The sequence below is a fragment of the Bos mutus genome, chromosome 5, assembly GCF_027580195.1.
Source record: "Bos mutus isolate GX-2022 chromosome 5, NWIPB_WYAK_1.1, whole genome shotgun sequence".
NCBI lineage: Eukaryota > Metazoa > Chordata > Mammalia > Artiodactyla > Bovidae > Bos > Bos mutus.
This window is the reverse complement of record NC_091621.1, coordinates 72125073-72186020: the sequence shown is the minus strand read 5'-3', so window position 1 is coordinate 72186020 and position 60948 is coordinate 72125073. Positions and strand designations below refer to the sequence as shown.

The 60948-nt window shown below is 36.1% G+C and overlaps 1 protein-coding gene across 1 annotated transcript; it reads right to left on the bottom strand.

The window, feature by feature from the left end:
• Positions 1-3593: 3593 nt before the first annotated feature.
• On the bottom strand, positions 3594-55806 carry LOC102273339 (frizzled-3). Its single transcript, XM_070371012.1, is given in 5 exon segments — positions 3594-14337; positions 20517-20750; positions 24639-24787; positions 54662-55476; positions 55479-55806. Coding segments are annotated over 5 exon segments (1515 nt in total). The 5' UTR covers positions 55582-55806; the 3' UTR covers positions 3594-14123.
• Positions 55807-60948: the final 5142 nt, after the last annotated feature.

Below are 60948 nucleotides of genomic sequence, written 5' to 3'. Positions count from 1 at the left end.
ATGGCTTTATATCCTACCTACATCTCGATGATTCTCACATTCGGTCTCAGGCCAAGATCTTGAACTGAGCTCTAGGCTTATATCCAGCTGCTTACTTGGCATCTTCACTTGGGTAACGGTCACTTTAAACCTGTCCAAAACAGAACTCTTGGTTTTCCCCTCCAGCATCTATTCTTCCTCCAGTTTTCTCCACCACAGTGAATGGCCCTGACTCCACCTTGCCGCTCTAACCAAAGAACTAGGAGTCATTTTCATCCACCCCCTTCCTGTCACTATCACATCCAGTATGTCAATCTTACTGATTCTATTTTTATCTTGAAGTATTTATTTATAAAATTTTATTTATTTTTAACACAAAAAGCATTTTTTATTGGGATATAGACAATTAACAATGTTGTGATAGTTTCAAGTGAACAATGAAGGGACTCAGTCATACATATACATGTATCCATTCTCCCCCAAACCCCTCCCATCCAGACCAGTACATAACATTGAGCAGAGTTCCATGCACTATACAGTAGGTCCTGTTGGTTATCCATTTAAAATATAGCAATGTGTGCATGACATTCCCAAAGTCCTTAATTATCCCTTCCTTCTGGCAACCAAGAGTTCATTTTCTAAGTGTGTGGTACTGACTCTACTTTTAAGACATCCTGAATTTTCCCATTCCTGTCCATCTCTACAACTGCCACCTGAGTCTAGTCATTATTATCTCTAACCTGTACTAATGCAATTGCTTTTTTATTGGTTTCCCTGTGTGCATTCTTTTTTCATAATCCATTTTCATAGAGCCAGCAGAATACTTTTTAAAAAGGAAAATTAGTCATGTTAATCCCTTAATTAAAATGCTTCAATGGCACACCTTTGCACTTTGAATAAAATCTGTATTGTTTAATCAAGATCCTTAAGTCTTTCCCTACAGGACACTTAGTTGTATCTCATAACACTTATTACTATCTGAAACTAATCTGTTAATGTCTTTACTTATTGTCTGCTTCCTCTCTTTAGACTCAAAATTTCAATTATAGAACTACAACAGGACAACTGTCTATTTGTTCCCTACAATAACCTCAGCAATTATTAGGTGATTAATAAATTTCTATTGATTGGATCTTTCTTATTCTAATAGTTCTCTGAACACCCAGTCTTCATGGCAGAAGTAACTACTTCCACATTTGTGTTCAAATAACACTTTGAACACACCACCATTATAGTACTCAGGTGTCTACAAGCTTATCTCCTTACTAGAGTGTGAATTTTGCAGGAGTATAAATCATGACATTTTCTTCTTTGAATTTCTAGGGTCTTATTCACTACCTGATAAGGAGTAGGTAAACAAATGTATGATTGTTGAATAAATGAATGAATGCTAATAAACAGTCAGAGACTTGAAAAATCATTTTCTAAAATTACTTTCATCAACAGACAAGAAAAACAATATGAACATAACCTTTGGTTCTGGAAAAACAACTAAAACTGTGACAACAAAAACAAGTCTCTAATTAAATATGTCATGCTTCTGCAAAAGAATTCCTAACAATGATTAGGACAGAAGAGAGAGGAACAAAAGGACTTTCAGGTTAAATGACTTTTTTCTCCTCTGTATTTGCTCATCAATTTTAGATCTGCAGCAATGGCTCTAGAAACAAGCCAATTTCTGACAGTCATATGGCCCACACAATTTTTGGAATTTTCAGAAATGCTTATCATCACATTGGAAATGAAAGAGACTTCTCTCCTTGTCTTTGTGCTAAGGGTTCATTTGGAATCTATTAAACTGATGACTGAGGTAATACCTGTGTCCTTGGGATTATTACCAATAGTGCCCGTAAACTTGGCTCCACCAAAGCCCAATCTGTTGCCAGAGAACAATGTCCATTCTGCCCTTGTAGCCAGCAGGACATGTGGGCAATCAAAAGCCTGTACATAGATATTAGTGCATGGATCTTAGTCATCATACTCAGCAAACACTTTCCTAAAAAATCTGGTGCCAAACAATTCTTAAAATAAAAATGTACATGCTTCATTGATTCACTTAAGTGTTTAGATGCTTCTATTGTATTTACTATTGTTCAGTAGCTCATCTAATGTTACTTGAAGTTGATGAAAACCTTCCCTTAGCTCCTTAAGGCCTTAATTTTGAGCTAACAGGTAGTGAAAAGGGCTCAACAAAATTTTTCAGCAGCAAAACAGAAGACAATCACTAATCAGTACCTTAGTAAAAATTTTTATTATTTTCAAAATACTTTTGAGTGCCTGCTTAGTTTTGATTTTTTTCTAATAAATGGATTTGTATATAACCCTCATTTGTGAATTCATGTGCTGCACTGGAGTACTCAGAGACCAGGTGGTAAAGCTAAGTTCCTTACCTTTTTAAGTCTTGGCATGCTGGAAAATCTCAACCTTCTCTCAAGTGCTCCTCTCATATTCTGCTCCTTATCTCCTTCCAACAAATGGGGTGGGTATGCTAGTGGAAGTGTGAGGTTGATAAAAACATACACTTGATTAGCAGATAAAAATAAAGAGCATTGTTTTAAAAAGGAGGAAAGTACAATGGAGGAGAAGATAAAGAAGTGGGAATAAAAAGAAAACTGGACAATAATGGTGAAAAAAACTGAAGGATAATATTGGAAGAAGGGCACCAGAGACTGATTGCTCTTATTAATCTCAGTACCTCCAACTTCTCCAAGCCACCTCAACAGTCTGTTTCATGGCAACAGGTCAGTTCTGTGCAATGTTTCTGATCTTTAATGGATTCCTTGGCCCATTTTCCATTCCTCGCTTGTTCATTGCCCACGCTTTGCAGATGTGCAAGTGGGAGGCTGAATATTTTAGTTTTCTACTGCTGCTCTAATAAATTACCCTAAATTTATGGGCTTAAGCAACACTTAAGCAACTTATCACCTTCTGTAAGTTAGAAGTCTGACATGGGTCTCATGGGGCTGAAATGAAGATGCCAGCAGCTCCTTTATGAAGACTTTAGGAGAGTGTTAATTTCCTTGCTCACTTTGCTCATTTTGGTTGTCAGCTGACTTCAAAATGGAATGGAAGGCCTTAGAGTAGTAAGCTTCCTTTTACTGAAATCATTCAAGCAGAGGCTTATAAAAGCTGGTTTTGGAGGATGTTGGTACTGGGTTGGAAGTTGAACCTTATGATTTCTAAGGTTCCTTCCAACTAAAGAATGCGTGATCTCGGCAAAAAACACTCTAGTACCAGTTTAAGTCTTAATCGGCTGTCCTGTGTATGGAAAAAAAAAAATTTGCTTACCTGGGTAGGACTTCCTATTGGGGAAATTGATACAGGTACTTTAATGCGTTCACCTTTTTCTCCTGTTATGTACCTGGTAGTGGTATGCATGGGGATATAATAATGAATAGAGATAGGATAGCATTCAGAACGATGTATCTATATTCCAGAGATATGATACAGAATGATGTATCTATACTCCAGATTACTGTGGAGTCTATGCTATTGTGAATGAAAAAATTAGTAATTAGAAAAACATAAAGTATGAAACCTAATTTAAAAATAGCAGTATAGATGATGTAGAAAATTACACTCAATCAGGTACTGATGACAAAATAGAGAACAAATCATTTAATTTTTATTACAAATTTCCAATTTATAACCAAAATATACAACCACTACATTTAAAATCAGTTTGTACACTCACAGTTAAAGTGCTAAGTAAAAAACATTTACAAAAACTTGACATCAGTCTACTGTAAACAAAATAAATCTACAAGAGCAGAGTGCAAAGCACATCAGCTAATGTGAAAGTACAGTTCATGCTCTAATCAAGCACACTTGCCCTCTACATAGCTCAACAACGGTAAATTCTCCACTCGTTTGGAAATTAATGATCGATTTTAAATACATAAAAAAGAAACATGAAGAACCAATGCCACAAAATACAAATCTTCATCAGCACAGTTTCCAACCAGATGCTTATATGATAAAGCAAGATTAAAACTTTAGATCAATTTTAGGGTCACCTCCATCAACTTAATTCAGATTAGGGTCTGAAAACTAAACTGCCAAGTGCCAGCAGTCCAAAAACAATAGCTTTTAAAAATAATGGAAAAGGAATATCTCTTCTACCTTTATATTTCTTGAGAAAAGGAGAAGGTGGTGGTCATTTCTCATAACAGTAAAATGAGTAAAGACTTTAAAAAAAAAAAAACTAAGAATGGAGAATGCTCACCTGTAAATTTAGTATGAGGAACAGAGCTGGAAGACAGGCTCAGCTGAAGGTAGGGTAGACTGAGCCTGAAATACAGACAGCCTTTGAACACTGTGGGTGAAGGAGATCTAAGATGTTCTGGACACAGTTTTTGAACTGAAAAGCATGAGATCAGCAAGGCCCCTACTTCTTATGACCCTTAAGAAGAAATGACTGGCTCCCTTCCTCAAGGTCACTGAAAACAAACAGCACTTTCAGTCATCACACAGGCTCTTCAAAAGAGGAACAGATTCCCAACTTAAGTCACCTAAATGAAATCTCTTGTCTCAAAATAGTTTCACCAACACTGATTGAACTATTTCCACTTTTGTTTTAAAAGCTAAATATTTATTCTAATTGATAGTCATCTGTGCTAATAACAATGATTTGTTTTTTTAAAACAGATGAAAGGGCTATAGTCACGAACACTTTATTCCAAACCAAGACCCCTAGGTTAATTTTGGAGAGCATTAGGTCAGCTCTTTTTGGCTATCTGCTACCCTTATTATTTATAATATTATATACACGAGGAGATGTAGTCTGACTTTGGAACAACCCAATCCACAACCTTTCAAAACACAGTTCTATTTAAAATTGGGGATTTCCTAAGTAGGAGCTTATCATTTTTATATCCTTTTTTATACTCATACATTTTAATTCTTATAACTTGAAACACAGGTATAAAGAAAATCTTTAAAACAGCATGTTTAGGCAAATCTATTGGCTACATAACATAATATTATTATTTTAGAATGCATACTAAAAAGACAAAATTCTATAGCTGGCAAAATTGAGTCCATATTAGATATTGGCAGGGGGTAGTTATTTTGCCTTCAAATGATATTTACAGACTAATCCTTTGATAAATGACAATATCTCAGTGAATGAAAGCTGAAAAACTATACACAGATTTAATGAAAAAACTTACATAACTTAAGCATTCCCCAAAGATATTTGCTTCAATTACTGAAGTCATTTTGATTAAATACCTTTGAAAACTGGGCAATTTAACAGCAAAACAAAGCAGAATTTTCTTGATAGGCCTCTGGTTATCTGCAGTTTGAATCTTTATAAAGCCTCTGGTAGGTTGGTTAAAAGAGTTGAATTGGGAAGTTGAAATAGCTCTTCTAAAAGATCTTTTGTTTGGTTGTTTCTTGAATATGTATTATGAAACTGCTAACATTTGAGCAACAAAACCAGCAACTTCACATAGCTCAGAATAATATTACCCAGCTATGGCCACATAATATGAATCTCCTTGGGCTGATTCTCAAAAACAAAAAACCATCTACTCAAGAGCTTTCTACTGAGATGACCATGATAACCTAACATATATAATAATGTACAACACTAAGAAAATAAAAAACAAAACAAAAAAAGGGGCTCAAAAAAAACCCAAAACCCACTCACATTAAATAAATGTGAGCTTCAGGTATCGTATATTACAGACAGTGAAGTAACTATTAACTATGATACTGTGGGATTCCCTGGTGGCTCAGACAGTAAAGCGTCTGCACGCAATTCAGGAGACCCGGGTTCGATCCCTGGGTTGGGAAGATCCCCTGGAGAAGGAAATGGCAACCCACTCCAGTACTCTTGCCTAGAAAATTCCATGGATGGAGGAGCCTGGTCGGCTACCATCCATGGGGTCACAAAGAGTTGGACACGACTGAGCGACTTCACTTTTCACTTCACTATTATAAACTGTAGACATATATACTTATATAAATAATCCCAATTCACTATCAGATTAAAACACAGCAAAGTTGGCATTTTCTTAAAAAGTTTAAATGAGAAGAAACAGCTTCCATAGCTCTTTCAAATAAAAATAAGACAATTTAACAGCTTTTAAGTGTCAAATGAATTTTTCTTTCTGGTAATGGGAGAAAGTGATTATGGATGGTGTAGCTCTCTTTATCATGCCAAAGTAAATGTTTAAACTGCAGTCACTCCTTCACATATGTAATATGTTTAAACTTCAATGAAAAAATAAAACTTAAAAACAGAGTCTGGCATTTGAAAATAAAAACAGAAAAGTTGTTTGAAGTTGGTATTAAAGATTTGTGGAAAAAAAAGATTTGTGAAATGGGATCATTCTAGAGGCATTAACTTTTTAAAAAGATGAATGATAAAGAATTCAGATTTATTATGATAATTCACAGCTAAGGTAGAAATAGCACCTGATAACAAGAGAACTTCCAAACTAATGTTTTCAAATCAGAGAGTCCTTTTCATGATTAAAAAAATTAATTTTAAGTTCACATGTAAAGAAACTGCAACAATTTCAAATACATGTTCACCTCAGCTCAATGTAAAGAACTACTGTGTTGATCTTGTCTCAGAAACACAGAATTATTCCATATTAAACCTTTCTGCCAACAAGAGTAGTTCAAAGAAAAATTATCTGAGGCAGGGCTAAAGGAGAGATGGAAGATATTTATAAACTTAATTTTCAAAACTGAGGAGGGGTCAGTTAGAAAAACAGAAAAATGGTGGATGGATAAATATAAATTAAACCACCCTAGGATTATCTGTTTTACCTTATAGAATATCCTATTATCAAAACCCAGAAAGTACTCAATGAAATGTTTAGACCTCAGACTCAAGGTTTAACAAACATAATAGCAAAACACACAGAGTCAGAGAACTGAAAAGAAAGTCGTGGTGGTAGTTCTTAACAGGTGGTTAATGTAACACTGTAATATAGCAATGTGTGAGTGAGAGAGGCTGGGCATCTAACTGAACTTTTGGATGTCAGGAGAGCTGCCTGAACCAGTGAACTGACCAAAGACAAGGAATCAAGTACAGCCAAACAAATTACATCAGAAACCAGTGCACCTTCCTGTATCAATTTCCATTTTTCTTTTCTACCCACCAGACACCAAACCCAGTACCTAGATTGTAAATTTACAGACCAAGGATTCAAGAGATTGATAGGAGTTAAGGAAGACAATTAGAACAAAGACAATGATCTTTAAGTGTAACAGGAACCTCTATGGCCTGGTTCTCAGACAATGTAATTATCAATAAATCTACAAGAGAACTCTGTCAAGAGACGGAAGTAATAGAATCTCTACATTTTATTACAGAAGGAGGCTTTACAGAAACATCTTCTGCAGAGCTGAAAAAAATAAAACAAAGAAACCACATTTATCTCTAAGGATATTTTAAAGCAGGATATTCACTTGCTCGTGGCAATCTGGCAACTGTAGTTATGCAAAGAATCTAAGGTTTCAGCTTACGGGTAATTAGTGAACAGACAAATTTCAATCCAATCCTCAATTATTTTTATATTTTATAAATATTTTCATGTCAGCAAACCTAATAGCTTTTTAATTAGTTATATGGGCCATATAACTGTTATATGCTTTGTTTACTAATTTTATCTTAATACATTTTGTTTAAAAGTTTAGCCTAAGTAGCTATGCTCATATTTAAGAGAACAAAGACCACAAAAATTTTAGATGTTATTTTTTTCTGTACATCAGTTTTAAGGTGCTTATATTGGTTCCTTAGGAGATTTTTCCTTTGGGAGGAAAAAAGGTCATGTCGATTATTTGTAACCTTTTTTTTACTTTTACAATCTGTAATATAATTTTTTCCTCCTTTAAAATTACCTAAAATCAAGACTGAAAAACAAAATCAGCAACATAGCTGAATCCTATCAATTTAAGTGCAACTTGCATTAACATTGCAGGCTGATCTAGTATATAGAGTTCATGGGAGGAATAACGAGAATAAGATAATGATTATAAAATAGTCAAGGGATAACCAAACCAGAGACAGGTGGAATCTGAGACACGACCTGGTCTAATCCCCTTTTTCTTTCATTTACAGATGGTTAAACTGAGGTCCCAAGAGATAAAATTGCAAAGTTCCACAGCTCATTGAAAACAGATGCAACACTACAAATCAGACCTCTGACACAAAGTTCTGTCAGATTTAAAAACATAATGTATTTTTACTAAGCATTCAAAAAATCTGCCAATTTGGAAAAAAAAACTATTAAGCTCCAAAGTTCTTTCTTTTATGTCAATAGCATGTCAACACAATTAAAGTAATATTTGCAAGTCAGCAATACAAACAAGCTGACTTATGTAACAAAAATCCCAGGGCTATAATAAAAATATAGCTCACCGTACTGCAGGAAATATGATAAAAAGCTTGAAAAAAATCACTCTAATAAAAATTAATGTTATTAATGAACAATAATTATGAAAATAACAAAACACTGAATTTTCAAGATCTGAATTACTCTAAGGTAAATACTTGCTTCTCTTGATCAGGAAAAACTGCTGACAGTGACCAATGAAATGATCAAAAAGAATTATAAACAATGCTATCACACCAGTGAAAATGTCCAAGAAAGGACATAACAGATTTCCTGAGAATAGTGATTATTAAAAACAAAAAAAATTCCAAAGGAAACCATTCTTAATACATTTAAATAGACTGAACTACTCTCTTTTATAGGAGGTAATGTACTGGCATGGGATTTGACTAAAATGTAAGTGAAAATTTACTTTTTTTTAACTTTATGGCAACAAAAATGTTACTTTCTAATTAGAGATCACAGAATAAGAAATATGCTTATTAACTTACTGTATTAAATCTTTATAAATCAACCAAATAGGAATGTCTACAAAAATGGCTGGTTCTGGATAAACCTTAATATTCTCTTTCCCAGAAGACTTCAGATCTTGAGAGAAATTATTATAATCCTATCAATTTGGCTATTAAGGAAGTATAGAATTTAAATTAGGAAAAAATCCAGGAGAGTAATTACAATAAGATGGAGGTAAAGGTTGCTTAGTTTTCCCATTCCTTTCTCAAAAATCATATCATTGGAGCAAAACAGAATTGAAGTGAATTAAAATATGAAGAGATGTCAACATAATTTTTTCATAAAAAACATAAAAATGACACAAGAATAATGTATAAAATCATACAGCTACTAAGAAACATAGCTGAATTAAACATAAACACCTTTCTTTACTCAGTTGTAAAAAGGCATAAAAGTAGTTTAAAAGAATCGTGAGTTCCTTTGTACCTCTAGGTTCTATAAAAATGCCCTTTTGTGTGTTTATGTGTGGAAAAGAATGGAGAAACCCTTACTTTATGCAGGTTAAAAAATTACATATACAAATATAATAGTATCACTTAAAATTTAAAGTTTTGCCATGATGAAAACCAATAAGTTACAGTAATCACTAATAAAAAAGAAGTGTTCCTAATTGGAAGTAATTAGGCATATGAAAGACCTCAAAGGAAAAAAAGTAACAGGGCCTACTTCTCTTTATATTTTTCTTGCAAAACTAATGTAGTTATATCATTCCATATCAAAGCAGACATATAATGGATATCCCCAAATTTCTGTTGAAAGTGACCTATAAATTCAACCATATAAATTTTCAGAGCATATTCTGGTATAACATTTAATAAAGGGCCAAATACAATCTAAGGGCACAGTCGTTCTTGAAAAAGAATCTCATTTTTAAAGGGTCAATTGGATTGCTGATTTGAAGACTGTGTCAAATGAATACTGGCCTAACTGCCTGTTCTGTTTTTACTGCTCAATACCATTATGCTTGCTTTCTGTAACCCCCAAATTCTAACAAAAACAAATACTATCAGTGTTTTTTTTTTTTTTTTCTATCAGTGTTTTTTAAAGAGCACTATAATTCTTGTTAGCTCATTTGATCCTCACAATGTCCTGTAGAGCAGGTCTCAAAGCCCCAAATTACCTTATCCTCATTTTACATCAAAGAAATTGAGACAAAGAGAAATTAAACGACCTGTTCAGTTTACATCATTATTATGGGTCTTTTGAATTCCAAGCCCAGGGCAATTTTCATTACACTAGACTATGCTAGTCATCCAAGTATGATAATATATAAACATACCTTTGGCATGTCAAAAGGAATATAAATATCATCATAGTGAAAATTTGGTATGTTAACATTTTCTAAGCTCCAGCCAATGATCCACTATTTTATCAAAAAATTTTAAGTAGTTCCTTTTATTTCATGGGGATATAGTCCACACCAATAAAGTTACAACTTCAGTTATTTCCAGCTATTATCACAAAGAAACTAATGAGGTAGGTTAAAATGTAGTTAATTTTCCTCATTTGAAGAGATTCTTAGAATTTTCTTAAATCTGCTCCAAGAAACAGTTTTAGAAAAAGAAAATCATTATTAATAAAGGTTTACTTGAATATTCATTCACCCAACTAGTATACAAAGATCTAATTTCACATTAAACCAACAAGAACCTACTTACTTCTAAAAACTGCTGTTCATCTTCTAAAATTAATATAAAGTGTTAGCGTAAGTTTGTATATATATTTAATTAAAATAGTAATATGCACTGTTACTCTAGGAGAAATAAACTTTATTTGGTGCAATTCATTGATTATTATATAGCCATGTCGCTCAGTCGTGTCCGACTCTTTGCGACCCCATGGACTGTAGCCTACCAGGCTTCTCTGTCCATGGGATTTTCCAGGCAATAGTACTGGAGTGGATTGCCATTTCCTTCTCCAGGGATCTTCCCAACCCAGGGATCGAACCCGGGTCTCCCGCATTGTAGACAGACGCTTTACCATCTGAGCCACCAGGGAAATCCCTCATTGATTATTACTTGCCACATATTATTCCGGTAAAGCAGAGACTCATTTCACTTAGCTCAAATTTAGACTCTTCAAATTTCTTTGAACTGAGACTATCATGACTAAAGTGAGTTGCATAACATTCATTTATTTAAATATTTTAATTGAAAACCTACCATGCCCTCTTCTAGTTGCTGAGTTATTAACTGTTCTTTGAAACTAATTATTGTTTTGAGCTTAATATTGTTTTGAATTGTTTGCTTTAATCACTGAAAAAATTCAATACAATATTGCTGAAATCAGAGTACTTTTTGAAAACTTTTTGGTTATATGTTAACATTTTAGAGAGAACTATTATTTTATCAGTTGTCAACTGAAAAAATAAAATACTAAACATTATCATCTGCCAATCACAACACAAATTAAACATATGGTAAGAAAGCTGTCCGGACTTGTTCAAGTTGGTTTAAGCTAGTTGAGACTTGAAACTGTTATTTTGCTGTAGTTCTTCGATTGTCTCTTTAATGAAAAAAGTCTTAATTCAGAGCACTAGTTTGATAAATAACACAACCCAAACTAAATACTGTTATTTAAAATGACAGATTAACAATATTAAGTAAATTCTGTGAAGCAGTGAAAGTAACTGAAAGGCCAATAAAGCATTTACACATATATCAACAGTTTAATAGAGAAGATACAAATGAATATTTAAAAATCAGGAAGCACAGGGTTAAGCTTTTCATATTGATGTTCACTTAACTGTCTATACTTGGCCCACAAAGAAACCAATTAACATTTTGGCAATTGATGATATAATGCAGATGGCAATGAACAACAGCATCTTTGAGCTCAAACTGATACCTTCTATGTTAACTTATTTTTGTGTCTGAATGTTTGTTTTGGTCTTTCATGCTGTTCTCAGGAGAAATTCTCAGACAAAAGCCTCATGAACTACTGATTTATTTATAAATGAGTTGTTACCAATTTGATCTTCAGAGTAAAGGTCTACTGTCAGATGTGAGGGAATTCAGACTCTACTTGTCCTGAGTATTAACTCCAGTTTCAAGACAATGAGGATGGAGGAAAAAGTAAAGCATTTGAGCCAAATGTTCACATATCTCATGAAGAATTAGTAATAAATATTAAGAAATATGTACTTTGAAAGAAAAAAAAATGACAGGCAAACAAATTATTATCAGAAAACTGACTTCTGTGCCTGATGAAAGCTTTTCCAACACCAAATTTCTTGGTACATTTTGTTTTAAAAAAGGAGAGGAAAAAGTCCACATGAATTCAAACACATATCAAAGACTGTACTATGGTAGCCCTCAAACAAATATCTTAAGTCCTCAGTAATCTTAATCCCTTCTAGTTCATAACACTAAAGTTTTCAGAGCTTTCAGCTTTCATATGATTTTTCATCTGATACCTATTGACAACTTTGTGAGGTAGGTATTTATTTTCTATCTTCATTCAAAAACAAGGGAACTGAGGCTCAGAGAAATTAACTTGTAAAAGGTCAAAAACTAGCACATGGCAAAGCCAGATCTCTCTGGAGTCTAGAATATTTTTTAAAGTCTGATTCTTGGATATCTGTATAAGAATCACCTATGATATTAATATTTTTACAACGACAGATTTTTAAAGTCCTACCATCACCTTTGACTTACTGAGTACTAATTTTTAGGAGTGGGGTCCAGAATTTCAGTTGTAATCAATCAGGTAATAGATATAAAAGCCTAACATTGAGTGCAGCTAGGTTTTCACATGATATAATATGATGCCATCACATTATCAGCAGGAGCAAGTTAGTTTCAAACAGCCTGCAGTCAGGCCTGCAGCAGATTAGAATCACTGGGGAAGCTTTTTATAAAACTACCAGTCCTCATCTCAATCAGAGGAAGGTGTTGGGCATTGCCCGAGTGATTCTTATCTGTAGTCAGGGTTGAGGATGGCTTGTTTAAATATGCTTGTCTATATAACACATCCAGCACTTTCCAGAATTTTTCTTTCCCTTCCGATCATTATCATGCCTAATAAAGTTTAAAATTTTTACTATAAGTTATTTAAATATTACAAGACAAAATGTCAAAAATTTTCAGTTGATATTTTTAAAGTTAAAAGATACTTCACAGCAGGACTAATCATGCTTCATTAAGCTACAATGAATTTCAAATATCCCAAATTAATCACCACTGTGGACTCGGGTTATACATATATTTCAGCTGTAAACAAGAATGACCCAGAACCTGAAGATAAAGGTGTGGGGCAAAAGCTGCGGCTTATTGGCTACTGGGCAATGCGAGGGGCCTGGATACCAACATCTGGCGGCTTTGGCAAGATTACATTTCACTGCAAAAAACACAATAACAGATACAGAGGAAACACTTTGCTGTTTTGTAACTATGGTTACTACAAAAAGGCTTACAGTGTGTGATGCTTATCTTATTACATGCTCCCATAGAACATATCTGAACATGAAGTTCTCTACAAATCAATACTACTACATGGGAAAAAATGGCTAAAAGTAAAAATTTTCTGTCATGCATATGGATAAGTTACCAATATAAAAACACAGCCAGTAAAAGTAATATTTACAAAAGTAATAAAAACAGCACAATTACTGAGAAAAAAATGCCCATCTCCGCTTTTACTTTGTTGCTAATCCTACTCCTGTATTTCTCTGCATAAAGACTATTTTGACAGAATTTCAAAAGAGTCTTCAGTAGACTAATCAGATTCTTCAGTTGACTTTATATTCTATTAGCTAAAATTCCCTTGCTGATTTATCAAATTCTCCTATAGTTTAAAAACACAGTTCTTTTTCACTTAGTGGAAAGAAAACTACAAAGTCCTACTATTCATCTGAGAAATAAACCTTGCATAGAAAATTTCTTTAATTCTGAAATTTTGTTTTATTAATAGAACTACCAGAATGTTACCTCACAACCAGTTGATATTATATGAAAGTTCACTATAAAGCAGTCATCATACATTTTAGGATTTTTCCAAATATAAAACAAGTGGGTTTATAAAAATGCTTACCAGACAAATAATTATTTCTTCATAACCTAGAAATAAGAATTATTTATGTGATGATATCATTCTTAGCATTTTGGATGCCTTGAGGTTCCAAGTTTGATGCAATATAAAAAGCAAAAATTTACTTTTCAATGGACACCATCTGCACCTGACTGAAAGCATCATAACTGAGTTATAGCAATCAGTCATGCAAAGGCAAAGAATAAAATCTGCTTTTTAAACAGCACAAAATTTCCACCTTAGGACAATTTAAGCACTGGTTCCATCTTCTTCAATAACCCGATTCATGCTGGTACCATGTGTGATGTGAGTCATAGGATTATTACTGAGATCTCTGATGCTGCTATGTCGTGACTGTTCATTGAGCCGATGGGAACTACTGTGCCTGGAGTGATCTGTAAGTCGTGACATGCTGCCATGAGGTAGTCTCTCCTCCATTCCTCTGTAACTGCAGGGAGTGTACCTAATGTGGGAGGTAACAGAACACACTAGAAAATATCACTAAAGTTTTTCATGAAAATAACACTGATTTACAAAATAATTTCATGATTTACATTGTTGAATTATTTAAGTGGCCAAACAAAAGGGAGAAAAAATCTACTAATTAGGCTCAGAATTAAGAGCTGCCTTGCAAAAAGAGACAGAAGCTGAAGTTAAGCAGAGCCAACTGATCTAGAACTACGCTAAGTAAGGATACTTTTCTCATTCAAATAAGTTTTGGGTTGTGAGGTGGGTCCCAGGAGAGGAAGAACAAGAACAGAAGAAATATGGCGTTGTCCAAGGCAATCTAGAAGAATGGTGATAGTCATGGTACAGCAAACTCCAATTTCACTACAACCCTGGGAGTGGAAAAGGGAGCATATGAAACTAGAGGAAATTAGTGGAACCTTAAAAAAGTGAGGGAGTTGGCAAGCAATGATGATGCCAAGTGTGGACAGCTTCCTTCCAGAGAGCCCAGTTAATAGCTCAATTAAATGTAAATGGTCTTACTTTTCATTAGGGCTTGAGGCTGTCAGGACGCTAGTTCATAAAAGCTCCATCGACTTAAACACAATAACCTCCTAACACTTTGTAACCCATGTTCCCTCAGAAGCAAATTCTCTCCTTTTCCCTTCCCCAAGATGCAGCTTTTGAGTGTGTCAACTGGGCTCCATTGCTCATCACAGGCTGTCCTCTCCATCATTCTATTTATCTTGAAAGGCAGCACGGGGACCTGTTAAAATTTTCTTTTGTTGCAATTCTGATTCACTGAGTCCCCATTAAAGCTAAGAAAACTCCCAGTCATACATACTATATGTGTGTGTGTGCTAAGTCGCTCAGTCATGTCCAGCTCTTTGTGTGACCCTATGGACTGTAGCCCTCCAGGCTGCTCTGTCCATGGGATTCTCTAAGCAAGAATACTGCAGTGTTGCCATGCCCTCCTCCAGTGGATCTTCTTGACCCAGGGACTGAACCTGTGTTTCCTGTGGCACCTGCATTGCAGGTGGATTATTAACCACTGAGCCACTGGGAAAGCCCCCGTATAACTATACACAGTTTTGTAAAAAGTATTTAATTTAGAATAACAACAATCAAAGAAAACAACCAAATATAATTAATATTAAATTTTAGTAGTATTTCTAAAAATAAAAAGGAGGTAGAAGGTTTTTCCTTTCTTAAAGTCATCAAAAGAACTAGTCATGAACAGGTGAAGACCTACTGGCTGTCAGAAAATACCAATTTATCATTCCCCTCAGTTAATGATTATAACAAATTTCATGACTCATTATGAATCATTTGTAAAATTTAAAGATTTTAAAGACTTATTCATATACTACTGAAGTGATCTAGTCTTATATAGCAGTGCTTATCAAACAATGTTTTCATTAGATCACAAAGTTTAAAAATTAAGTCCTTTTAAAATGAAAGCATGTCTTTCTTCTCCTGATTGAGTAAAGCAAAAAAGAAAATTTAAGAATGAAAAACTACCTTTAGAATATTTTTTAAATTCCTCAAGTTAATGGATAAAAGAGCATTTAATTTTTATTTATTAAAAGACTTCACATTCAGAACATAAAGGTTTTAAATTTGATTTTTAAGTTTTGATTAAATAATTACAATGTTGCAAATTAAAATAATGAAAATAGAATAAGCATGTTATTCTAGTTAATAATTATTTTACATATAATTATTTCCCTAAACTGAAAATTGTTCTATGACTTGCTAGCTAATTTGGAGAACTTTCACCTCTCGATGACTTCATAAGTACCTAATTCATGTAAATATGGCAAATAAAAAAAGCAAAATATGATGATATCAAAGTAATTAAAAATATGAATTACATTTTCTAAAACTGAAACCTAAATCTTTAAGTTTAATTTAGTGAATAACACTCAAAGAATACCTTTTTCGTAGAAAAAATTCAGTTATGTCTATTTAAGTGAAATATATGGTTATTCACAAAATTCTAGTATATGAACCACCTGCCCATGGATAATCAAGACTCAACTACACAGTAAAATGTCACCCACTTACCAAACTAACCACTTATTCTCAAACTCCACCCAGCTACTCATCCATTTCCTTTTCTATATCCTCTCATCTAACTACCAATTATTCTTTGAAGTTGATATATATGTATGGTATATTTACCTAAGTCTATTTTATTTTACATAGCACTGAGATCAGTAATTATCCATCAAGGAATCTGGACTAGATTGAGTACTGAGAAGCAGATACGTGTGCATATGTGTAATCTCACAGCCAAGATAACATGAGATGATGAGAAAACCATGGCCAAAATATAGTGCTAACGTGTAAACCTAAAAACTGATGCAGAAAGAAATATCCATGAGATGGCATGCCCAAATTATTTCTAAAGTTGTTTGACAGATTTATTTGTTTCCTCCCTCGTAGCTCAGTGATAAAAAATCTGCCTGCCAATGCAGGAGACATGGGTTCGATCCCCGGGTTGGGAAGATTCTCTGGAGAAGGAAATGGCAACCCACTCCAGTATTCTTGCCTGGGAAATCCCATAGACAGAGGAGCCTCTCAGGCTACAGTCCATGGGGTCGCAAAGAGTTGGACATGACTTAGCAACTAAAGAACAACACAGGGCTAGATATTGTCAAGGGATATACATATATCTGTCAGCAAGTTCACATTCTCCAGAAACTGCAAACTTAGCTGAGGAAAAAAAAACTGTACTGAAAATAGGTCACACTCAAAGAATGTTTAAAAAGCAATTAATGAGCTGCCATGGTATGGGAATTAAGCAGAACTTAAAGGATGAGAGTGATTTTAATTAAGCAGAGAGATAAGAAAGGCCATCACAGGAGGGTATACGCTATCCACTAGTTTCCATGACACTAAACTTTCACAGAGACCTTCATGTGTTTAGAAGCGTTTTCTCTGAATCACATACTAGGCTATTCTTTTTTTTTTTTTTTTTTTTACGAAGAGTATTTTAATTCTTGTCCTCTCTGAATCATGTGCAGTTGCTTGGTCGAGTAGGTCAGGACCCTGTCATGAAATAGGCTATTCTTATTGTGTTGTTTTCATTACTGTGTCATGTTCTTCTCCTAGAAGGGGATGACAGAGGATGAGATGGTTGGATGGCATCACCTACTCAATGGACATGAGTTTGAGCAAGCTCTGGGAGTTGGTGATGGACAGGGAAGCCTGGCATGCTACAGTCCATGGGGTCGCAAAAAGTCGGACACGACTGAGACTAAACTGACGATGACTGGTGATCTTGTTCTTGGTATGTCCTTATTATTAAGCTTCAAGGAATTCCATCTCACAGCTTTTTAATTACCACTACCTTATATTAAAGATTATAAGCTTTCTTACCTAAACTTTAATTTCATTTAGATTACAGAAACTAAAATTCTCCTATATTTAACTCCCTTCAGAAATTCTCTGCTCAATATGAACTCATTACTTGTATTACCATTTGCTCACCCTATTTATCTCCTCTGAGATACTTTCAGAGAGGCCAATCTGATCATTTGAAGTTCTATAACATGACAGTAACACTCTAACACTCACTGTTTTAATTATATGCTAGCTTGAACTATTTTTAATTGGTTATTATGTATATGTCCTACCTTTCCTGTAAGGTTCTGTTCTCCTGGAAAGCAGAAATTATACTTAAGCTTTCTTCTATATATCTCTTAATACACAGAATGCCACATGCATAAGAGCTGTAGTATAACTGTTCATTCCCTATTGAAAAGGATGAAGGCTAATAATGTCCAATATCAAATACTGCTGAAAGTCAGTTCATGGAGCCATGCTATGCTATCACGTCAGTCATGTCCAATTCTCTGTGACCCCATGACAGGCTCCTCTGTCCATGGGATTCTCCAGGCAAGAATGCGTTGCCATTTCCTCTTCCAGGGAATCTTCTCAACCCAGGGATCAAACTCATGTCTCTTACCTCTCCTGCATTGGCAGGTGGGTTCTTTACCACTAGCGCCAACTGGAGCTAGCAGTTCATGGAGGCAGGTATTCTTAAAGATTCTCTGGTTTCCTCTCTTTCTATGAGTGTTTTAAGTTAAGAGCTCTAATTTTACTCTAGAAACTTTCCAACTGGGCTTACGTACAACCTCCTCTCCTATGCTGTTGTCAAAGTGATCTTCCTAAAACACAAATCTGATTTTATCACCCCAATGCTCAAAGTCTTTTAATAGTTTCTCACTGCTCTGGGGAAAAAACCCCGAACTCCTCAGCATGTTTCATCTCCTACGGTGGCCCTGCTACCTAAATGCCTTTTCGTCCTCCTTGCCTCTGCACGTGCTGTTTCCTTGTCTGAGATTTCCCACTGCCTCCTCTGTACCCTAGTCAAACTACAGAACCACCTTGTTTGTGAACGAGACTTTCCACAGTGACTTAAAAGGCTTTCTTCTCTGGAATCCCAAAGCATGCTGTGTATGATTTTATCATACCTACTACTCCTTTGTCTTCCATCTCTGTGTTCCTAGCACCTAGAAGAATGCTTTCCACTTAGGAGTGCTGAATGAAAGGAAAAGGCAGGAAAGAGAAAGGATCTTAGATGGTGGTTTAAAAACAGGTCATTGGTTATGTTAGAAGTTGGGTAAGAAGGTGAAAAAGACCGGAAATACAAGGAATGAAGGATGGGATTGGTAGAAAGGAAATATTCAAAATATTTCAAAAATCTGGCAAGGAAAATAAAAAGAAGTGGATACAAGATAGAAAACATGTCAAAGTTAAAGAAAGGCTGCTCCTTTTCAAAACCCAAGTAGCTGACCAAGTTAGACGGCAAAAGAAAGCAAGTTGAGAAGACAAACAAGAAGGTCTAAAAAGAGAGTACGTCTAGCAATCACATCCTACGTGACAAGGACAGGGAAGACTGAAAGAAAGGCTTGAATGAGCCTGGAAGGATACAGGACAGCCACGGAGACACAGAACAGAGAATTTCAGGCATCATAATTTTCATTCTTTCAGTTTCCCAAGCTTAGAAATCTTAAAAAAAGTTTCTTTTGGCACATTCCTTCTCTCCAACTGCTTTCAAGCCATCACCAACTCCTATCATTTCTTCTTTTTAAATATCTTTCAGATCAGCTATTACTCTCTTGGCACTGTCACTGTTCTTTCATAAACCTCCATCATCTCTTAACTGAATTACTACAGAGCTCCTAAGAGGTTTCTAATTCTAGTGTCTCTACCATCCAATGTAACAAGAAAGCACATCCTGCCCACTCTCAGACATTCTCTGTGAAGCTCTCTCCCACCTCCTCCCCACCAGATTTAGTCACCCCCTTGTCCATGCTACCAAACAGGGGCTGCCAACTGTGGCCTGCTGGTCAAATCAGGCCCCTTCCTATTTTTGTAAACAGTTTTTCTGGAACACAGCCACTCCTATTTTGACTGCATACTGTCTATGGCTGCTTTCATGGTATTAACAGCAGAAATGAATGGTGGCAACAAAGACCACATGACCCACAAAGCCTAAAGTCATTTATATATGTTATTTCATTTATAATACAATATTTATTATATTATTTTTTCTCTTCATAGAAAAATTTGACAACCTCTGGACTATACCATTATATTTGCATTTTACTTTAATTATTACCTTATCATATTGATAATAAAAGTTGATAACAGGCACTTACTGAGATGGGCACTGTTCTGAGCAATTAGGTATATTACCTCATTTATTTTTTACAACATTGCTAAAGGGACAGATATTATTACTATTTCCATTTTACAGATGAGGAAACTGAGGCTTATTATTCTAGACCCCATGCTTTCAACTACAAGACAAATATTGACTACCCTATTTTTCTTGATCTTATTAAGAACAAAGATCATACCTAAATCAGTTTTGTATTCCCAGAGACTCAAACAATGTCTGACATAGTAGGTATTCCATAATTGTTTGCTAAATTAATCTTACTAAAATAACCACTTTTACTCTGCCTTCTCTCTGATGAGCAATGACTCCACATTGCTCACTGCATCACGTCTAAACTCCTCTGGCATTAAGTCTGACCATAATCTGGGACAATTAAACCTAGCAAAGTTCAGAAGGTTAATCATGATCAACTTCTGTTTCAGAATTGGCTGTTCTTCCTTCAGATGCCACGTGACTCTAACTCAGCACATGAAATAAACTAAGCTGCCGATAAAACTCACCTGCCATCCCGGGACCTGTGGAGGCTGCCGTGGTAGCTGCTCACTTTGCTGTGGACACTACCTGCTTTGCTCCTCTGGTCATCCACCATGGCCAGCTGCGTTGAAGAAGCATGTGTGGATGTCCCTTGAGTGGAAGTTCCTCTTGATTTCCTTATTATAGGAGTATTTGGATCCCTCAGGAGGGACTGAGCAAAATCAGGTTCCTGGAGTACCTGTCGGCTCTCGTTCACTATCCTAGATAACAAAACACCAAGTGTAAGATAACCCTACAGACCAAAAACAATACTTTGACAGACTGATGTTATTCTTCAGAAAAAAAGCTCTCCAAACAATGTCTTTAGGACATATGTAAGGTAACACTGTCGAGAGAAGAGAGACTAAAACAAAAATCTGTGTCAATCTGTCTCCTAAACTGGTATGATGGAAAGAGGTTCGTCTTAGAATAACGAAATCAGGATTTTAGTTCCAACTCTATCAATAAATATGTGATCTTGGGCAAGTCACTATCCCCTTTTCTTAATTTTCCTCATTCATAAAATGAAGGCATACAATTTCATCATTTTTAAAAAGTCCCTTTCGGCTAAAGAAATTTATCATTCTCGAGGTCACTGAAACATTGCAAAGGTACTACTATAAAGTAAAAATATTATTTTCTTGCATGGTTTATAGAAGTAGTGGAGGCCCCATCATGGCATAGACTCATTTTTTAATTTGTAAGAGCAGTTGTTTTTAGGTTACAAGTTGATTTTATGACAGAAGCTGTTGTCTAGTGCTTGAATAAACATGAATGACTGTAACTACAACAAAATGTATGAAAAATTAATTTAAACAAACATACCAATGAAGTCCCAGACATACTAAAGGCTTAGGAAAAAAATAATTAAGGGGATGAATTATGTCCAGAGCTAAAGTTTTTAACTGCTATGAAAAGGCTAAAAGCAGATAGGTGTTTATGTTGATGAACAAAATGGTAATTAAAGAGCCAATTAAACAGGTGCAAAGGTCAGTGTATCAGTTTGGGTAAATAAGTGACTATAAGAATCATAAAGTTAAAATTAGACAATATTATTTTTAAAAAAAAGTTCCAACATGTGAAGATTAGATCATAAATTGACAAAGTGCATATATTCTAAGTTTTCAAATTAGAAAAGAATCACTGCTGTTATTGCCATTGTTATTTTTAGTGCTGGGGTAGAAGGACTCAAAGACTAGTATTTGTTGAATACCTGCATAGTGCCAGGTGTTTTACATATATTCTCTGCTAATCTTTTTAATAATGTTTTTATTATGGAGATTAACTCCTAAACAGACACTTCTATGGGGTAGATATCCATCAAGAGTGAATATTGTGATCCCCATTTTATAGATGAAGAAACTGAGGTCACAAGGGATTAAAGAACTTTTCAAAAGTCATACAGCAAAACAACAGTTGGGGATCAAACTTAAATGTTTCAAAGTGAATCATAAAGTAATGATAAAACATAATGTTTACATATATCCTGAGAGTTTCAAAAACTAGATAGAAGAAAGAACAACTCAAACATAGTTATTACAACATTTATTCTTCTGTCATCAATGGCCCTGTGCACATGTACATACATCCAAAGTTGCTCTGGACTGCTGAATTTATTTTCTAAACTTATTTTTAAAAATTTGTTCAAACTGACTTCTGGTCATTTCAAAAATTTAATCTACCTTCAAATGGTGAAGGTCTGTCTCCTCATTTTACAAATAAGAAAACAGGGGTCCAGAAAAATTAAGTGATGTGACCCAGATAACTCCAAAACAAGATTTCTAAAAATATTTCAACCAGTGTCAGAATTATTAGCATAAACAATCTTAAATGTGGCTTCACTGAGAGAAAGAACACTAATTTGACTGGCATAATTTTAGAAGCCAGTCTTTCAACAGCACAGTATAATAGAGGGGTTAACAGCAAAGACTAGAGGCTAGAATCAGACTGCTTGGGTTTGAATCTCAGTTCTACCACTCACTAGCTATTGAACCTTGGTTCTGTGTTCTGATCTGTAAAACGACAATCTTCCTCACAAGGTTGTCTAGAGGATTAAATGATTTAATGCTTAGAACAGTGCTTGGAGTATTTAAGTGGGCTCAACTGATTGGAAACCATTATTATGGTTACTCTCTAGTCATATCTCAAAGGCTCAACCAGACAAATGCTAGAAATGACTGTAGGCTGCTCACACTCTGGAGGAGTGACTCTAGCCCAGAGCACAGTCCCAGCTGGGAGGGTCACAGTGACTTAGCTGAGTCAGGGAAGTGGGTGGTCCATGGTTCCAGAAAACCAAATGGAAGGGTTTTGGGGAGGTCTAACCAGTTTCAAAAGCATTCTGGCCCAGTCAGGATCCCCCAAATAACTGGGATGAGTCCCCAAAAGGGCAGTGTTGGTTTAGTTTAGCCCCATCTGGAGTTTCTAACACAACAGAATTGCTGTGTGACAGAATGGCTTGTGTGTGGCCCAGAGGTGACCAAGAATGCTAACCCTAAATCCCCTCCATAGAATTATGTTTTACTGTGATTAAAATACATTTAAAAATTTCAAAGAATACACAGATAAATATCCCAAGTAAGGCTGTTCCACAGAAATCAAGGACTTGGTCTGTTTTGTTTGCTATTGAACCTGTGGCATCACCGAATAGTTCATGGCACATAGTAACTACTCATTAACGTCTTTTTCAAAGGATGAATTCCAGAAAATACATTTTTGTCATTATTGAATTAACCTTTCCCTTCTTTCCTTCTCTACCCAATGAAATTGCATTTAAAGGAGAAATGCATTGTTTGATATCACTAGCAGTAGTCTCAGATATGGTAATAAGGAATGTATATTTTAAAATTGTGATTTTTATAAATTTCAAGTCACTTCAGTCATGTCAGACTCTGTAATTAGTGATAGATGGCAGCCCACAAGGCTCCTCTGTCCCTAATGATTCTTTAGGCAAGAATATTGGAAAGTTGCCATTTCCTTCTTCAAAACACAAAGTAAAAAGTGAAATAATCTGCTAAGAGTTTTGCCGGACTCTTAGCATTTTGGACTGCAAAATTTATTTCCTCCATCCGTAACTTTTCCAGGCAAAATAAAATCATAAGCCATATGGATTCTCTGAATCTGTATAACAGAAGCTGCTAATTACTGATAATTGAGAAAATACAAGATTCTGATAATGTGGTAATTTAAGATGTATTTTAAAAGTACATTAACCCATACAAAACACAATAACATTTTACATATAATCTTGAGACTTTTATAGAAATTCATTTTCCCAAAATTTATTTTCCATGTAACTTAGGTTAAATAAAATCATAAGAATATGGATTCCACTAACTTAAAGTTTGTGACAATCCAAATACAGTATAAATATTAACTTTATACTTAGTAAAAAGTTTGAAGTCATCTATTCCTTTGTGAATACTGCAGGGTCTTATTTTGTTCTATTAATTAAGGGGTCAAAAAATGAAAGAGTCCTCAAATATGCCCAAATCTTATATTTTACCATGACTCTCTAATATGCAATTTGGCCAACTATGAATTAAAATAACATATTTCATTTTATCTGCTAATATCATTTTATTATTTTGGCTTTAATGTGTATGACTCAGAATAAAATAACATGCTATCCTTTTAAATAATTTATGGTGTAACCTGGAAGAACAATGGACAATTGGAAATAAAGTCTAATTCTGTGTGACTTTAGCCAAGGCACTGAGCCTCTCTGTGCATCAGTTTTCATATCTTTTACACAGAGATGATAACACTAGTCATCACAGAAATGTCAAAAGATCAAATAAGAATATACATATATAAGCATTCATTTGTTTTTAATTTTAAGAAGATTATAATTTGGAGCTTTTTTAAAAAAAAGATTGGCTTTCCCTCAAATATTCCGAATTAGTAAGGAACAGGCCTTAAGCCTGGTTCTACTTGGCTATCTTTTCTAAGTTTTTAGGTTTAAGATTTAATCATACCTGGTGGCAGCTGAGGTTATAATCTTGTTGGAATACTTCCTCCAAATCCAAATTGTTTCAACATAGGAAACACACACATACAAAATTATGTAAATGTGAAGCCTGTGAACACCATGATAATTTACTTCAACTTACTCTTTTTTCCTACGACCGTGGAAAAAACTGGCCCATTCAAAGCAAGTCTTTTTACTTCCAACCCAAAAAATGGAAGGAATACCAACTATGAGAGCCATCAGGTATTTCATCAGAAAGAGAATCAGGTCTGGACGACTCATTTGAGTAACCTACAAGAAGGGAAAGAAGAATATCATAAATATATAAATAGAAATTTCTCTTAAAGACCACTGTAAAATCTTTTAAATAAATAGTAAAATTATACAAGTCTGATGTTTGCACTTACTCAGTCCTGTACTTTTCTCATTATATGGAAAAGATACACTGCTGAAAATTTGACAATGACTATATATTTTATAGCCTGAGTTCTATAATTTTCTTGCTAGCCCATATTAGTCTAAAGAAAAAGATTACTAATATAGAAAATAAACCATGAATAGGAATAGAGGCTCAAATAATACCTATATTCTTCTTGCCAATTTTGCTCATCCTATCATTGGTTATCACAATATACAATTAGGGAAAGTGTTAATCATTTTCCCCATTTTATTAGTTTCTGTTCTTTTATTTAATATGCTCCTCCTTTCATGTCTGCTTTGTTGGCTGTTTTCAAGCTTCCTCTTTAACCTATGAGTTATTTATAAGTACATTTTTTAGTTTCTATTCAGGTGAGTTTTTTTTAAATATTTCTTTTTATTGTTGATTTCAAATTAATTTATTATAGTCACAGAATGTAGTCTATTTGATTCTGGTTACCTTATATTTTGGAAACTTCTTCTGTGATTTAGGACATAGTCCATTTTTTAAAGTACTCCTTCTGTGCTCAGAAATAACGCTTACTCTCTGTTAGGTACAAAATTTTCTTTATGTATTAGACCAACTTTATTAGTTGTGTTGTTCAAATCTTCTATAAAGGCATTCTCAAAGATATTGTAAGTCTGGTTCCATACCACCACAATAAACAAATACCACAATAATGTGAGTCATGGGGATTATTTTGTTTCCCAGTACATATAAAACTTATGCTTATATTATAATGTAGAATGTAGTATCTACTCATAAGAGTCTAAATAACAATGTTCATATCTAAATTTAAAAAATATTTTATTGCTAAAAATTGCTAACCATCACTTGAGCCTTCAAGTGAGTCATACTCTTTTTGTTCTGGAGGGTCTTGCCTCAATGTTGAAGGCTGCTGACTGATTGGGGTGGTTTCTGTAGGATAGGATGACTGTGGCAATTTCTTAAAATAAGATTATAATGAAGTTTGCCACATCCATTGACTCATTTCATGAAAAATTTCTCTGTAGCATGAATTAGTTTGGTAACATTTTACCCAAAGTAGAAAGTCTTTCAAATCCTCTCAAACCCTGCTTCTGCTTTATCAACTAAGTTTGTGTAATATTCTAAATCCTCTGTTGTCATTTCATCAATCCTCACAGCATCTTCACCAGGAATAGATTCCATGTCAAGAAATCATTTTCAAAATGCTCACCCATAAGAAGCAACTCTTCATCCATTAACCTTTTATCATGGGATTGAAGCAATTTAGTCATATCTCCAGGTTCCACTTCTAATCCTAGTTCTCTTGCAATTTTTCTCCCACACTGGGTGTTATTTCCTCCACCAAAGTCTTAAAGCCCTTCAAGGCACCATGAGGGTTGGAATCAACTTCTTTCAAACTCCTAATATTTATATTTTGACCTCTTCCCTTGAATCATGAATGTTTTCAATGGCATCTAGAATGGTGAATCCTTTCCAGGTTTTCATTTAACCACCCAAATCCATCAGAGGAATCACTATGGTAGTTATAGCCTAAAAATTTATTTCTTATGGGACTGCTCTGGCAGTCCAGTGGATAGAATTTGGCACTTTCACTGTGGTGGCCTAGGTTCAATCCCTGATCAGGAAACTAAGATCCTGAAAGCTGTGAGGTATGCCACTCTCAAAATATATTTCTTAAATAATGAAGCCTTGAAAGTTGAAATTACTCCTTGATCTGTGGACTGCAGAATGGATGTTGAGAAGGCAGGCATTAAACAACATTAACCTTGTACATCTCCATCAGAGCGCTTGGGTGACCAAACGCATTGTCAATGAGCAGTAATATTTTCAAAGGACTCTCTTTTTTCTGAGCAGTAGTGGGCTTCAAATATTTAGTAAACCATGTTGTAAGCAGATGTGCTGTCCCCCATGCTTTGCTGTTCCATTTACAGAGCACAGGAAGAGAAGATTTAGCATAATTCAGAATGGCAAATGAGCATTCATTTTGTTGCTGTTCAGTCGCCAAGTCGTATCCTACTCTTGAAACCCCATGGACTATAGCCCACCAGGCTCGTCTGTCCATGAAATTTCCCAGGCAAGAATACTGGAGTGGGTTGCCATTTCCTTCTCCAGGGGATTTTCCTGACTCAGGGATCAAACCCATATCTCCTGGATTGACAGGTAGATTCTTTACCACTGAGCCACCAGACCAGCTGCATTAGCCCCTAACAAGAGAGTCATCCTGCCCTGTGAAGCTCTCAAGCCAGGCAGTGACCTCTCCTCTCTAGCTATGAAAGTCCTAATGACATCTTCTTCCAATAGAAGACTGTTCTGTCTCCAATGAAAATCTGTTGTTTAGAACAACCACCTTCACGAATGATCTTAGCTAGATCTTCTGGATAACTTGCTGCAGCTTCTACATCAGCATTTGCTGTTCTGCCATGAACTCTGATGCTACAGAGATGACGTCTTTCCTTAAACTTCACGAAATCAACCCCTGCTAGCTTTAAACCTTTCTTCTGCAGCTTCCTCATCTCTCTCAGCCCTCACAGAATTAGAGTTAGGGCCTTGTCTTAGATTAGGCTTGGACTTAAGGGAACGCCATGACTGGCTGATCTATGCAGATCCCAAAACCTTCTCCATATCGGTAATAAGGCTGTTTTGTTTTCTTATCATTCATGAATTCACTGGAGTGTCATTTTCAATTTACTTTAAAAACCTTCCCTTTGGATTCGCAACTTGGCTGCTGGGCTCAAAAAGCCTAACTTTTGGCCTGTTTCAACTTTCAACATGCCTTTTTCACTAAGCTTAATCATTTCTAGCCTTTGATTTAAAGTGAGAGGTATGCAACTCCTTTCACTTGAACCCTTAGCAGCCACTGTGAGGTTAGTTGGGCTGATTTCAATACCGTTGTGTCTAAGTCAACAGGGAGGCCCATGGAGAGCCTTTTATATGTAAACCCACCCCCAAAAATTGTGTGAATTGCTTTATTGTGATGTTTGCTTTACTGTAGTGGTCTGGAACCAAACCTGCAATAACTCAGAGAAATGCCTGTTATCCAAGTGTTACCAAAATGTGACACAGGGATATGAAGTGAGCAAATGCTTTTGGAAAAAAAGGCACCAACAGATTTGCTCAACACAGTGTTGCCATGAACCTTCAATTTGTAAAAACTGTGGTGTCTGCAAAACAAGAGTCCGAAATGAAGTACTTGGATGCAATCTCAAAAATGACAGAATGATCTGTTTGTTTCCAAGGCAAACCATTCAATATCACATTAATCCAAGTCTATGCCCCAACCAGTAATGCTGAAGAAGCTGAACAGTTCTAGGAAGACCTACAAGACCTTCTAGAACTAACACCCATAAAAGATGTCCTTTTCATTATAGGGGACTGGAATGCAAAAGTAGGAAGTCAAGAAACACCTGGAATAACAGGCAAATTTGACCTTGGAGTACAGAATGAAGCAGGGCAAAAGCTAATAGAGTTTTGCAAGAGAATGCACTGGTCATAGCAAACACCCTCCTCCAACGACACAAGAGAAGACTCTACACATGGACATCACCATATGGTCCATACCGAAATCAGATTGATTATATTCCTTGCAGCCTAAGATGGAGAACCTCTATACAGTCAGCAAAAACAAGACTGGGAGCTGACTGTGGCTCAGATCATGAATTCCTTATTGCCAAATTCAGACTTAAATTGAAGAAAGCAGGGAAAACCACTAGACCATTCAGGTATGACCTAAATCAAATCCCTTACGATTATACAGTGGAAGTGACAAATAGATTCAAGGGATTAGATCTCATAGACTGCCTGATGCAATCAACTATCAATGGAGGTTCGTGACACTATACAGGAGACAGGGATCAAGACCATCCAAAAGAAAAAGAAATGCAAAAAAGCAAAATGGCTGTCTGAGGAGGCTTTACAAATAGTTGTGAAAAGAAGAGAAGCGAAAAGCAAAGGAGAAAAGGAAAGACATAAACATCTGAATGCAGAGTTCCAAAGAATAGCAAGGGGGAGATAAGAAAGCCTTCCTCAGTGATCAGTGCAAAGAAATAGAGGAAAACAATAGGATAGAAAAGACTAGAGAGCTCTTCAAGAAAATTAGAGATACCAAGGGAACATTTCATGCAAAGATGGGCTCAATAAAGGACAGAAATGGTATGGACCTAACAGAAGCAGAAGATATTAAGAAGAGGTGGCAAGAATACACAGAAGAACTGTACAAAAAAGATCTTCACGACCCAGATAATCATGATGGTGTGATCACTCACCTAGAGCCAGACATCCTGAAATCTGAAGACAAGTGGGCCTTAGGAAGCATCACTATGAACAAAGCTAGTGGAGGTGATGGAATTCCAGTGGAGCAATTTCAAATTCTAAAAGATGATGTTGTCAAAGTGCTGCATTCAATATGCCAGCAAATTTGGAAAACTCAGCAGTGGCCCCAGGACTGGAAAAGGTCAGTTTTCATTCCAATCCCAAAGAAAGGCAATGCCAAAGAATGCTCAAACTACTGCACAATTGCAGTCATCTCACACACTAGTAAAGTAATGCTCAAAATTCTCCAAACCAGGCTTCAACAGTACTTGAACTGAGAACTCCCATATTCTCAAGCTGGATTTAGAAAAGGCAGAGGAACCAGAGATCAAATTGCCAACACCTGTTGGATCACTGAAAAAGCAAGAGAGTTCCAGAAAAACATCTATTCCTACTTTACTGATTATGCCAAAGCCTTTGTGTGCATCACCACAAACTGTGGAAAATTCTTAAAGAGATAGGAATACCAGACCATCTGATCTGCCTGTTGAGAAACCTGTATGCAGTCAGGAAGCAACCGTTAAAACTGGACATGGAACAACAGACTGGTTCCAAATAGGAAAAGGAGTTCATCAAGGCTGTATATTGTCACCCTGCTTACTTAACTTATATACATCATGAGAAACGCTGGGCTGGAAGAAACACAAGCTGGAATCAAGATTGCCGGGAGAAATATCAATAACTTCAGATACGCAGATGACACCAACTTTATGGCAGAAAGCAAAGAACTTAAAAGAGCCTCTTGATGAAAGTGAAACAGGAGAATGAAAAAGTTGGCTTAAAGTTCAACATTCAGAAAATTAAGATCACGGCATCTGGTCCCATCACTTCACTGCAAATATAGATGGGGAAACAGTGGAAACAATGACAGACTTTATTTTTGGGGGCTCCAAAATCACTGCAGATGGTGACTGCAGCCATGAAATTAAAAATACTTACTCCTTGGAAGAAAAGTTATGACCAACCTAGACAGCATATTAAAAAGCAGAGACATTACTTTGCCAACAAAGGTCCGTCTAGACAAGGGTATGGTTTTTCCAGTGGTCATGCATGGATGTTAGAATTGTACTACAAAGAAAGCTAAGCATTGAAGAATTGATGCTTTTGAAGTGTGGTGTTGGAGAAGACTCTTTAGAGTCCCTTGGACTGCAAGAAGATCAAATCAATCCATCCTAAAGGAAATCAGTTCTGAATATTCATTGGAAGGACTGATGCTGAAGCTGAAACTCCAATACTTTGGCCACCTGATGCAAAGAACTGACTCATTGGAAAAGACCCTGATGCTGGGAAATATTGAAGGCGGGAGGAGAAGGGGACGACAAAGGATGAATTGGTTGGATGGCATCACCAAGTCAATGGACATGAGTTTGAGTAAACTCCGGGAGTTGGTGATGGACAGGGAGGCGTGGTATGCTGCAGTCCATGGGGTCACAGAGAGTCAGACACGACTGAAGTGACTGAACTGTCGTGTCTGCAAAGCACAATAAAGGGAAGTGCAATAAAACCAGGTATATGTGTTTTCCTGACTACTTTTCTATTTGCCTATTTTTTTTTTTTTAGGATATGTATTTATTTGGCTCCATCAAGTCTTAGCTGTGGTGTGTGGACTTGGTTGCTCTGCAGCACATGGAATCTTAGTGCCCTGACCAAGGATCAAACTCATGTCCCCTGCACTGCAAGGGGATTCCTAACCACTGGACCACCAGGTAAGTCCCTACCTTTCTGTTTTAACAGAGACATGCTAAACTGTGGGCATCAGTTTTCCTTCTAATCCTGTCATTTTTCACTTTTAAGTCTTTGTTAGGTGTTATATAAATGCTCTAGCTGCCCAACATACTTTAGTGCTCATTTTAAACAGTATTTTATCTGACTTTAATACTGCCACACCAGTTTTTTTTCATCATACCATCACATTTTTCAAGTGTATCCTTTCCTATTTACCAATGTATTTCTTTCAAGCCTGTTTGTGCTATACTACTGTTTTTAAACAATATATAGTTTCCTCCTACCAAAGTATAAACTCAATGAGATTTTGTCCCCAGTGGTCTTATTCCCAGAGCCTAGATCAGTGTCTGGCACATAGCAGGTGCTCAAAAATACATACATACATTTACAATATATACTTTTACTTGGCTTTATGAGAAAAAGTTATAGTTAAAAGTATTCAGTACTTCCATCTTCTTGAACAAGACTATGCTCCTAGGACACTTTAGCTACCTAATACTCCTTGTTATCATTTTCCAGAGACTCAGAATAACCTTTACAAAAATAATTGGTCTTGTTATTATCATTGTTAAGTGACTTCACCAAAAAGTACACCCTCATCCTATCTTGGGGTTCTCTTTTCTTTCTGCTAAAGGATGCTCTTTAGAAATTCTTATAGATAGGGTCTGCTAAATTATTTTGGTCTTTGCCCCAAAATGTCTTTATCTTGTCCTCAATCTTCAGTGGTATTTTAGATGGATAAAGTTATCATTATTCAGCATTTTAAAGACATTAGTTCATTATCTTCTAGCTGTCCCATTTGCTGTTGAGAAGCCTGCACAGTTGATAATCTTTTGGAGATTTCTTCTCTCTGGTAGCTTTTAAATGTCTCTAGCCTTCTGTCTTATAGTTGCAAAGAATGTTTCTCATTGTGATTGGTTTTTACTTGTCCTGCTTAGTATGCAGAGAGTAATTTTAATGTGAGGTTTCATGTTTTCAGTTCTGAAAAATTCAGGATGTAGTTCTTTAGTTATCATTTCTTAGTCATTTTTACAGCCCCTTGTTCTAGAACTCCCATTAGATGTAAACTGAAGTTTTCAACCTATTTTTAATATCTCTTAATGGCATAATTAGATAATTTTGAGTATTTTATGTCTCTATTATACATTCTGGGTGATCTAAAGAGTTAGAACAATTTTCCACTTTGCTAGTTCTCTCTTTAATCATGTCTACTTTAGAATTCATTCCATCTATTGACTTAATTCCTATAACTACATTTCTAGGCAAATTGGCTTTTATGTTTGTCTATTCTTATTTCATTTCTGCTAATTTATCATAAGTTCTTATTCTTTTAAAGTGCTTTTTATTATTTATTTATTGAAGAATCCTAAACATACATATTTTTAAAAATGTCTTTATAAAATTATTACTTTCTATTTATTACTTTTATTACATTTGGGAGTGAATCCATCTCCTGACTTGATTTTATTGAATGACTTTTTAGGTTTAGTTTTTTTTTAATTGTGCTTTGGAATTTCTGTTTACAGATCTTGAGTAACAGAGTTTTCTCTCTCTCTTGTTCTCTCTCCCTCACTCCCCCTATTTATCCACCATGTTTCATTCATTTTTGTCTTTACCAATACCCATGGGGCCCTGGACTTTCCTGGTGGCTCAGATGGTAAAGTGACTGCCTACAATGTGGGAGACCCAGGTTTGATCCCTGGGTTGGGAAGATCCTCTGGAGAAGAAAATGGCAATCCACTCCAGTACTCTTTGCCTGGAAAATCCCATGAAGGGAAGAGTCCTGGTGGGCTACAGTTCATGGGGTCGCAGAGTCAGATATGACTGAGCAAATTCACTTTACTTTATGGGGCCCTAATTAAAAACCAGGTCTAATATTGATGACTGCACACTCCAGACATTATCAGCTACCATAGACTCAGCTACTGAGTCATTAAAGTTTGGCCCTCTCACATCTTTAGATAAATATTTTAAAGTATTTTTAATGCTAAATGCAGCTTCAGGAAAGAGTTGGTTGCACATTTTATATAAACTTTCTTTTAGGAGCAGGAGAGTCCCATTTCTAACCCCTACTTTTAACTGGTAAGTCTAGTAGTTCTAGTCCTCTGACTCCCATGCAACACTTTTACTTCTGTATACCCACAGAAACTGAATACCTAGCCACCCCAGCCACTTCAGACCTGGATTCTAGTAGCCCATGTTTTTATTTCTAATCATTTTGCATTTCTATTCTACAAATTAGCTTATTTTGTCTTTTAGACTCTGTTTAAAAATTCCCTTATTACACTTTAGCTCTAACTGGCACGTGATTATAGCTGGACTGGTCCATACAGTCAAAGATATGATCTTTCCAGTACTCATGTACAGCTGTGAGAGTTGGACCATACAGAAGTCTGAGTGCCGAAGAATTGATGTTTAGTTCATTGTGGTGTTGAAGAAGACTCTTGAGAGTCCCTGGACTGCAAGGACATCAAACCAGTCAATCCTAAAGGAAATCAATCCTGAGTATTCATTGGAAAGGACTTGATGCTGAAGCTGCAGCTCCAATACTTTGGACACTTGATGTGAAGAACCAACTCACTGGAAAAGACCCTGATGCTGAAAAAGACTAAAGAGAAAAGGAGAAGCAGGTGGCAGAGGATGAGATGATTAGATAGCATCACTGACTTAATGGACATGAAGTTGAGCAAACTCTATGAGATAGTGGAGGATGGAAAGCCTGGTGAGCTGCAGTCCATGGGGTTGCAAAGAGTCAGACATGACTTAGCAAATGAACAACTAACTACTCACATGACAATACCATTTACTGAATGGAAAGAATTGGGGATGAAATGCAGGAACAGGGTTTAAGAAGAAAAATTAAGAATTGTATTTTAGACATGTTAAGTTGGAAATGTCATATAAATAGATACATGTCTAGAGTTCAGAAGATAAGTTGATCTATATAATCCAAAATATGGGACTGGATAAGTTTACCCAGAAAAGGAGGAGAGGAGAAAAAGGGAACTTGGGAGAGAAACCACATCTGATGACTCCTACAGTACTTTTAAACTGCATTGTATTATCTTTCATAAATTAGAAATACTGTCCATATATCACAAATGCTTGAATTAAAGAAGTGCTAAAAACAAAATCAGTAATAACAGCAACAACCAAAACCTTCAATTAGGCAAGACAGTAAAGAGGAGAATTGGAGGACAGAGGGTTGTAACATGGGACATTTTGTATTATAAGGTTCTGGTTAAAACAAATCCCCAGGGAAGACAAGTCAGTACCTGCCATGATAACGATACAGTGAGAAAGCAACTCAAGCTAAACAGAAAGAGACTCATAGACTTTGAAAATAAACTTACAGGTACAAAAGGGGAAAGGTGAAAAGGAGGGATAAATTGGGTTTGGGATTAACATATACACATTACTATATATAAAACAGATAATCAACAAAGACCTACTGTATAGGGAACTGTACTCAATATTCTGTAATAACCTATATGGGAAAAGAATACAAAAAAAAATGGATATATGTATATGGATAACTGAATTGCCTTGCTGTACACCTGAAATTAACACAATATTATAAATCAACATTACTCCAATAAAAAATAAAGTTAAATTTAAAAAACCATCTTAACAGTTGAAAAGCCTCATCTGATATATTTCTTTGGTCTTTTACTGGGAACTGATGGAGAATCCCCAGCAGAAAAGGCAGACAATCAGCCTCCACCACTATCACTATATCTTGGTCATTGTCCTTTTTCTACAACTGCCTGCCTAGCTATGAATAGCCTACTTTTACTATCTTTTCAACAACTAGTCTCCAATAATACCACTCTAATTTCAATCAACAGAATTTTGCAATGTGAGTTTATTTGAACACAATATGAAAAATATTTTCCCAATTTAGATCCATCATCTACCAAAGACCCTGGGGCTTAAATTCTTTTAATCAAATAAAAAAAAATATTCATGCTAAAGGGGGGAAAAAAGCCTCACAGAAGAAAAAAAACACCAAGGACATATGTATCATCATTGTGGTGGCCTAAATTCAATTATTGTTTCTGAGACTTTGGCTTTGAATCAGGTAGGCAGAGTCTTTGGCTTCTTTCCCAATCAAGTGGAATCTATTCTTTACTAATGAGACCTACATCTGTATTAGATTTGTTTTCATTAAAAAAAATTCATTTCAAAATTTTGGTTTATGGTCATCAAAAGCCCACATAAAAATAAACTTCTGATCAGGCTCATCCATGTTGATAACTGACTACAGTTCTGGAATTAAGTCTTCTGATTTCAAATTTTGTGTCCTACTACACTGCACAGCTTTATCTGCCTTTACTTTTATTCTGCCTTGAAAACTCACTTACTCACCCTATCAGATATAAAGACCTATCAGAATAAGGACAATGACAGAAGATCAAGACAAGGATAGAAAATGGACTGCAGAGAAGAATAGCAAAATAAGTTTCACAAGTGAAAACTAGATACTGCATGACAGAGGTAGCATCACAAATCAGTGGAGAAAGGATGGACTAGTCATAAATGGTGCTAGCTAGACATCTACATAGTTTTAAAATGATATCACCTCCTTACTCCAGATCTAAAAATAAACTCTAGATAAAAAAATCCAAATCTGAGAAGCAAAACTTTAAAACTGTTTAAAGAAAACAAAGGAGAATATTATTTGCAATCTTTGAGTAGAGACTTCTTAAACAATTTAAAAAAAAATAATAATAATATATATTAAAATTTTAAACTTCTGCTCATCAAGGACACCATTAAAACAATGAAAAACCCAAGTTAGACTTTATCTGCAATGCATAAAACTAATTAAGATATTATACCAGAATATATTTAGCAGTATATACTGTGTATTATACACAAGCAATTCACAGAAGAGGAAATCTAAATAATAAGCTATTTAGCTATTATAAGTTATATATATAAGGAAAAGGAAGCTCAATTTCACTAGTAATAGGGAAATACAAATTAAAATAGCAATGAAGATTGTCAATAAGATTGGGAAAATTTTAAATGTGATGGTGAGCATGTAGAACAATGAGAACTCTGTACTTTCATATGAGGTTCTAAATTGTACAGCAACTTTGTAAAACAATTTGCCAACATCTGGTAATGCTGAAGATTCACAAGATCTAACAGTTCCATTTTTAGTTATATATTCTAGAGAAACTCAAATAGACGCACAATATTCATAGCAGCATTATTCATAACAGAGTAAAAACAATGTGTAACCTAAATATCCATTAACAATAAAAAACATGAACAAATTTGATATATTCATACAACAGAAAGTTGAACAGTAAAGACAGCAAATAAACACACACTGTACATACTACCATAAATAAATCTCACAAAAATAATGAATGACAAAAGCAAGCTGCAAAAATACATGCACTTTTGACACTGCAAAATTTTAAAATACTTCAACTAATACAATATATTGTTTAGCTCAATACGTATGAGTGTAAACACAATAACACCACGTTCTGGATAATGACAGTTTACAACAGAGATTCAATCCGCGAGGGGGATCTGGTGTTTTGTGTTTCATTTATTAAATGAGTGATAAATCTATTGTTGTTCAATGTGTTATTCTTTATAATATACATGTATATGACATACTGGGTTGGCCAAAAAGTTTATTCAGATTTTTCAGTTCACTTCAGTCATTCAGTTGGGTCTGACTCTTTGAGACCCCATGGATTACAGCATGCCAGGCCTCCCTGTCCATCACCAACTCCCAGAGTTTACTCAAACTCATGCCCATTGAGTTGGTGATGCCATCCAACCATCTCATCCTCTGCCGTCCCCTTTTCCTCCTGCCTTCAGCATTTCCCAGCATCAGGGTCTTTTCCAGTGAGTCAGTTCTTTGCATCAGGTAGCTAAAATATTAGAGTTTCAGTTTCAGCATCAATCCTTCCAATGAATATTCAGGACTGATTTCCTTTAGGATGGATTGGTTGGATCTCCTTGCTGTCCAAGGGACTCTCAAGAGTCTTCTCCTACACCACAGTTCAAAAGCATCAATTCTTCAATGCTTAGCTTTCTTTATAGTCCAACTCTTAACATCCATGCATGACTACTGGAAAAACCATAGCCTTGACTACTAGATGGACCTCTATTGGCAAAGTAATGTCTCTGATTTTTAATATGCTGTCTAGGTTGGTCATAACTTTTCTTCCAAGGAGTAAATATTTTTTAATTTCATGGCTGCAGTCACCATCCACAATGATTTTGGAGCCCAAAAAAATAAAGTCTGTCACTCTTTCCACTGTTTCCCCATCTATTTGCAACGAAGTGATAGGACCAGATGCCATGATCTTAATTTTCTGAATGTTGAGTTTTGAGCAAACTTTTTCACTCTCCTCTTTCATCAAGAGGCTCTTTAGTTCTTCACTTTCTGCCATAAAGTTGGTGTCACCTGCATATCTGAGGTTATTGATATTTCTCCTGGCAATCTTGACTCCAGCTTGTGCTTCTTCCAGCCCAGCGTTTCTCATGATGTACTCTGCATAGAAGTTAAATAAGCAGGGTGACAATATACAGCCTTGACGTACTCCTTTTCCTATTTGGAACCAGTCTGTTGTTCTATGTCCAGTTCTAACTGTTGTTTCATGACCTGCATACAGATTTCTCAAGAGGCAGATCAGGTGATCCGGTATTCCCATCTCTTTAAGAATTTTCCAGAGTTTGTTATGATCCACACAGTCAAAGACTTTGGCATAGTCAATAAAGCAGAAATAGATGTTTTTCTGGAACTCTCTTGCTTTTTCGATGATCCAGTGGATGTTGGCAATTTGATCTCTGGTTCCTCTACCTTTTCTAAATCCAGCTTGAAGATCTGGGAATTCTCAGTTGACGTACTGTTGAAGCCTGGCTTGGAGAATTTTGAGCATTACTTTACTAGCGTGTGAGATGAGTGCAATTGTGCTGTAGTTTGAGCATTCTTTGGCATTGCCTTTCTTTGGGATTGGAATGAAAACCGACTTTTTCCAGTTCTGTGGCCACTGCTGAGTTTTCCATATTTGCTGGCATATTGAGTGCAACACTTTCACAGCATCATCTTTCAGGATTTGAAATAGCTCAACTGGAATTCTCTCACCTCCACTAGCTTTGTTCATAGTGATGCTTCCTAAGGCCCACTTGACTTCACATTCCAGGATGTCTGGCTCTAGGTTGGTGATCACACCATCATGATTATCTGGCTCAGATTTTTCTGTAACTTTTCATGGAAAACTCAAATGAACTTTATGATCAACCCAACATATACATGCATATATATGTTTATGTATGTGTGTGTGTATAAAACCTGTATGTCAGAAAGTTATAATTTATTTTAAAAAATAAAGGACAAAAAGGTGGTTAAGGCTCCTATAATTTCACTATACCTAAAAAAAAACAAAAAACAAAAACGAGAGAATTTCAATATGCCTTGCTACTTTCAGAGAGGCAGTAGTTTTGAAATTAAAGCATCACTAGGTAGGGTAAATAGAAAACTAACTAGTAATTCACTGTTTAACCAGATCTGTATCTATCAATCCATCTTCCTTTTATTCTAAGTTTACCTTCTCCCATTATTGGACCACCAATTTGTTTGTACCCAGTAAAAAAAGGTATAGTAAGCTGGGATTTCAATTCCCAAGTTTTCCTTCAATCAATAGAGAAATGACAAAATACAAACTCCACCCTACTGATATTTTGCAAATAATCTCATTTTCTTTTCCAAGCACTGAGACTACTTTAAAAGAATGTTGTCTTCTAAATTCAAGAATGGCTAATGGCAATGAGGAAATTTAATTTAGATCCTAATTGACTTTACCAGTGACTGCTGTAAACTGTGGGTGATGTCAACTTTTAGATAAATAAAAGATAAAATTTAATGGTTAAATAATAAATTTTTATCCCATTATCTAAAAAATAGACAACTTCCAAGTGAAAGACTAGCCAGGGAAAAAGATGAGAAAATGGTTTCAGTAAACCGAGGGAAATAAAGGAGAGCATGCCTGATTAGGAAGGAAACTGACTGGCACAGAGCTCACATTCTCAGAGTGTTAACATTCACAGAATATCAACATCACAAAGATTTATTATGACATCTGGATATACTGTGCCTATTATTTAATGAACCTCATGGAAAACTCACAAATTAGGTAAGTAAATGGCTTAAAGCCAAAGTTCACTCAAGAAGTTAAAATGAAAACAAAAATAATAATTACCTCAATTCTATTACTTTGCTTTGATGACATCAGGAAATAGAAAATATTACTTCTTCAGATGTTACATTTGATTAAGCAAAGGACAACATCTTGAACTTTCATCCTAATTATAGTGTGGAGATCACTTTTATGTCACTTTAATCATATGAACTAGAAATAGCTAGAAAATAAAACAGTATTCTATACATATATACTTTACAATAATGGATACAATAACTGGGAAACAAATAATTTAAAACTCTGCAGAATTTATACTTAATCTTGATGTACATAAAGAATTATTAATTGGAATTCATAGTATAATAATACTTATTCATCACGTGAAAAGCATAATCTTTCTTTTTTGGATTAAAGTAATAAACTGCAATTTTCTCAAAACAAATCAAATTGAAGGTAAATAATTTTGAAAATTTCCATTCTCTCTTCTAAATATGAACTGAAAATTAACCAGGAAAAAATTTAAATTAGCTTGTTATTAAGTATAGAATAATGAAACAGAAAACATAGCTTAGACTTTCCTAAGCATTACAATAATAGATCAACTTCCTCAGCCCTGAAAAAACTATGGAAAGACTATGTTAGAGGGAAGACTATGTTCAGAAATGAATTCTTGGAAACTCCACAAAACTGTCCTATAATCTCATGATTTACAATAAGAAAATAAGGCATTAGTGGAAAAAAACTGAAGACAAATAAATGGAAATATATTCTATTCTTAAAGACTGGAAAAATCAATACTGTTAAAATGTCTGTACTATCCAAAGCAATCTACAGATCCTTTGCACTGTTACCAAAATTCCAACAGCAATTTTCACAGAAATAGGACAAATCCTAAAATTTACATGGAACCAAAAGAGATACAAATAGCCAAAGCAATCTTGAGAAAAAAGAACAAAGCTGGAGGTATCATTCATGCTCCTTGATTTCAAACTATATTACAAGGCTATCATAACCAAACAACATGACAGTAGCACAGAAAAAGACAATGGAACAGAACAGAGTCCAAAAATAAACCCATGCATACATGGTCAATTAATTTCTGATAAAAGAGCCAAGAATACACAATAGGGAAAGAGCAGTCTTTTCAATAGATTATGTTGGAAAAATTGGACAACCACGTGTTAAAGAATGAAACGGGATCATCATATACAAAAATTAATTCAAAATGGATTAAAGACTTGAATACCCAGAAGAAAACAAATAGCAAACTCCTTCACATCAGTCTTAATAATGATTTAAAAAAAAATTTTTGGATACAAAAAGTAAAGGTAACAAAAGTAAAAATAAACAAGTGGGATTACATCAAACTAAAAAGCTTCTACACAGCAAAGGAAACCATCAACCCAATAAAAAGGCAACTAACTGACTGGAAGAAAATATTTGTGAATCATATATATGTTAAGGAGTTATTTTCAAAAGATATAAAGAACTCATACAATTTCAATTAAAAACCCAAAAATCCAATTAAAACATGGGCAAAAGTTATGAACAGACATTTTTCCAAAGAAGACACACAGATGGTCAACACATACATGAAAAGGTGCTCAGTATCTCTAATCTTCAGGGAAACACAAACACAGTATCACCTCACAACTGACAGAATGGCTATTACCAAAAAGATAAGCAATAACAAGCATTGGTGAGAATGTGGGGAAAAGTGAACCATTGTGCACTGCTGGTGGGAATGAAGAGTGGTGTAGCCACTGTGGAAAAACAGTATGGAGATTCCTCAAATAATAAAAAATAGAACCACCATGTCATTTCATGGGAAATAGATGGGGAAACAGTGGAAACAGTGTCAGACTTTATTTTTGGGGGCTCCAAAATCACTGCAGATGGTGATTGCAGCCATGAAATTAAAAGACGCTTACTCCTTGGAAGAAAAGTTATGACCAACCTAGATAGCATATTCAAAAGCAGAGACATTACTTTGCCAGCGAAGGTCCATCTGGTCAAGGCTATGGTTTTTCCAGTGGTCATGTATGGATGTGGGAGTTGGACTGTGAAGAAAGCTGAGCGCCGAAGAATTGATGCTTTTGAACTGTGGTGTTGGAGAAGACTCTTGAGAGTCCCTTGGACTGCAAGGAGATCCAACCAGTCCACTCTAAAGGAGATCAGTCCTGGGTGTTCTCTGGAAGGACTGATGCTAAAGCTGAAACTTCAATACTTTGGCCACCTCATGTGAAGAGTTGACTCACTGGAAAAGACTCTGATGCTGGGAGGGATTGGTGGCAGAAGGGGACGACAGAGGATGAGATGGCTGGATGGCATCACCGACTTGATGAACATGAGTTTGGGTGAACTCCGGGAATTGGTGATGGATAGGGAGGCGTGGCGTACTGCAATTCATGGGGTAGCAAAGAGTCGGACACGACTGAGTAACTGAACTGAACTGATGGCCAACCAATTCCACTTTGGGGTATTTATTTTAAGAAAACAAAAACACAAACTTGAAAAGATATTCGTACCTCATGTTCACTGCAGCATGAGTCAAAACAGCCAAGAGATGGAATCAACCTAAGTGTCCACTGATGGCTGAACAGATAAAGAAAATGTGGTATACATATACAATGGAATACTATTCACCCATAAAAGATGTCATTTTGCCATTTTGTGACAATATGGATTGACTCTGGAGGTTTGTGCTAAGGGAAATTAAGTCAGAGAAAAGCAAATACCTTATGATCTCATTTGTATATAGAATCTTAAAAAAAAAAAAAAAAACCCACCCACCTCAAAAAACCCACCAAACTTATGAAGAGAACAGACTGGTGGTTGCCAGAGGCAAAGGTAGGACAATGGATAAAATGGGTGAAGGTGGTCAAAAGGTACATATTTCAAGTCATAAAAGAAATAAGGCATAGGAATGTAATGTACAGCTTGGTGTCAGTAGTTAGTAATACTGTGCTACAGTTTTGAAGGTTGCTAAGAGATGATTAAAAGTTCTTATCACAAGAAAAAAACTTTTTAACTATGTATGGTGATGGATGGTAGATTTATTAGTGATCACTTGCAATATATACAAATATCAAATCATTATGCTGCATACCTAAAACTAGTAATATGTAAATTACACCTCAATCAAAAAAACAAAAAACTAATCTCCAGAGAGTGGGGCATAGTTCTTGGGGGATTAGCCTATTGTGTTCCCTCTTTGCCTGGCAAAGTAATAAAGGCACTTTTTCCTTCTCCTCCATAAAAAGAAAAAATCTAATCTCACATTTTAGAATACTTGAAATAAAAAACAATTTGCATCTTGGAAAAAATAGGCACAACCAAACTTTATAGTTTTATGATATCATATTCTGAAACACCAGAATCACTTTCCAGAAAACACACAAGGTTCTATTAATCATAATAACATCTTTAAAAAATACTTTGCCTTTTCAATTAGTTCTAGGTCAAGGCTAGGAAAGCTCCATAAACTTTTTATTAAGAATATGACATGCATAAAACATGGTTTCGGAGAAGGCAATGGCACCCCGCTCCAGTACTCTTGCCTGGAAAATCCCATGGATAGAGGAGCCCAGTAGGCTGCAGTCCATGGGGTCGCTGAGGGTCGGACACAACTGATCGACTTCACTTTCACTTTTCACTTTCATGCACTGGAGAAGGAAATGGCAACCCACTCCAGTGTTCTTGCCTGGAGAGTCCCAGGGACGGGGGAGCCTGGTTGGTTGCCATCTATGGGGTCACACAGAGTCGGACACGACTGAAGCGACTTAGCTTAGCAAAACATGGTTTTATGGTTCCAATTTATGTTTATAAATATAAAGCAAAAACTGTGATATTCAGTAGCAAAATTATGGACAATTATTCTTTCTGGGTCTTAAGGTCACAAGAAGGCTATGGAGAGAAAGGAACTAAATTTAGTGACATCTTAGTGTGTGACAGGCTCTTTTAATTATGACTTACTTTTCAAAACAACCATGTGGAAAAACAAACTCTGGAAATACATATAAGAAATTATTGATGTATTTGGTGATTACTGGTAGATATGGAGAGGGGGCAAAAACTGAGAACATGAGAAACAAGAGTAGGAATAATGCTTCTCAATATATGTTTACTATTTTTAACGTTATAAACATTACAAATCACCTATCCAAAAAAGTAAATTTAAAAAAAAAATCAAAAAATTTTAAAACCCTTAAGAACAAGAGGCCTATGAGAAGAGCAAAAAAAAAAAAAAAAAAAAAATGGGGAGACAGGCATTTGGCAGGGGTCCTAGATCATCAATACATCTGATAACAGCATTATATATATGGTCTATATATATATATTTTTTTTTTTTTTGTATTTTTTTCTCTATAGGTCTTTAGATGTTTTTTAAAACCCCAAAGTACACACTGTTGTTGGTATTTTATAGAAACATTTATTTAGCTTTGCATATATGTTTACAACTTTACTTCATTTCCTCTTGCATCTCCTACTATCTATGAGATTATTTTCATTCTTCTTGAAATATAACCTTTAGAAGTTTGTACAAATCTTTTGGTGGTAAATTCACAGTTTTTGTTTATATGTAAATGGCTTTATTTCATCTCTATTCTTGAGAACAAATTGGCGTTTTCCAGAACGTGCAGAGATGAAGTTTGGGGTGTGAGATATTTATTCGGGAACAGTATCTACAATTGGACAGAAGAAAGTGACCTACCATGCTTTCTCAGAAAAGCCTCAGCCAAACTTGTAGGGAGTCTGGAGCAAATAAGAATCATCAGAGGGTCCTATGCTGGGCCAACGGCCCACCTAAGAATTGCTGGTTGCAGGCCCACCTCAGATAAGGCAGTTCTCCACCTGAAGGGTGTCTACTGACCCCACTCCCTGAAGCTGAGAGGCTCGTCTTTCTGTGAAGGGGATCTGGCTGTGCATCCCCACAAGAGTTTTACATGGTACAAAATTCTGGTTGAAAAGATTTTTTTCCTCTCAACATTTAAAATATATAATTTTCTGGCGTTTGTTATTGTTAAGGACTCTGCTGTCATTCTAACTGATGGTCTTTTTTAGATCTGTCCCCTTTTCTGAGACTGTTTTTTATGACTCCTCTCTTTGGAGTTCTGCAGTTTCGTTGAAGTGTGTATTTCTTTTTACTTATCCTGCTAGTGGTATGCAGTACCTCCTTGGTCTGTGAATTCACGTGTTTAGCAGTTGTGGAAAATCTGTAGTCATTATCTCTTTTAATATTGTCTCTCCTAGATTCTCTCAATTCCCTCCCTCCTGGAAATCTAATTATTGGGTAGGCCAAAAAGTTCATTCAGATACAGAAAACCCATACCATCTTTTGGCCAACCCAATATACTCCTATTCAACCTTCTTATTCTGCCCTCCATTTCTCTTAACATCACTTTCACATTTTCCTTGTCTCTCTTATGGCATTCTGCATAGTTTTATTTTCACCTACTACCAGTTCATTAAATTTCTCTTCAAACAGCAGCCTAAATTGCTGTTTCATAATAAATATTTCAGGAATTCTATCAAATGAGTTTCCATTTCAAAATTTATGTTTCTAGATTTTTTAAAAAATCTATTATTTCAAGTAATTTCTTGTAGATTGGTAACCTGTGACTATATTTCCTATTTCTATTAACATTACATACTTACCTATTTTATCATTCGGTATTTGACAATTTCAGTATCTGCAGTTTTAAGTTTGATGCTGTGACTCAGTCATAGTGGCTTGTTTTCTCATGTGTTTGGTGGCTTTATATTTTGAGCTCTTTGGTGAATCAATTAGTGGGAATCCTGAAGAAAGTACTATTCTAGCTGATTGACAGGAGGCACAACTAACCTGCAAACACTTCAGCCTATGGGCCTGCTGATTTAGGCTAGCAAGGGAGTTCCTGGCTCCCTTTCTCCATTTACCAACTGGCCCAAGGCTCACCCTTCTCCAATAGCAACCACACTTGTGTGACCTTTCCCATCTCATCCACCTAATATCCCCTGCTTGATGAGCCCTAGCTCCTTATTGGTCTGGTCCCAATTCATAATAATTTTTGAAGTGGGGGACTCTTTGGAGATCTCCCCTCAATCATGCAAGATCTATGATATCTCAAATAGTGAGTTCTTTCCAGATTTAACTGGTTCAGACTTTGCTGATGCTCCTACTCAGACATATTGTCAGAAGTCATACTGTCTGAAGAAACCTGTGCATATTTGTTCTCCTAATGCTCTACTTTAAGACAAACTTCTTAGCTCTTTAACAAACTTAACAATATTAATGAACTCAATGACCTTAACCAGCTACAGTGCATGTAGTCATGTCAAACTCTTTGCCACCCCATGGACTGTAGCCTGTCAGGCTCCTCTGTCTGTGGAATTTTTTAGGAAAGAATACTGGAGTGAGTTGGCATTTCCTCCTCTAGAGAATCTTCCCGACCCAGGGATTGAACCCATATCTCTTGCTTCTCCTGGACTGCAGGTGGATTCTTTACCACTAGTGTCACCTTAACACATTTTATAAAATCACTGAAAAAATATTTGTGATTCACTAGAGGGGTTTCCCCAGTGGCTCAGCAGTAAAGAATCTGCCTGCAATGCAGAAGATGCAGGAGACCCAGGTTCAATCCCTGGTTTGGGAAGATCCCCAACCCACTCCAGCATTCTTACCTGAAGACTCCCATGGACAGAGGAGCCTGGCAGGCTGCTGTCCATGGGGCTGCAAAGAGTCAGACACAACTGAAGCGACTGAGCAGCCAAGCAGGCAGAGAAAATAAAATGGAAGATTTCATACTCGACACAATCAGGCAGGTGGTTAGTAGTCTTTGGAATCATAAATACAATTCACACCTTAGCTTTATCACTTACTGTAAGAATCTAGATAAGTTGTATTTAATTGTAAGACTCAGTTCCTCATTTGTAAAGCAGAATACAATCTAACCTATTGTGCTATTTTGAGAATTAAAGGAGATAATGTGTATAAATTCACTGAATACAGAACCTGATGCACAGTAACCAGAAACTAGAAGCTTCTATGACTATTACATTATGTTGTTTCTATTTTACTATTCCCATAAACTACTCAACTTTTTCCTTGAACTGGTGTGGTATGACTTGAAAGACAACTGGAAATAAGATTTATTGGCATATCTTTATTACAGTGATGTACTAGAATTTATTTTATTGAATACTTTTACTACCATAATGTGAAAGAGTAAAATGATAATCCTCAAAAGCAGTAATGAGAATGAAACAGTGACAACTTCCATGGGACAGAAAAGTGTCATAGGTCACCAACCACTGTAATAAAAGAATTATCAAAGGTGATAGAGAATAATGCTTGCTATAGTTCAGAAGATGGCGAACTACAACCTACAGAGCCAATCTGCCCCAATTATATCACTGCCAACAAAGTCTTACTGAAACACTTCCAGTTGTTTATGTATTGTCTATGCCTGCTTTTCTGTGATTGTGGTTTCCATTATGTCCAGCCTCTGATAGATAAGGATAAGAGGCTTCTGGAAGTTTCCTGATGGGAAAGACTGACTGGGGGGGGGGGGGGGAAACTGGGTCTTGTTCCGATTGGGGGACCATACTCAGTAAATATTAATCAATTTTCTGTTGATGGGTGGGGCTGTGTTCCCGCCCTGTTATTTCACCTGAGACCAAACCAATGTGGAGGGAATGAAGATAATGGAGACCTCCTTCAAAAGATCTCGTATATGCATTGGCACACTCAGTGCACCCCTATTCTGCAGCAGGCCACTGCTGACCCACACCTCTGCCAGAGACTCCTGGACACTCACAGGCAACTCTGGGTCAACTCTCTTGTGGGGTCACTGCTCAAAGCCATGGTTTTTCCTGTAGTCATGTATGGCGTGCAAGTTGGACTATAAAGAAAGCTTAGGAATTGATGCTTTTGAACTGTGGTGTTTGAGAAGACTCTTGAGAGTCCCTTGGAGATCAAACCAGTTAATCCTAAAGGAAATCAGTCCTGAATATTCATTGGAAGGACTGATGCTGAAGCTGAAGCTCCAATACTTTGGCCACCTGATGCAAAGAACTGACTCAATGGAAAAGACCGTGATGCTGGGAAAGACTGAAGGCGGGAGGAGAAGGGGACGACAGAGGATGAGATGGCTGGATGGCATCACAGACCCAATGGACATGAGTTTGAGCAAGCTCCAGGAGTTGGTGAAGGACAGGGAAGCCTGGCGTGCTGCAGTCCATGGGGTTGCAAAGAATTGGATCTGACTGAGCTACTGAAGGCAGAGGAACCAGAGATAAAATTGCCAACATCTGCTAGATCATGGAAAATGCAAGAGAGTTCCAGAAAAACATCTATTTCTACTTTATTGACTATGCCAAAGCCTTTGACTTTGTGGATCACAATAAACTGGAAAATTCTGAAAGAGATGGGTATACCAGACCACCTGACCTGCCTCTTGAGAAACCTATATGCAGGTCAGGAAGCAACAGTTAGAACTGGACATGGAACAAAAGACTGGTTCCAAATAGGAAAAGGAGTACAAGGCTGTATATTGTCACTCTGCTTTTTTAACTTATACGCAGAGTACATCATGAGAAATGCTGGGCTGGAAGAAGCCCAAGATTCTCTAATCAAGATTGCTGGGAGAAATATCAATAACCTCAGATATGCAGATGACACCACCCTTATGGCAGAAAGTGAAGAGGAACTCAAAAGCCTCTTGATGAAAGTGAAAAGGAGAGTGAAAAAGTTGGCTTAAAGCTCAACATTCAGAAAATGAAGACAATGGCATCTGGTCCCATCACTTCATGGGAAATAGATGGGGAACCAGTGGAAACAGTGTCAGACTTTATTTTTCTGGGCTCCAAAATCACTGCACATGGTGACTGCAGCCATGAAATTAAAAGACGCTTACTCCTTGGAAGAAAAGTTATGTCCAACCTAGATAGCATATTCAAAAGCAGAGACATTACTTTGCCAACAAAGGTCCATCTAGTCAAGGCTATGGTTTTTCCAGTGGTCATGTATCGATGTGAGAGTTGGACTGTGAAGAAAGCTGAGCGCCAAAGAATTGATGCTTTTGAACTGTGGTGTTGGAGAAGACTCTTGAGAGTCCCTTGGACTGCAAGGAGATCCAACCAGTCCATTCTGAAGGAGATCAGTCCTGGGTGTTCTTTGGAAGGAATGATGCTAAAGCTGAAACTCCAATACTTTGGCCACCTCATGTGAAGAGCTGACTCATTGGAAAAGACTCTGATGCTGGGAGGGATTGGGGGCAGGAGAAGGGGACGACAGAGGATGAGATGGTTGGATGGCATCACCGACTTGATGGACGTGAGTTTGAGTGAACTCTGGGAGTTGGTGATGGACAAGGAGGCCTGACGTGCTGCGATTCATGGGGTAGCAAAGAATCGGACATAACTGAACGACTCGACTGAACTGAACTGAGTGACTGAACTGACTGATAGCTGCTTTTGCACTACACCAGCAGAGCTGAGTTGTTGCAACAAAAACCACATGGCTGACAAAGCCTAAAATATCTACTATATGACCTTACAGAGAAAGTTTGCTGTGCCCTGCTGTAGACTGTGGCAAGAACACTGAATTTTTTCCTAAATATGTATAAACCACTTGTACACTAGATAGTATATATCAGAAGATAGTGAAGGACAGAGAAGCCTGGCATGCTGCAGTTCATGGGGTCACAAAGAGTCGGACACGACTTAATGAATGAACACCACCACCACCACCACCACCAGATCTATCTGCAGTTAAGACTAAAAAGGAACTCATGGCTTAGGCTATTTAGTGTGTTTAGCATAGGCCAAAATGACTTGTATATTTTAAAGTATTTATCCAAAAGTGCCCCTTGATAGCATTGTACAGCCTGTACATAATAGTATGAATACTTTTAAAATAAATTTAATATTCTATACTTCCAAAATATAATATTTCAAAATATTTTCCTATAAGAGACTTAGAATATTTTTTCAGTAACTCTCCCTCTTTCCCTCTATCACAAGCACTGAACAATTTTGAGGAAAAATCAGTTTGGTTCTAGGAAGTCACAGGCAGGATACTTACCACTTTAAAGATTAGTAGCAGGAAAAAAAAAAAAGATTAGTAGTACATACCATATGTTGATAGAGAATTATTTGCTGTCATTAATGTTGGAAGAGCAAAACATACCCATTTCCTTATGGTCCTTTCATAAACAATGCTGATTCCTTTTGGTATTGTCTGGTAAAGGGGAAACACTCTTATCAGAAAATGAAGCTAAAATCATAAGTTAGATATGTTATTATTCTATTTTTGTATGTTTCTGAATCAAGATTAGATAAACAACAGATGGGCTGCTTTCTGTGGCTGAAAATAGAAATAATGGGTTTTTTTGTTTTCTACACAAATAATTTTTTTTTTAATTCTACAAATAGCTTTAATGTGAATTTGACAGTCTTAGCTAAGCTGCTTCTATTATGGTAAGACATTTCTATTATTGAAACACAGGTTCTAGTATCAAAATTCCTTGGGACATAGATCATTGGATTAGATGGATGAAAGAGAAAAAAATGAAGAGGGAAACTTTAGGAAAGGAAACATGTTCTTTTGAAAATCAATGTTTAAAAGACAAAACAATGATTCTAAATACAGAATATAAGAACAATTCTTTTTTAAACCTCAGGAATTATGTATTTGTAACAGCAGAATAATGAAATTTTTCTTTGTGCATGGCATTCTAGTAGGAGGCTTAACCTTATTTTCTCATTTAATCTTCACAGCCACCTATGAGGTAGATATTACTGTATTTAACATATTATTCCCTATATTTTATATGAGGAAACTGAGACTCAAAGTGTTAGACGGGACTTTAAACCCCATGTTTTTAATAAATATGTTACATGTGAATGGCTTTCTAGAAATATCAACAAACTTTGAAATGTGTAACTCTTTCATAAAATGCTTTGAGCCTCTTAGAAGCCCCTAAATAAATAGACGGAAATACTTTAAAAGGAAAAAAAAATTAAAACTAAGTACCTGGAAAATTAGTGTTACTTAAGTAAAACATAAGATGAGATATATTCTAGGAATAAACTTTACTAATTTTAAACTGTAAAATATACATTATTCTGAAAACTCAAGCTATATTTCATGACCAACTCTTTTCAGGCATTAAATATTACTTTCTCAAGAATTACTTAACACACATTTTTTAAGTGTTCTTGCAAAAAACAGTTGGTGTAAAGTATTTTAAAATCCAAGCAGTGACCTGTTTTCAGCAAGGACATTCATTTTAAATATTTTAAAATACTTTACACAAGCCCACTTTTCTTCAAATCAGGGACTTAAATATATGCAATTTACTTTAAACCCAACTGGGTATTTTGAAACAATGTGATCAACTACCTCAAACATTTTTCAAATGTTTGAAAGTTTCATTAATATGAGAAATGACTACAAAGAAACCATACTGATATACATGTGAACATATATTCAAATATTACATTCTCCAAGACACCTGAGGAGGCTACCTCAAGGATAACATCATTGCTTAATACATTTTAAAAACCTCTCATTAGGAATTATCATCAAAACTTGACAAGCATTCTTCTAGGCATGCTCAGTAATAGTAAATCTTATTCAATTACTTATGGATAACACTGCAAATAGGAATTCAATAGCTCTAGGGCTCAGTTTACATGTCTGTATAAAATTCCTCTGAAGTAAAATCCTGAATGAAAACTAATATTAAAATTCTAGTGTTTGAGTTTCATTAATATGAGGTACCCAGAGCAATCAAATTCATAGAGAAATAAAGTAGAACAATGGTTGCCAAAGGCCAGGAGACAGGGAGGAATGGAGAATTGCAGAATTTCAGTTTGGAAAGATGAAATTTCTCTCTCTTTACTTCAAAGATACCATGACAGAGGATTTTTACAGGATGATATACCGACTCTTTCAAAGAGCAGACAGTCCCTATTCATTGTAAAAACTGTTTCAAAGAACAGGAGGAAAAGACCTCACTTTATGAAGCTATTACATCCTTGACACCAAAAAGGAAAAATACATGGCAAGAAAAGAAAAACTATTAATATCACAGTCTATATCTCTCATGAGTATAGACACAAAAATCTTAAATAAAACATAAGAACTGGAATGTGAGATATGAACTTGGCCTTGCTTGCAGCAACAGGATTTCTACAAAGAATATATAAGAGAATTTACACACAATTAGAGCTAACAGAAGAGTTCAGCAGGGATGCTCAATATAAGGTCAATATATAAAAATCAGTGGCATTCTTGTAGACCAGCAATAACCAACTGAAAAATGTAACAGAGAAAAGATCTCATTCACAATTGAAACAAAATTTGTAAGGTACCTAGGAACAAGTTAATGAGTACATAAATAAAGAAACAAAAAGATACTAAAACTCAGTATCACAAAGACAGAAATTTTCCCTGGATTCATTTAAAACCTAAAACAATTTCAACAAAATACAAACTGTTTTTCATGAATAAATTATTCTAAAATTCAAACAGAACAGTGCCAGGAACAGTTAAAATAATTTTGAAGCAGCATAAAGTAGAGGAAATGTGGGATTGAAACAAGGTTGTTCAAACAGAGCAATAAATAAGAGAGCCTAAAAATGGAACTTGTATATTACAGCAATGCATTACTATTCAGATGGGCTATCTGATAAACGGTGCAAAAAGCACCATTCATATGAAAAACTAAAATTGTTACTCATAACATAGATAAAAATGAATTTCAAGAGATTAGAGCCTTGAATTTATCAAATTTTAAAAACTTCTGTAAAAAGACGACAGACCGTTTTTATAATTTTCAGAGGTAGGGAGGGATTTTTTAAAACACAAAAGGCAAAGAAAACACAAAGTGAAAAGACAAGCAGGATAAGATATCTGCAATGCAAGTAACTGAAGAAGAATTAAAACAAGAATAACAACAAAAGGCAAATAACCTGACAGAGCAGTGGACAAAGGCAACAAACAGGCAAATCACAGAAGAGAAACCCCAAACAGCCAATAAACATATGAAAACACCGAGGCATAAGGGGAAATAAAAATAAAAATCAAGACAGGCTTGAGATATTGTTTCAAAGGTTGACAAACTTAAAAGCCTGGCAACACCAAGATGGGGCGAAACGGGGAATTCCAACTCTATACTGAGTGTAAATTAAAATAACCACTTGAGTTGAAGATGCCGATATGTTAAAATGCCAGGACTACACTTTTGGGTATACACCCCATGAACATTCTTGGTCATGTACAAGGAAGATAGGTATTACAATAGTAAAACACTTGGAAACTCTATGTCCATCAGCAAAATAATGAGTAAAGTATATCTGTACATTAAATCTCTCTACTGCAGTTAAAATGAACAAGTTAGTGGTACACATACTGTCATGTATATTCCCAACAACTTAAACATGGCATTTGCTAAAGTTTGGTACTGAATGATTTTAAAAAAGTTTATGTACGTATGTGTGTGTGTAAATAACACTAACAGAAGCAACAATAAATGAAAAAATGAGTAACAGAACATTCGAGCACTTATTATACAGAAGGCACACTTCTAACTGCATGTAGATGCCTAAAAACAGTCATAGGAGACAGATTATACTACTATTTCTATCTAACACGATTACTCTTTTATCACTATGAGATTCCATTACTCATTCTACAGATGAGGAATTGAAGTGGAAAGAGGTGAAGTTGATCTAAAACTATAAAACTAGTAAATAATAAGAGTTAGATATGAAGCCAGGATTCCTGACCCAGACTTTATAGCTTATTAACTATGTTAGTTATTATACCATTTTCTATTCTTTTTAGGATGTTGGAAATCCAACATTATTTCTGTAAGTTGGAAATAAAAAACACTCATAGAACCTATGACTGTAAAGAAATGAATACACACCCATATTTTTGTATAGCTCCAAATGGTTCTAAAGATTCTAAAAGATCCTTTGGAATGTCTTGAAAATAGTGGCGTCCCAACTACTCTAATTTACATGTTTAAGGTCTGGTATTTTTCAGGTCATTATTTCAGAGCCAAACATTATTTCTTTTATAGTACTAAGATAATATATATTTGGAATCCTAAAACCTTACATGGAGAAGCTGCTGCTGCTAAGTCGCTTCAGTCGTGTCCGACTCTGTGTGACCCCATGGATGGCAGCCCACCAGTCTCCCCCATCCCTGGGATTCTCCAGGCAAGAACACTGGAGTGGGTTGCCATTTCCTTCTCAATGCATGAAAGTGAAAAGTGAAAGTGAAGTCGCTCAGTCGTGTCCGACTCTTAGCGACCTCATGGACTGCAACATACCAGCAGCCTCCTCCGTCCATGGGATTTTCCAGGCAAGAATACTGGAGTCACGATGCCATTGAAGCACATGATATAATTCAATCATCTTTTTCTCTCCCATTAGAGGCAAAATTTGATTACTTAGCTTCAGGCCTGAAAACTCATACTAAGAGTTTTTAATAAGCAATTCTATCAAGAAATGTAGTAAAATTTCAATTACTCTTCTTTCTGGTCTCTCCATTATAGGTTGTTTTTTAAAAGCCAGTAGCTAGTACTTAACAATAATATATATAATAATAATATATATTATGTATAATATATATTATAATAATTAAAATGTAATTTTGTGTAGAATTATTTATACCACAAAATAAAAAAGGAAATGGCATTTTCAGTCATCAAGTATTTACGATAATTGACTATGTGCTAATCACACACTCCTTGTTTCCAGTAAAACTGGAACATTTCTTAAAAATGTCTTTTCTTCTGAATCTACACATTCCCATTCTCAATACCATCATCTACTAACCTATAGAACATGCTTTGAAAAAATATGAAAAAGATATTATTGTGTTTAAAGAGTTCACTGTCTATTAGGGGAAGGAGACAAGTAAACAGAAGTTATCTACAATGCATAAGTACTTTAATAAAGTGAGCAAGTCACTTAACATTTCTAAGCCTCAAATGAGATAGATGTTTAAGAACTCTAAATTACAGAGGGAACTTGAATAAACCATCTCTAAGGTCCTCTCTAGATATAAAATTCTATGATTATCTGATCTCTTTAAATTAAAAGGTAAATCACAAAATATTCAGTACGCAAGAAAGAAAAACTAAGACCAACTAAAAGATGAAACTTTGTACAAATGCATTCTAATTTTTTTTCAAAACTGTTAAAACTCCCGTTCTAACTATCAGTAAAATTTCCACAGATTGTCTTTTAATCAACATCTTCCCCTCAAATCTGCAGACTTCTAAGTAATCAACAAGCAACTATTTTGTGATAACACAAGTAAAGTGCTTAAAAGCCCATGGTTTGGACTCAAGAGAGTGATCTTTTAAAAGGAAGATGTTAACAGAAACGTGTGTATGACATTCTTACTACAATAAATTTGTTCATTAACTTCACTTCAAAATTTTAACGTTCAGGTTTTTCATGAAGAGGTTAAAAAAAAAAAAAAAAACAGCTAAGATTAGCTTTTTTCACTGTTAAGTATTTTGAAATTTAGAACAAGGTTTCCCTTACCTGATATGGACATGGAATGTGATATTCTCTGCAGCGTTCTTGTATTCACATTGTTTCCCAGATGCCACGGTAAGCTTGCTCATAAAAGTAGCATCCAATTACAACCATGAGTGGTACGAGATACACAGTGCTGAAAACACCAATCCGGATCATAAACTTCACCAGTTTATCCTGGTTCTCCTTTTCTAATGGAATCTCAATTCGCACTCTGTTTAGGGATATAATGCCGGCTAAAAGTAGTGAAACCCCAACTACCACATACAGGCAGAGGGGTGCAAGAACAAAATACCTCAAGGCATCAACATCGTAGAGGCCAACAAAACACACGCCACTTATATTGTCACCTTCAATTTTATTCATCGCTAAAAGGATGATGGTCAGCGTTCCAGGGATGCCCCAGGCACTGGCGTGGAACAGCAAGGCTTTCTTCTCAATAGCTTCACTACCCCACTTTGGCACAGCTGCCAAGAACCACGTGATGGTAAGAATCACCCACCAAACGCTGCCAGCCATAGTAAAAAAGTAGAGTACCATAAAAAGCATGGTACAGGCTTTGTTATGAGATCCCTGGGTCACTGTGGAAGCCTTATACTGTGCAGGGCTGGATGCATTGCAGGCGACTCGGTCCTCAAGCAAAAACCCAATAAACAAAATTAATGACACCATCATGTAGCAGACGGCATAAAATATAATGGGTCTTTCAGGATAACAGAATTTTATCACATCAACCAAAAAAGTTAAAAAAGTAAACAACATGGCAGAGAGGCAAATGATTGAAATCAATCCTATGAAATACAGAGCAAATGAAAGCTCTCTCTCCTAAAGTACATATTTGGACAAGGAGGTGAACAATCACGCATGTGCAAAAAGGAATAGCCAAGATCAGGATCATTTTTCAACTCGGGCACACCAAAAGCCATAGTCCCTCTGCACTGCCACTGAGGCTCCTTCAGTAGGATCACCAGCTAAATTCAGGTCCACCAGCTGAGGATACAGCTCACCACAATCTGGGAACCTAAAAACACAAGACAAGAATCATTTACTTATGAACCCAATGATTTGGATTTCCACATTTAGCAGTTGCGGCTTATTTATGCTTATGTCCTTGGAGAACATTACGATATGGTGAAGAAATAATGCAATATCTTGCTTGTGGGTCATACAATGAGATATTCCACAGCTGACAAAAAAACGAAAAATGTATACTTAATTTTGTTTTGGCTTCAAAAATGGTACTCTTTATTAAAACAGGCATAGCCATTAATAAATAGTGTAATTAGTACTATTTATTAAGACAGTTTACAGTAAGATTTCAAACTATAAATAAGTATATATATATAAAATAAACATACATAAAAAGCTCCAGTAGAATACTAGCTAAAAGTTATTTTTTTTAACATTTAATTACAAGGTAGTCCTCAATTTACCCTAGACTCAAACAGAACTTTCTTAAAAATAAGAGGTAAAAATCTTCCCTAGAACAAGACTGCGGAGGAGTCAGTGAACGTGGAGTACATCTCTCTCCAAGGATTCATCAGGAATACACCTTCAGAGACAGAAGTACATGCAGGACACCAGCTAACAGAGGACAAGAGTACCTGACCAGTGGAAAATAATATATAGAACCACACAAAACTCGGTAGGAGGAAGGAAATACAGGGAAAAACAGGAGTGTTAGAAAGACTGGACCTGCCCTCGGCGGGTGGGGGAACTGAGGCGGGGTCCAATCCCCACATCGGGGCAACTGTCTGAGTCAGAGGAGAAACATTTAAGGCTGAGTGAAACAGCTGATCTGTGGCAGCCTAAATGGAGTGAGAGACAGTCCTTGCCGCAGCCATACAGACCCTAGACAGGGACACAGGTTCCCTGGAAGGCACAGCAGCTGGGAGCTGGAGTTTAGGGATTGTGGGGCAATCCCAGGGCGAGGGCTGCTGTTGACTGCGGAGAGATGGATTGAGGGGATGTGAGGGAGAAGAGACGGGTTGAGGGGATATGAGGGAGGAAAGCCAGGCAGCCATGGAAGCAAGCGATACTGCTGAGTCACAGGCAGGGGATGGAGCCATCACCATGGCCTCTCTCCCCACAGGCCAGTATCAGCAGCTGAACAATAGAGAGGGTGGTCCATCAAATGCCTGACACACTGCACTACAGAATAGGACCCACCCAGGGTGCCACTTTACATGCCAGAGGCGCCAACCTACACACTAGGATCTCAGCCAGGAGGGGCCCTCTATGTGCATGACACACCGAACAGGAGAGAAGGACCCCAGGCAAGGTAGCCCTCTAAGTGCCTCAACAGACGGAGCTACAGATAGGCCTTTTGGTCGCCAGCTGCAAGAGGCTCAAAAAAAGACTCTGATAGGGACATAACTCCTGCAGCGGAGGCAGTCCGTGTCCTTGCACACTTGGCACTGCCAGGGTCCTTGCAAGCCACACAGCTCTGCCACCTTCATGCTCAACTCTCACTGGGGCAGAGCTGCCACAGGCAAAAAACATATTGCATCTATGCCCACAGGGTCGCTTCAGTCATGTGCAGCTCTTTGCTGCCCTGTAAATGGTGGCCTGCCAGGCATCTCTGTCAGGAGGAGGGACTTCTCCAAGCAAGAATACTGGGCGTACTGGCCAATACTGGTTGCCATACCCTTCTACAGCACTGTATTTCCTGCTGCCCTAGCAGCCAATTCCCCTGAGTACCTGGTGCTGCCAGAACCCCTGTGACCCAAGCAGCTGCACCACCTCCACACCTGGCCCTCAAAGGGGCAAACCCAAGCCCTCCAGGGCAGCCCCAGGAGCAAACCCCAGTGGATGACCCACATGTATAGGTGGAAATGAAACCACAATTGAAACCCAGGGGCAGTGTGGCTAAGAAGACCCAAAACCTTACCACCAGCTGTACAAGCTGCAGATTAAATCCACACGATCAACTAGGCAGACTCTGTGTCTATGGAATATTTAAAAGGTCAGTGAGAGCTACCACAAAAGAAATACTCATGAGTACTGATAGCTGTGGACACTGGAGGGAAAAATACACAGGAGTAGGACCAGATTAGAATCTGAGCTGCCCCCACAGCAGGCCCAAGAGACCAGCAGAGTGTTGGAGGGCATTCGAGGGAGGTAAATTGGACTATGACTCTCAGCGAGGGGAAGGACGCTGACAGCAATGACTCAAGAAAAACATTTATTATTATTTTTTGACTTGTTCTGTAGATTCTTTGGCTTTTTTTTTTTTTTCTTTTTTCTCCTTTTTTCCCCCTCTGTTGTAGCTGTCGATTTTACTGGCACTGACTGTGTGGATCACAATAAACTGAGGAAAATTATGAAAGTGATGGGAATACCAGACCACCTGACCTGACTCTTGAGAAATCTGTATGCAGGTCAGGAAGCAACAGTTAGAACAGGACATGAAACAACAGACTGGTTCCAAATAGGAAAAGGAGTACGTCAAGGCTGTATATTGTCACCCTGCTTATTTAACTTATAGGCAGAGTACATCATGAGAAAAGCTGGGCTGGAAGAAGCACAAGCTGGAATCAAGACTGCCAGGAGAAATATCAATAACCTCAGATATGCAGATGACACCACCCTTATGGCAGAAAGTGAAGAGGAACTCAAAAGCCTCTTGGTGAAAGTGAAAGTGGAAAATGAAAATGTTGGTTTAAAGCTCAACATTCAGAAAAGAAGATCATGGCATCCAGTCCTATCACTTCATGGGAAATAGATGGGGAAACAGTGGAAACAGTGTCAGACTTTAGTTTTGGGGGCTCCAAAATCACTGCAGATGGTGACTGCAGCCATGAAATTAATAAATTTAATAGTCTATACTTCTAAAATATAATATTTCAAAATATTTTCCTATAAGAGACTTAGAATATTTTTTCAGTAACTCTCCCTCTTTCCCTCTATTACAGGCACTGAACAATTTTGAGGAAAAATCAGTTTGGTGCTAGGAAGTCACAGGCAGGATACTTACCACTTTAAAGATTAGTAGCAGGAAAAAAAAAAAGATTAGTAGTATATACTATATATTTATAGAGAATTATTTGCTGTCATTAATGTTGGAAGAGCAAAACATACCCATTTCTTTATGGTCCTTTCATAAACAATGCTGATTCCTTTTGGTATTGTCTGGTGAAGGGGAAACACTGTTATCAGAAAATGAAGCTAAAATCATAAGTTAGATATGATGTTATTATTCTATTTTTGTATGTTTCTGAATCAAGATTAGATAAACAACAGATGGGCTGCCTTCTGTGGCTGAAAATAGAAATAATGGGTTTTTTGTTTGTTTTCTACACAAATAATTTTTTAAAAAATTCTACAAATGGCTCTAATGTGAACTTGACAGTTCTGGCTAAGCTGCTTCTATTACGGTAACACATTTCTATTATTGAAACACAGGTTCTAGTATCAAAATTCCTTGGGACATAGATAATTGGATTAGATGGATGAAAAGAGAAAAACACGAAGGGGAAACTTTAGGAAAGGAAACATATTCTTTTGAAAAATCAATGTTTAAAAGACAAAATGAGGATTCTAATACAGAATATAAGAACAACTTTTTTTTAAACCTCAGGAATTATGTACTTGTGACAACAGAATAATGAAATTTTTCTTTGTGTATGGCATTCTAGTAAGAGGCTTAACTTTATTTTCTCATTTAATCTTCACAGCCACATATGAGGTAGATATTACTGTATTTAACATATTATTCCCTATATTTACATGAGGAAACTGAGACTCAAAGTGTTACAGACGGGACTTTAAACCCCATGTTTTTAATAAATATGTTACATGTGAATGGCTTTCTAGAAATATCAACAAACTTTGAAATGTGTAACTCTTTCATAAAATCATTTGAGCCTCTTAGAAGCCCCTAAATAAATAGGAGGAAATACTTTACAAGGCAAAACAAAAAAAAAAAACAACAACAACAACAAAAAAACCTAAGTACCTGGAAAATTACTGTTACTTAAATAATACATAAGATGAAACATATTCTAGGAATAAACTTTACTGATTTTAAACTGTAAAATATACATTATTCTGAAAACTCAAGCTATATTTCATGACCAACTCTTTTCAGGCATTAAATATTACATTCTCAAGAATTATTTAACACACATTTTTAAAAAAGTGTTCTTGCAAAAAACAGTTGGTGTAAAGCATTTTAAAATCCAAGCAGTGAATTCCTGTTTTCAGCAAGGACATTCATTTTAAATATTTTAAAATACTTTACACAAGCCCACTTTTCTTCAAATCAGGGACTTAAATACATGAAATTTACTTTAAACCCAACTGGGTATTTTGAAACAATGTGATCAACTACCTCAAACAGTTTTCAAATGTTTGAAAGTTTCATTAATATGAGAAATGACTACTGATAGAAACCGCACTGATATTCACATGAACATATATTCAAATATTACGTTCTCCAAGACACCTGAGGCAGCTACCTCAAGGATAACATCATTGCTTAATACATTTTAAAAACCTCTCATTAGGAATTATCATCAAAACTTGACAAGCATTCTTTTAGGCATGCTCAGTAACAGTAAATCATATTCAATTATGTATGGATATTACTTCAAATAGGAATTCAATAGCTCTAGTGCTCAGTTTACAAGTCTGTATAAAATTCCTCTGAAGTAAAATCCTGAATGAAAACTAATATTAAAATTATAGTGTTTGAGTTTCATTAATATGAGGTACCCAGAGCAGTCAAATTCATAGAGAAATAAAGTAGAACAATGGTTGCCAAAGGCCAGGAGACAGGGAGAAATGGGGAATTGCAGAATTTCAGTTTGGAAAGATGAAATTTCTCTCTCTTTACTTCAAAGATATGAAAGAGGATTTTACAGGATTTTACACTGACTCTTTCAAAGAGCAGACAGTCCCTCTTCATTGTAAAAACTGTGTGTCCGAACAGCAGGAAGTCCTCACACCAGGCTTCATTGTAAAAATTGTTTCCAAAGAACAGGGAGGAAAAATAATGCAAGAAAAGAAAAAAGTTTAATGAAGCTCAGTCTATATCCTTGACCCCATGGACACAAAAAAGGCTCCTCCAATATGGGACCTGAAAAAGAGACTGAACTATTATTCATTGTAAAACAAGAACACGAATGGCAAGACCTCACTTTATGAAGCTATCTCCTTGACACCAAAAAGGAAAATAGGATGGAGGAAAAAAAAACTTAAATAAAATCATAAGAAAAAAATCTTAAATAAAATTGGAAGAACTGGAATGTGAGATATGAACTTGGCCTTGCCTGCAGCAACAGGATTTCTAC